Source organism: Helianthus annuus, chromosome 12 (genome assembly GCF_002127325.2).
Source record: "Helianthus annuus cultivar XRQ/B chromosome 12, HanXRQr2.0-SUNRISE, whole genome shotgun sequence".
Taxonomy (NCBI): Eukaryota; Viridiplantae; Streptophyta; class Magnoliopsida; order Asterales; family Asteraceae; genus Helianthus; species Helianthus annuus.
The window spans coordinates 138,505,944-138,578,032 of record NC_035444.2 but is presented as its reverse complement, the minus strand read 5'-3'; the positions used below and the strand labels follow the sequence as shown (position 1 = coordinate 138,578,032).

The window sequence follows — 72,089 nt, the reverse complement described above, 5'->3', positions numbered from 1 at the left end:
AGACACAAAGAAAAGTAACTCAAATACACTAACTAATACTAAGTCAAGGCACGACCCGCTCGTCTAATAGACATTAGTACGTTGTAGGTAGTCGTGTACGCCAGGCGAAGCTTTGAGTTAAGGTGATTACGAAGAACGCAAGACTGTGAGTTCATGTCCCCCTTTTCTTTTAACTGTTTTCAGTTTTGTAACTTCGGGGGTGAAGTACATGTTACAAAATGTTTACAAACAATTACAATTGGTATGGTTAGCTAAGGACTGCATAGTAGATCATGTGAATGGGTAGGCGCACTCCTAAGACCATTAGTCCTCGTGTTAGGACCGAGGGGCATGAGTGATAGATCTATTTGGGTGTAGCAAGCCACACCCATATGGACCGGGGTTCGGCCCATGAGGTGACTATATCTTACAGCCGGAGGCCTGGTACAAAATCTGCTAGGTTTGAGCCTTCCTACATCTGTCACACCCCCAAAATCCACCATGCGGAGTACCACCGCTTGGAGGCGTGACATGACCAGGATCGAGCCACCAATCATATTGAACAACATAATCAAGTAAATAAAACCAAACACAATACGATTGGTGACCAATAGGAAGTAATCCGATTTTAGTTTAACAGCGGAAGCATAATAAGTTCAAAACATAAGTCCATAGTTCATAAGTTTAAAGTCCAAAACGTAGGTTTAATAAGTTCATAAAGTTTATTTATTAAATACGGGACATATCAGTTCGCATCCCACAACGACCACCTCCATATGCAAGCTCCATAGCATCTAATGACCTGCAAAGCATGTAATAACGAGTCAACAACAAAGTTGAGTGAGTTCACGGTTGGTTGTCCATTTTAGAGTTGTTTCCAAAAACATAGTTTAATCTCATTCGGCTATCCAGCTGTGGGGGTTACCCCATAGTTTGAAAACGTTTATTAGTTAACCATCCCATGTCCACCTTCCCTGGCTATCTAGCCCGGCACTTTGGCCGTGGGGGAGCTACCCCAGTATTTTAAACTACCAGACTCGTTTATCATATCGACTACTAACAAAAATCAATTGTGCCCTAGCGTCGGTGTTCTATCACCACCGACGTGCCATAGTCCATTAGTACACGCCCCTCCGACTGGCACGGTGTGAGGTTTGTTAAACCTAATAGCGCTATTAACTAATGACCCGCTCGCCATAGCCTCGGCGATTAAGTCGATACAAAAAGGGAGGGACTTCGTTGATAGAGTTCTAGTCCAGTAAGTCTAATACGTCCCAACAGGACGAGGAATTTACATTCCTGAACACGTCTCAAGGACGAGGAATTCACATTCCTGAACGCGTCCCAAAGGACGAGGAATCCCTATTCCTGTACCCATTCCCATTCCCACCGGGAAGTTACCATGCTTTGTAGAAAACTGTGAACTCACCTCGGTTTGCTCGGTTAGATTCTCAAATATCGCTAACAGTCAAGGTCGGTCAATCACGTCCTAGTATGATTTACAGTTAGTCATTTAGTGTCTTACAAATAGAGCACAAAGTTCCTACACGTATCTATCACATAGCATGCATTACTTTAACTGTTTATGCCCGTATATATATATTTCCCATCCATTCCCCACTCATAAGCATACATACGATAGTGCACGTAACACATATAACATGTTAGATCATTCACAGATAGCATACTCGACATTTAGACACGCAAGTCGCAACTTATGTCAATTCAGCATTATCATTCAAACCTGGCTGTTTTCGGACATTTTAATAAAATAGTTAACTTATTCCAAAAATTCTCAGATTTTTACAGAACGTCATAAACATTTCATATTTTATTGTGTAAAAATATCGGGGTCCGGTTCACTACCAATATTTTATAACAATTCATATTCCGGACTGAACTCAGATTTATGTATTTCTGACCATAGTCCACGGAACAATTTATTAAAAATTCATCGAGTGTCCGATTTACGAAATTCCAGTGGGGTAATTACAGATACATCAGTTGTCATCTACTGTATGAATTCCATGAGCTGATTCATCATATTTTTCCAGTTATGACCAAAAACATAACACCTATTTTCAGCAGCAAAAATGCAGCTTGAGCTGCTGTTATAAAATGACCTTTTAAAAATAGTAAACGGAGTCCAAAAATTATGATTCCGGTGCCATTAGAACCGTATTTTCTAATATCACATTTTAGAGTCAAAATATCAGTTTTTTGTAGTGTTTATGACCTGTTTACAGCCAACTGAAGTTGGCTGTAAAGTATGGACAGATTGCTGTTTTTGGTCTCTAGCTTACTAGTTTGTGTTCGGTTGATCCCGTTAATTATGTTTAGTGACCACAACAACATCATACATCAATAATAATCAGCAAAACATCAAATAATCCACCAATAATCATAATCACACAAGATCTACATGAGTTACACACCTATCTTCCCTTTATTCATCTTATTCATCTTTTATCCAAGACTAATGTAAGTTCTTTTAGAGCTTCATAAGTTTTTAACCATTAATCATCTATTAACCATCATAAATATGTAGATCAAGAGTGTTAGAGTGTCTTACTACTAGCACAAGGCTAGGGAAGAAACAAGTCGGAAATGTGGAGGATAATAGCACACAAGAGAGGTCCTTCGAGTTCCAAGCACACCGGGCTTCCTACTTCACCTCCTAGCACCTTGCTATCACCTTGGATTGGATTGAAGTTGCAAGAAAATGGGTGGTGTATGGTGGCCGGTTGTGGGTGGCCGAGAGGAGAGAGGGAGAGTTGAAGGAGATAGTGTGATCTAGTTGAAAGATATGAGATGATGGAATGAGATACACACCATACTTAAAGATCTTCATATCTAATATCTTGCCCACTAGATCAAGCAACAATCAAATAAAATCTAAGCAAAATATATGAGGAGATCTAGTAGAATCATGGTGATCTTGTAAAGGTACTTATAATCTTACACCATATATTTTGTTCATATTCTTAAGCAAGACATCAAATAATATCTAATAAAATATACTAAGAGATCTAGGAAGTACGGTCATGGTGTGGATCTTGTGGGTCCTCTTGTGACCGATTCGGTTAGGGGGGGGGGGTTGGTTGCAAATTTTGTAACTAATTGGTAAAGGTTAGTTAGGTTGTCAAGTATATACTTACATACATTAGTATGTTGATATTTAGGGGGTGTTATGGTATACGGGGATCATGACTAGTCAAAAATAATAAAAATGTATTTGACAAATATTTGGTGTCCCGGGTAATGTCCGGTTGTTCGGTTAAATACGGTTTCGTTAAAGTGTTTAATTATTCCGTAAAGTGTCTATTATATATATTTTTGTAACACTTTTAATTTTTAACACTCAGGAAGGCATACCGGACTATTTAGTAACTTTTCTGTATCCTACTAGTATGTTAACAAATACATGTAAGTATAACACAGATATCAGAAAGCAGTTAAGTAATTCCACACCGTCGTCAAGCACTTTAATCATCATTAATGAATTGTACGGAATACATGGGATTTTGAGGGTTGTCACATTCTCCCCCTGTTAAGAGAATTTCGTCCCTAAATTTAGCGCGTGGTTACTGAGGAAGCTAGCTAAGTTGCGTTGTTTTCCTGATTTTCCTGGGGTGCCACATCATCCCCCTGTTGATTTGGAATTTCGTCCCGAAATTCTGCAGTAGCTTCAGTCTCAGTAGTGTTTGCACTTTTCTTAAACAGCTGGGGATACTTGAGTTTCATTTGGTCTTCTCGTTCCCAGGTATACTCTGGGCCACGACGGGAATTCCAACGAACTCGGACGAGAGGTATTCTGGTGTGCTTGAGAATCTTAACGTCTTGATCCGTAATCTCTACTGGTTCCTCAACGAATCGCAGCTTGTCATCGATTGTGAGCTCTTTGAGAGGAACTATGAGGGTCTCATCTGACAAACACTTCTTCAGATTTGACACGTGGAATACGTTGTGAACTCCGCTGAGTTCTTCGGGTAGGTTCAGCCTGTAAGCGACTTTGCCAATTCTCTCGGTGATTTCGAAGGGTCCAACGTATCGCGGGTTGAGTTTGCCTCGTTTTCCGAAACGAACTACACCTTTCCAAGGTGAAACTTTGAGTAGCACCTGATCCCCAACCTGGAACTCGAGTGGCTTTCTTCGCTTATCGGCATAGCTTTTCTGACTGTGACGAGCTGCCGCCATTCGTTGTCGTATCTGAGCAATCTTCTCGGTTGTATCTACCACAAGTTCTGGACCAGTGATTTGACTTTCACCGACTTCTGCCCAACAGAGAGGTGATCGGCACTTGCGTCCATATAATGCCTCGAACGGAGCGGCCTGGATGCTGGTGTGGTAGCTGTTGTTATACGAAAACTCCACTAATGGGAGATGCTTTTCCCAGCCGTTACCAAAATCGATTACACATGCCCTAAGCATGTCTTCAAGAGTCTGGATGGTGCGTTCAGATTGCCCATCTGTCTGTGGATGATAAGCGGTGCTCATATCTAAACGTGAGCCAAAAGACTTATGCATAGCTTGCCACAGTTCAGAGGTAAAACGAGCGTCACGATTAGAAATGATGGAGGTTGGCACTCCGTGCCTTGATACCACTTCTTTTAAGTAGATGTCTGCTAGAGTAGAAAACTTATCCATTTCTTTGATAGGCAGAAAATGTGCAGACTTGGTCAGTCGATCCACGATCACCCAAATGGTATCGTTTCCGCGTTGAGATCTGGGCAGACCAGTAACGAAATCCATGGAAATTTGCTCCCATTTCCATTTAGGTATCTCTGGTTGTTGGAGTGGGCCTGATGGTTTCTGGTATTCGACCTTGACTCTCGCAAAAGTTAAACATTTACCGACGTAGGTTGCTATGCTGGCTTTCATACCAGGCCACCAGTATGTAGTCTTGAGATCATGGTACATCTTGTCCGAACCAGGATGTACTGAGTAACGAGACTTATGCGCTTCATCCATCACAAGCTCGCGCAAGTCTCCATACAGTGGAACCCAGATGCGTCCGTTAACATAGTAGGCGTCGTTTCCTTTTTGTTCTAGCCGTTGCCTCGATCCTCTTAGGGACTCAGCTCTGATGTTCTCTGCCTTCAATGCTTCAACCTGAGCATCGCGAATCTGAGCGGGAAGGTTAGATTGGATGGTAAGTTGTAACGCACGTACACGCCTAGGTATAGTATCCTTTCGACCAAGGGCGTCAGCCACAACATTGGCTTTGCCCGGATGATATTTGATAGCGCATTCATAATCGTTCAAGAGTTCTACCCATCGGCGTTGTCGCATGTTCAATTCCTTTTGCTTGAAAATATGCTCGAGACTCCTGTGATCGGTATAAATGGTGCACTTGGTACCGTACAGGTAATGTCTCCATATCTTAAGCGCGAAAACAACTGCTCCCAACTCCAGATCATGAGTAGTGTAATTTCTTTCGTGAACCTTGAGTTGGCGTGATGCGTAGGCAATGACCTTGTCACGTTGCATCAACACACAACCAAGTCCTTGGATGGAAGCATCGCAGTAAACCACAAAATCGTCTGTGCCTTCAGGCAATGAGAGGATAGGCGCGCTACAAAGTCTATCCTTCAAGTGCTGAAATGCGGACTCCTGTGCATCACCCCAACGATAGGTGACACCCTTCTGAGTCAGTGAAGTGATGCGCAATCTTGGAGAAATCTTTGATAAACCTTCTGTAATATCCTGCCAAACCCAAGAATTGGCGGATTTCTGTTGGTGTGCGGGGTGCAGGCCAATTCTTTTTTTTGGGTAAAGGGTTACCCCGGTGAAATTTTATATATCTACCATCAAATAAAACAGGGTGTGTCATGAAATCAACACACACTACTAGACTTGGCATACCAAGCCTAGGCAAAAGCAAACAAAAACAACCCAACAAAAGTCACAACCAAAAACAACAACTATAAAAAAACACAACCCAAACCCTAAACTAGGCAACAGCAACTAGCTCTAGATTAACCATGGTCCGACTCCTTGTTCTTTGAAATCTACCAATCTGTCACACCCCCAAAATCCACCATGCGGAGTACCACCGCTTGGAGGCGTGACATGACCAGGATCGAGCCACCAATCATATTGAACAACATAATCAAGTAAATAAAACCAAACACAATACGATTGGTAACCAATAGGAAGTAATCCGATTTTAGTTTAACAGCGGAAGCATAATAAGTTCAAAACATAAGTCCATAGTTCATAAGTTTAAAGTCCAAAACGTAGGTTTAATAAGTTCATAAAGTTTATTTATTAAATACGGGACATATCAGTTCGCATCCCACAACGACCACCTCCATATGCAAGCTCCATAGCATCTAATGACCTGCAAAGCATGTAATAACGAGTCAACAACAAAGTTGAGTGAGTTCACGGTTGGTTGTCCATTTTAGAGTTGTTTCCAAAAACATAGTTTAATCTCATTCGGCTATCCAGCCGTGGGGGTTACCCCATAGTTCGAAAACGTTTATTAGTTAACCATCCCATGTCCACCTTCCCTGGCTATCCAGCCCGGCACTTTGGCCGTGGGGGAGCTACCCCACTATTTTAAACTACCAGACTCGTTTATCATATCGACTACTAACAAAAATCAATTGTGCCCTAGCGTCGGTGTTCTATCACCACCGATGTGCCATAGTCCATTAGTACACGCCCGTCCGACTGGCACGGTGTGAGGTTTGTTAAACCTAATAGCGCTATTAACTAATGACCCGCTCGCCATAGCCACGGCGATTAAGTCGATACAAAAAGGGAGGGATTTCGTTGATAGAGTTCTAGTCCAGTAAGTCTAATACGTCCCAACAGGACGAGGAATTTACATTCCTGAACACGTCTCAAGGACGAGGAATTCACATTCCTGAATGCGTCCCAAAGGACGAGGAATCCCTATTCCTGTACCCATTCCCATTCCCACCGGGAAGTTACCATGCTTTGTAGAAAAGTGTGAACTCACCTCGGTTTGCTCGGTTAGATTCTCAAATATCGCTAACATTCAAGGTCGGTCAATCACGTCCTAGTATGATTTACAGTTAGTCATTTAGTGTCTTACAAATAGAGCACAAAGTTCCTACACGTATCTATCACATAGCATGCATTACTTTAACTGTTTATGCCCGTATATATATATATATTTCCCATCCATTCCCCACTCATAAGCATACATACGATAGTGCACGTAACACATATAACATGTTAGATCATTCACAGATAGTATACTCGACATTTAGACACGCAAGTCGCAACTTATGTCAATTAAGCATTATCATTCAAACCTGGCTGTTTTCGGACATTTTAATAAAATAGTTAACTTATTCCAAAAATTCCCAGATTTTTACAGAACGTCATAAACATTCCATATTTTATTGTGTAAAAATATCGGGGTCCGATTCACTACCAATATTTTATAACAATTCATATTCCGGACTAAACTCAGATTTATGTATTTCTGACCACAGTCCACGGAACAATTTATTAAAAATTCATCGAGTGTCCGATTTACGAAATTCCAGTGGGGTAATTACAGATACATCAGTTGTCATCTACTGTATGAATTCCATGAGCTAATTCATCATATTTTTCCAGTTATGACCAAAAACATAACACCTATTTTCAGCAGCAAAAATGCAGCTTGAGCTGCTGTTACAAAATGACCTTTTAAAAATAGTAAACGGAGTCCAAAAATTATGATTCCGGTGCCATTAGAACCATATTTCCTAATATCACATTTTAGAGTCAAAATATCAGTTTTTCGTAGTGTTTATGACCTGTTTACAGCCAACTGAAGTTGGCTGTAAAGTATGGACAGATTGCTGTTTTTGGTCTCTAGCTTACTAGTTTGTGTTCGGTTGATCCCGTTAATTATGTTTAGTGACCACAAAAACATCATACATCAATAATAATCAGCAAAACATCAAATAATCCACCAATAATCATAATCACACAAGATCTACATGAGTTACACACCTATCTTCCCTTTATTCATCTTATTCATCTTTTATCCAAGACTAATGTAAGTTCTTTTAGAGTTTCATAAGTTTTTAACCATTAATCATCTATTAACCATCATAAATATGTAGATCAAGAGTGTTAGAGTGTCTTACTACTAGCACAAGGCTAGGGAAGAAACAAGTCGGAAATGTGGAGGATAATAGCACACAAGAGAGGTCCTTCGAGTTCCAAGCACACCGGGCTTCCTACTTCACCTCCTAGCACCTTGCTATCACCTTGGATTGGATTGAAGTTGCAAGAAAATGGGTGGTGTGTGGGTGGTGTATGGTGGCCGGTTGTGGGTGGCCGAGAGGAGAGAGGGAGAGTTGAAGGAGATGGTGTGATCTAGTTGAAAGATATGAGATGATGGAATGAGATACACACCATACTTAAAGATCTTCATATCTAATATCTTGCCCACTAGATCAAGCAACAATCAAATAAAATCTAAGCAAAATATATGAGGAGATCTAGTAGAATCATGGTGATCTTGTAAAGGTACTTATAATCTTACACCATATATTTTGTTCATATTCTTAAGCAAGACATCAAATAATATCTAATAAAATATACTAAGAGATCTAGGAAGTATGGTCATGGTGTGGATCTTGTGGGTCCTCTTGTGACCGATTCGGTTAGGGGGGGGTTGGTTGCAAATTTTGTAACTAATTGGTAAAGGTTAGTTAGGTTGTCAAGTATATACTTACATACATTAGTATGTTGATATTTAGGGGGTGTTATGGTATACGGGGATCATGACTAGTCAAAAATAATAAAAAAATGTATTTGACAAATATTTGGTGTCCCGGGTAATGTCCGGTTGTTCGGTTAAATACGGTTTCGTTAAAGTGTTTAATTATTCCGTAAAGTGTCTATTATATATATTTTTGTAACACTTTTAATTTTTAACACTCAGGAAGGCATACCAGACTATTTAGTAACTTTTCTGTATCCTACTAGTATGTTAACAAATACATGTAAGTATAACACAGATATCAGAAAGCAGTTAAGTAATTCCACACCGTCGTCAAGCACTTTAATCATCATTAATGAATTGTACGGAATACATGGGATTTTGAGGGTTGCCACAACATCGTTGCACACTTGTTAATAGCCTTGCAAACCATTAATTGATCTGTATCCTTGTTTTGCTTTCATACCAGGGTTTACAAACATACATACATATTTACAATGATTTCAAAGGTTTATTCGCGCACACAAACAAACATGTGAACTCGCTCAACTTTTGTTGATGTTTTTCAAACTACATGTATTTCAGGGAATTAAATGTGGATCTGGCGGGCGTTTGGAAGTTTCAAGAAATGTTGAGAATAAAAGATGTCATCCGTAGTCTTAGGGTTTGGATAATGTGTCTTATCCTAGATAGGACATATCTTTCAAAACCTGGTTTTATTTAAAGTCTTTTGTCGAGTCCTTATGGAACTCTAAACAATTCGTATGGTTTGTAATTCAGATTTGAAGTCTATGTTTCAAAACAATGATGTTTGTGATATTTTAAACTTATTTAATGGATGATCATCTTTAGTTTTATCATATAAATGGTTGTTATGGTTGAATGCAATGATATTAAGCAAGTCACACATAATCACGCTTCCGCAAAAGTCAGGGTGTGACAATATCCATAACACATGGCATGTTCTACAATGAATTCTGGAGTCTTGCAGACACTCATGTCAATGGGAGATGTGAAAGAAATGTTTGTTAGCCATGATCATCTCAATGATTTCTATGGGAATTTAAACGGCATATGGTTTTGTTATGGTGGTGGTTTTGGGTATCATGGTTATGGTTGGGACTCGGTGGTGGAGGACAGAGGTGATCAGTGGAAGGTTGTTGAGTCTAAAAATGAAGTTTAATAAATGTGAAAGGGTTGAAGGTGCAATTTATGAACATTGAAGGATCTACCAGAGGTTCCAGGAGCTGACAAGTCTCAAGAATTGAAGATCCACGCGACTTTATGTGTAAATGGCTTTGTGTGATTATATGGATGAGCATGTGAAGTCTGTAGACCAATACCTAGTTGATTAGTCAACAGTCACTAGTGACACTCTCTGTGTCGCCAAGTATATTTCATGTGTTACCAACACACTGTCACAATGACAGTGCCGCAAGTGCATACCACTGTGATATCCGAGTGTCGCTGGTGCACATCCTGGTGACATCTTAGTGTCGTCAGTGCATCTACGATTGAAGACCATATCTGACAAAGAACGGTGATCGGAGACACTCAATGAAGACAAGAATGTCGGGGGAACACTCTTGTCTTCAATGAGTGTCACCCGGAGACATTGACATAGTGTCATCGGCGCCCTTGTTTGTTTAAGTGCCGACACTCTCTTAGGAATGAAGTCAAAGTGGATCGAGCCAAATTCAATGCCTAAGTCAAGTCGAGAAGATTGGGAGAATGATTGACAAGTGAAGATCAAAGATAGAGAAAGAACTTTGTTTCGATTAAATAAATATATCTTGTTTATACAAAATATATATATATCATTTTTTACAAGTAGTTTTCTTGTTATGTGACAGTTTTTGTGAGTTATTAATTAGGGAATTAAAGTGTAATTAACTTAAACTTGTTTAGGCTACAAATAGAAAGAGTGAATTAGGGTTTGAGGTTAGCAAACACATTAAGGTCATTTTGGGGTTTATTGTAAGCATCTTTATACAAATCATTTTGGGGTTTTAAAAATCAAACAAGTGTGTTCATATTATTATTCATTGTGTTCTTCATATTTCCATAGATTTTGGTTCAAACATCAAACGAATTGATGTTTTGGATCCAACTCTGAATAGGAATCCATCATTAGCATCGTAGATTCGAGTTTGGGACTTACAAGGGTGCAATCTGGTGCTTGGTGGTGGGAGATGGTGTTCTCGGTGGTGCTTGGTGGTGGAGGATGGAGGTGATCGGTGGTGTAGGTTGTGTATGTTGGAAATGACAATTATACCCCATGGTGTTAAAAAGTAACAGTCAAACAAATCGTTGACTAACAAAAGGACGCATATGGCAAGAAATTGCAAACGAGGAGTAAACATGTATCAATTTAGGGTCAATTTTAGTACCAAGCATAAAGAGAGCGGAGAAGCAATGTGTATTGATTAGGGGTGGAAATTAAAACCCATCCTTGACATTTTGGGTTATTTTACCCTTTAAAAAAGGAAATAAGTCAGCATGGGCTGGGGAAATAGCAAAGATAGGTTAGGATGGGTTTTAAAATATCCATCTAAGTTTTCACATTGGTCAGGATGGATTTTTAACTTTCTAACATTTTTGCAATCAGAGAGGGAAACCCAATCTCATGAATTTAATAAATATCGAGAGACTTGTCTTTCCACTGCATGCTTTCCAGATTACCTGCCACTCAAGATGTCGTCTCTCTATTAGTGCAACTACTGTCTTTTTAAATATTTATCTATTATAGCCCAAATCCATCTTGACAAAAACTCATTTTGACCTAAACCAATGTTAACCTATTTCTTAATAAACTCATCCTAACCCATTATTCAAACATTTCCAATCCACCCATTTTGCCACCCTTAATTAATTGTATTTATGGAATAGTAAAGGGACCAAGCATTTAATAAGAAAAGGTTTGTTATCTCCTTGTATGTATGGTATGTATGAATGTCCTTGCAGAGTGGCGTGGAGAATGCATCTCTCATGGCAACTGCCCACCAGCTTCAACCCTCTGCCTCTTTCATCAATGACAATGAAACCCTACCACTCATCATCTACCTTGTGTTGCCTCTCAAGTAATGATGGGGTTCACGTGCCAAGGCACAAGTACATCGCCATTTCGAAATCGGAGCTCTTAGACGCCATCGTCTCAACCTTTGATTCACCAAAAGAGAAACAAGAGTTTCTTCTCATGTCCTCGTAAGCTTGATTTGACTTTTTTCTACTAGTGAATTTCCTGATTTTTTTTTTTAAATATATATATATATATATGTGTGTGTGTGTGTTTCAGGTGTCTGGACTCTATTTTACATGCTGAACATAAAAGCATTTTAGAGGAAATGCGAGCAGATTATGATCTTACTCATGCTGCTGCTAATCAGTATCATCATCGTCATCACTTTGACGAGGAGGATGACTTTTTGGGAACAGAAGATATGTCCGTTGACACCCGTTTTCAGCGTGCTTTCATTCAACTACTTTACAATGCTCAATTTGAAGAGCTGTCAGCTGCTGATTTAATGTTGACGTCAGCATTAAATACTGATTATCTCCTCACTCTGCCCGTCTACGTTGATTGGAAGAAAGCGTCCGAGTCTAAAGCAATCATTTTCAGGTGAGAATTCATTCATTCATTCATTCTACATGTTCTGACTTGATTTCAGTGTTGACCCATGTATCCTCCAGGAGGGGATACGCCACCGAGAGACAGAAGGGTCTACTAATTGTCGAAAAACTGGATTACTTGCAGTCCAAGCTTCTGCAAGCACTTTTCTCCAGTATCTCTGAGCCGTTAGGGAGGTGGTTTGCTGAGGTAATTGCTTAAGATTGATTACAGCATTTGAAGTTTGGTTGTTGAATTAAAATGCTTTGCTTTGTTGTGAGTGACAGGTGTTAGAACGTGCCATTGAGGGACAAGAAGATGCTGCTGAGGTATGGATGAAACGGATCAAGGAATTCCCTGTTTTCAGGAAATCTGACATGCTTGAACAACCTCTGAGTAGTGATGATATGTTCAGTGTTGATCAACTGTCAGATGAAGATCTTCCCATATGGCTTGCTGCGCAGAGGGCTGTGGCCCGTTATGAAGGGATTTTGTCATCAGCCGGACCCCGTGGCAGGCTTCTAAGGAAGTTGCTGACGTGGACAGGTCTTGTACCCTCCATGCCACAAAAGATATACAACCTTGAAGAAGATATCACTGCATCTGAACCCTATTTAAGGTTACTCTCACTTCCTTTGTTGTTTTGGTTTTAATGCTGCCTAGTAACATGATTTTTGATATGCAGGCCTATTTTCTTGTCAAGGATATCACTTGCTGACATATGGAAGCCCGCTTCAAGAAGATTTTGTGAAAATAATCCCTGGAAAATGTTGAAGAATGCTTTTTCAATATGTTTGTCACGATCAGTCCTTCAGGTCAGGTGTCACACAAACTACAGTTTTTTCTTGTTTCATTTTGGTGCTTGATGATCGACAAACACTATTTATTGCCCTTAATAATAATGACTATTGTAATCTATACATGATATTTAATTTATCATACCATCATATAGATAGATTAAATCCAACTTGACTAAAGAAGCTTTTGTGATGATAGGAGCCTGCATTCCAAGAATTGATTTTACTTTATACTAAAGAAATAGATCAAAAAGAGAGCATGGGCCAACCTCCTGTATTGCAGTTGAAAATCTATGAGAATATCCCTATTCCTGATTTGCCAGTAAACACATGTCACCGCACTTGTTATGTTGTCAGTTTCGCCAAGTAATGTAAATATAACACCATCTTTTCTGTTTTGTAGGTTATTTTTCCTCACAAGAAGCTGTCTTTTCGCATCTTGGACACGGTGAATATAAGTTAAAGATTATTTATGTTTTTTTTCCCCTAATAAAAATTACCACTTAAGGTTTTCAGCAGGGTTTTGTGTTTTTGTTTCATATGATTTAAAATCTTATAAAGCATGTTGAAACTCCTAAGTTGTTGTGAAGGTACGCTTGGATGTGGCCTCAATCCTGGGGCTGTTGGCTTACTTCATAAACTACAAGTTTGAGAACATTTTAACCTCACCGTGAGTACCATATCATTATCTTGTTATATGTATTTTGATTTTTTACCTTCCATGGTATAGGCAGTTAAAGTTTTCTTTTCTGGTCCCATTTATATTCAACAAATTAAAGACCTGAACCATGTTAGCCATTTGGGATAAGGGTCATATATCACGAAAAAGTCACTCAGATATACTTTTGGCATATTAAATTTAATACCTAAACATGTACTCAACCCAATTTTGCTATATTGAAGTCCCTTCACATGTCTAGAATGCATGCATGTACTTGTGAAAGAAAACTTAAAATAGTGATTCGTTAGTCGTTACCCCATAAATTTTTCAAAATAAGATTATATAATATTTTTGTACAAAAACATTGAATGTCATTCTATCAAATTTAAGAGCAAACTGGTCATTATTTTATTTTGTAAGTATGTATGCATTCTAGAGAAGTGTAGCGAAAATGGGTCGACGTGTTTCTTTACATGTTTAGGGACTTTAATATACCAAAATTATGTTGAGAGACTTGTTGTGAAAAATGAGAAAGTATGTTAGTTTTTTTATATATAATCATTATATGCGAATAGAAATCAAATGTTTATAGTTATTTTATTATTTGAAATTTACTGTAACTTTTAACACTGCATCTGCTGCTTCCATTGTGTGGTCGTAACGATTTGTTTCCTATTCACATAATTCAATGACCGCAGATCAGCAATAGTTTTAGATGTGATTGCAGCAAGTGCTCTTGTTATATATGTGTCTCGTATAGTCTTGGGATACAAACAGACGTGGGATCGGTATCAAGTAAGATGAGAAACTGCTTTTGGAATAATGTTAAATATTTCCAGTTGAGTTTTTAACGATTTTCTTTTCTAGCTTCTGGTCAACAGGACGCTTTATGAAAAGACTCTAGCTAGTGGTTTTGGATCTGTTCACTTTCTTCTGGATGCTTCTGAACAGCAGCAAGTGAGGAATTTCGCAGATTAATAATACGTTGTAACGAAAATTAAGGCCCAAAAGTTGTTTTACTCAGTAATACAAGGTCAAACAATCTTTTTTTTTTTTTACTTCTAATCTAATCCTTTTTCTTTTGAACCTTGTATGCAGTACAAGGAAGCCCTTTTAGCGTATGCCATTTTACTCAAAACCGGGAGTTCCCAGGTTTGTGTTTCCATTACAGAATATTGTATTCTATCACAATGCAGTCATTGTGTAGAGGGTTTAACTTTTCCCACTTGCATTATAACATCTTTATTTACTTTTATTGGCATTTAAGAAATACTGAATACCTTTATTATGGTATTTTAAATTAAATGGTGATATGTTTTTAGCAGGCCACTTATGTACGAGACCAGTGCGAAAGATTTATGTATGACGTGTTCAGAAAGAAGGTAGTTTTTATAATCCCTCCACCCAACTTTACTTTGAGCTAATAAAGATGTCAATTGATTAAAAAATGAAACCAAAGTTAATTTATTATTAATTGCTTTGTGACAACATGTTGATAAATATTTCTTTTATTTTTTTTTTGTGAATAGAAGTAGGAGGACATCATGCCATCGATAAAGTTTCTGAAGTTGTTAAATGTTTGCTATGTGTGTATTTTACAGGTTGAAATGCCGATCGATAAGGCTGTAAATACATTGATGAGGTTGGAACTTGTTATTGAGAAAGAAGTTGGCGGATTACTGCCAGTTCCTTGTTCGGAGGCATATACCATCCTAAAACGACGTTGGAACAGTTTTGTAAGTTAAGTTTTGGATTCCATCGTCTAAGAATGTTGTTTGCTACCAACACCCCATCCCACTGCCACATGGAATGGAATAAACATGATTCAGAGTGGGAATCAAGTATTCAACATGAGTCGGCATTTGGTAGGAACCTTAAACTTGTCTACTGTAAATATAGAAAACTTAAAAATGTAAAATTATGCAAATAATAACAATAATAATAGCAATAGTGTCATCTGTTAGAACTGCACTTGCAATCATGAGATGGATCTTGGTAAGATGATTCTTTCAGACTTAATTTTTTTATTTTTTTTTTATTTTTTGCAACTGAGAAGTTGTATGATTGTTAGTGGGTCTCTGAGAATTCATGTACCCTTTTCGAGCTTGAAAAATGTACCCTTCTGTAATGTTTTATTATTATAATTTTTTTTTTAAATCAAATGGGTATTGGGCTCACTAAACCTAATGTCAATGAGCTAACTTCTAAACCATTATAATTGTTTTGTAAATGAGCCTATCTTGAAGTTGGTATGGATATACTATTTAAAAAAATTAACACATATATATATATAGGAGAATGATCCGGTAGGAACCACCCTTTATTGCGAGAACCGCGATAACCAATGTGAACACAACTAAAAATAGCTAAAAAACACACAATTTTTTTTAATATTTTTTAAATTAAAATCGCTATATTTCGTTATTAAAAAAAATTGGCTACTAAAAGTAGCGATTTTTACATAAAAAAACTGTGTGTTTTTTAGATTTTTTTAGGTTTTTTTGGGGGTTTAGTTTTTAGCATTTTAGCTTGGGTGGGGGTGGGGTTTAGTTTTTTTTTTTTTTTTTTTTTTTTTTTTTTTTTTTTTTTTTTTTTTCTGTGTGTGTGTGTGGGGGGGGGGGGGGGTAAATAAAATATAACAAAAAAATTGTGTGTTTTTTTAGATTCTTTTAAGTTTTTTGGGGGTTTAGTTTTTAGCATTTTAGATTTTTTTTTACATTTTAAAAATTGTAATTAAATATTTAAATATAATAGGAGAGATATATTATTTAATATGAGAGAGACGGGAAAACCAATTTCTTAACGCCCTAGAATGATGACATGTCCCATAGGTAATTACTTTATTAGGTAGTACAGATAGATAATATATTAAAATTGTTTTAAAAAACAAATTTAAAAATAAATGCCGACGTAACTTTGTAAAAATTCAACCGTAACTCAAATATTATTTCTCTTTTGAGTAATGTGTAATTTGCGTCCTATGGTTTGGTGGCGGGATCACTAATTCACCCCTCATACTTGACTTTCGTCATCCGAGTTCTTGTGGTTTACAAACTTGTTTCTTTGCATCCCTCATGTTATCTCCATGTAAACTCACCGTTAAAAATAAGTTGAAATTACATTTTTACCCCTAGTAACGCAAATTGCAATTTACTTAACATATACATACACTTTTTCTCTTTCTCCTTTATATATCTCTCTAACCACCACCCACCACCATCATCACATGCCTCCACCACCATTGTCACAGCCACCCACCACCACTAGTTACCACCTCCACCATTGTCACCCACCTCCGCCACCCACCTCCACCACTGTCGCCCACACCACCACGAGACACCACTCCCCACCTCCGACGGAGATGTTGTAATTGCAATCATTGTAGTTGTTACTGGATAATTCATCCAAACAAACGGCCACCGAAATAGACCTCAACCATCACGACATTGTCGGATACCTACCAAAGGAACTCGGTCTTACCGATCTGGTGTTGTTTCACATAAACTCGATATGGTTTTCACGTGGACCCAAAACCCATCCTCCATATGTGAGGGGATGGTGAATGATGGTGGTTGCAAGATGGTGGGAGTAAGGTGAGGGGAATGGCAGACGTGATGATTAGTGATGTTGCAGGTGGTGGTTGAGGGAGGGTGTTGTGAGCAGTGGTCATCGGAGATATGGGATATGGCAATGACTAGTGATTTCCGGTAAGGGGGAAAAGAGTAAACTACAATTTGCATCCATATGGTATAAAGGGAGTAATTTAGTCTTTTCACTCGTTTAATGATCAACTAACAGGGAGATGATGGGAAGAGCACAAAGAAACAACTTTCTAAAGGACTCAAATGGCGAAAGTTAGGCATGACTAACGTATTCCTTTTGTGTTTTTATTTTAAAAAAGTCGATCAGACGTGAAACGCATATGATATTGATCTTTAAGCAAGTGAACATGTCACGTTAACTTAAAATAATTAATAACTTAAATGTTGTAATGCAAAGCTCGTTTGGAAACAAACTTGAAGGAATTAAGTTTCAATTCATTGTACTAAAACATTTGATCCCTTGAAGCAAAACAATCCAAAACCACGATAAAATGTGGTTTCAGTACTTTATTTTCCATAGTACCGAGGAGTTGGATTTATCAGCAGCAGACTTTAAGTCCGGTGATTCAATGGTAACCGATTTCAACTTCAACTCCAATAAATATAATAGTTCATTGTATCGTGATTGCTTTCGCTTTAGGACTTCAACGTAAGCGGTTAATCCAAGCCAGTCAACTTCCCTCCTTCTCACTCTAATAAATGGCCGTAAACCAGGATCGACTTGCATGGAAAACACTCTTCTCTTCATAAGCCTATACATATACCTGAAAAATAAGACTGTTATATATCGATCAATCAATCAATCATACCCAGTATAATCCCACTCATAGCCAGACTGCTCGTAGGGTTGGGGGGGGGGGGGGGTGAGATGTAGGCAAGCCTTACCTCTATCCCAAGGGATAAAGAGGCTGCTTCCGGTGAGACCCCCAACTCCAAAACTACATTCAACCATAAGCCTCAAATGAATCATAAATAATATGCACATAACTACTTTAGAAGCAACTAGAAAACATAGGTCGAGGAAATATTCATTTTAAAGCTACGACGCAATAAAGAAAGCAATTACATACATGCAAGCAGTAGAGACAAAGGCAAGCACTAACATGCAAAAGGCCACAAAAAACAAATAAAAAGCAAGGCTCCTAAGACAGGTCTCTAATACCCCACCGGACCAACCTCGTAATAAGACTGTTATATACAGATTTTATTTAATTTTTTCTTCAAAATAAGTTTACTACGTACCTCAGAGACTTGCAGATGATGTCCAAATAAGATCTGGAGTCAAAAGTACAGATGTCAGATAAATCACATGCGTAGCAATGGAACTTCATCGCGCATAGAAGAAACGCTTGATGGATATTCAACCTGACAACTGCTGCTGAATTAATATTTGAATCATAAAAGATGGGGTGACATTTGGGTCGCAAATAATCACACATTTTTTTCCTGAAATGTTGACCAGGATTCCCTTGCCAACACACTGTAAGAGTGGATCTTAAATGGGCATTCAGGTACCTTGTGTAGTCTGCCTGAACTTCTAGAGTCTTGCAATTGATGAGCAAACCACTCCATCTAACAAACTTATTACCATTTCCATCGAAATCGGACCAGTTTAATTTTGACTTTATTTGGCCAAAGTCAAAACTTAAACCGAATTTTTCTTTGTTCATGCTGCAGTTGTACTCGCAGAATCCTCTTTCTAGCCTGGAAAAGAACCCAAGGGCTAGTTTCTTTGAGGTTGATATAAAAAGAAAATCATCGATAAACCTAAGCAGCATGAAATCAGATTTGGTTATCTTGTCTAAAAATGGAACCAGTTTGGTAGTTTCCATGTGTCCAAAGTAGAATGAGCAGAGTAATGAAGACAAAATGCTTCCTTGTGGTATGCCAACATTTTGCTGGTAAAATCTTTGATCTATATACAGCAGGTTGTTCTTCACATGTTGTTGAAGATTAAAATGGAGATCATCTTTCGCTGCTATTCTGCTTCTTCCCTATCAAAATGATTATTTTTATTGTATCATAGAAAGGAAATGATTAAAGCAAAAGGGATAATACCTGATCGAGAATAATGCTATGAGATGAGTGACTCTGAGCATGAGATCGGAACTGTTTACACAAATTGATGTATGGAAGCACTTGAAAATGTTGGTTTGAGGCGATAATTTGGTGTGTTTGATGCAGGAGATGATCATCCACTATAACATCTTTCATCAGATGAAGCAGTTTATCCTGATCGATGGAATCATAAGCTTTTTGAACATCAGCGACAACCATATACATGCGAGGCAACGTGCTGGATCCGCTTTTTACTCGAGATATAAAATTCCTCAAGTTTCTGTGCACGTCATTGTAACTGAACACTGACGAACCTAATTTTTCAGGAGCTTTAATTTGCACATCTTTTAAGGCGGCATGTAGATCCTGAAGAACGACATTTACGGCCTTGAATTCCTTAATAGAATGTGAAATTTGCAGTCGCGATGACGATTTAAGATTAGCCAGTGGTCGTATTCCGTTAGCTTTTGGCCGGAATCTAACCCTAGAGAAACCAAATCTTCTACAACTCACTATTTGTTTAACAGAAGTCACATTTACCAACCTGTAACATTCATCCTTTAAGCATCCAATTGAGGTTTTCATCAGTTTTTCCCAGACTGATTTCTCGTAGAAGAACACTTGTAACTTCCCATGCTCACTTTCAGTTACATAAAAGTTAGCTTGCAGCAACGGCACTACAATGAACGCAAACACCCAATATGTCCATCTTTCTAGAAGCTTCCGAATGATACCCGAATTGCAGATAGCTGATAGGAACTGAAAGTCTGATATTTTCAGTTTATACATGCACTGATGTAGAGAAAACTTCTCGTATATCCGTAGCCTGATGAACTTAGATATATTCTTCCTTAGAATCCTCCAATTTCCAAGCAGTTCCCGGGGGATAATGTTCATACAAGCAGCCCATACAAACGACACCACCTGGCGTTTTGAGCAAGATAACTCTGAAGATTGCTGTGCCACACTCACAGTTGAAGGAGATATGTTAAGAAGATTAACAACTAATTAGCATTAATCATTATTTAATGAGTTACTGACCTCAGATGTGGAGCTTTGATCCAAGATATGCTTATTCAGTAACTTTACTCGTGGGCAATGACTTGCTTTGCGTATAAGAATCTTGAGCCGCTTGTGAAGAGAGTGATATCTATAAGAGTGTGTGTGCATCAGATGATTATAAAATTTATAACCAACCAACTAACAAACTGTGAATGTATATCGATATATATACGTGTGTGCGTGTGTGTGCTGTTGACTCACAGGCATGTCGCTCCAACGACGCATGTGTCATTGCTGTGAGTGCATTGGGTTGGCTGAAGAGCTGAGCAGACATCAAAAATGTCCTTGAACAGAGCATTTGCACCACAAGCATTAGGCCTCAGAGAATTAATTATATCTTAAAATAATGAAGGTCACCAAAAATAAGGTTTAACATTGGTTATAAACTTGTTTTTAAATTAAATGAATGAGATAATGTGTCCAAGAGAAGTGGATACGTTTTTCTGGAAGAATTGACGATGTGCGTTCCAATTTATATAACATGGGTCGCTTATTAATCTGATTTTTTGTCGAAACTTTCTGTAGTGTTTGCCAGACTGAACAACATGAGCACAGGGATTTCATCTGTGGATTATATAACATACACTGCAACTTTATTATATAAGAAACTGAATATATATATATATACACACACAGAGAGAGAAATAAGAGTAGTTGAATAATTAGTAAACAAGTAAACCACTGTTTAGCCTTTATACCCTCCTTTTTCTTTTGTCCACTAACTGTGGCTCGTTAAGTTATTAATAATTTTATTGTTCTCATTTTAACACACCTATATACGTATAGAGAAAGAGAGCCGGTGTTCGATTTAGAACCTATAATGTGTTGAGAAGTGTAAGAACCACATAATGTATTAGTACATAATGCTTTGAATGTGATACACAAGTGGCCCCTGTTTTTCTCTGCCACCACCTATTATTATCTTGTATGCACTATGTACAATTGCATTACGCAGTTCTCAGTATATATTATTGGTTTCAGAAAACTTATTACCTTCTCAGGTAATGAACTTTTTGTGTACTGAGACGAAAGCTTCCTACGTTTACGCTTGCGTCTGCAAGCACGTGATCTTAATCGCTTCCTAGACAGGACTCCATTTTCTTGACTTAAGTCGACACGAACTGTGGAATCTCCATGACAACTCAGAGAACTTTCTGGAATATCGATATTCATAAAGACAGAATCAGCTTTATGGTGCCTCTCAGGAACACCTAATAGAAAACAATTTGCAAACCATGAAGATACCAGATTATCGTACAATGCCAGAATGGTAAACTTACTAGAAGAAAAAGAATTTCACGTTGATCAAAATACAAGAGGTGAGTTAGAAGGTTGGAGATGAAAACTATATAGCATATAACCTGATGAATGCTGGTGATTCTTCAAGTGTTGCCAGCATAAGTCATTAATGGCAATTCCTGCTACCTGATGATGTTTCTTTCTATTGAGAGGCATAAATATTAAAGAATGTTTCAATAAATGAACCATGAGCCCATCTCCTACCTGCAATAATGATCACTTAATCTTGTGAAAGATGGGCAAGAATTGAAGGGAAAGAAGAACATGACAATTACCCTCTTTAGAAGCAGATTCCATGAGGATGACGTTAGAGCTTCTAAAGCAGTGCTTGAACGCTTGTGCTGTCAAATGTAATCATCTATTAGCAGCATTAATGTATGTATATTCTTTCTTTCACAGATCAATCAGCCTAAAACAAATGGGGAAAGTTACCTTGTTATAGCCTGTGCATATTACATTCTTTGTGGATATGTTCTCAGATAATATCATTTCAATGGTCTTTCTAACAAGCTGTAAAACTCAGAAGAAGAATGAAATTCAAGTCTTTCTAAATAAACGATTAAAAAGTGTTAGAAAATCATGACTTAAGCTATGCCTGCTTAGGCTACAGGTTTTATTCGAAAGATAAAATGAAAGGTGGATTTAAACCTCTATCTGGGAGAAGCGAGAATGGTAATCGAAAGGAGGAGGAGATGGCGCAGTGTGGAAGAGGACGACAAAGCAGTGATTGAGGAGGGTACGGTAGTGGGATGGATCGTCTTCTCGGAGCAAAAACGACATACGCTCAGTGTCGGAGGAGCGGCATCGAAGACAAGCCCGACTGCCCTTGCAGCGGCATTGAAGCGTCGCCGGAGGGATCAAGGAAAGTAAGGCTTCCGCGAGGCTTTGAGCGCGCTTTCCAAACAATTTCCATAGCACCTCAGGTACTCTCTTCCTCACCTTCCTCATAGCAGCTCCCTCCACATACACAGCAATCACTCACCTTGGCTTTCATTTCATTTCATTCGATTTGCTTAGTTAAGTCACAAAAATAACAAAATTACCCTTCTTAATTAACATTTATAATTAAAAACTAAAAAAACAATATAATATCTAATGGGTCCTGTTGATGCAACAAATAATAGACCAAGGATAGTAGTTGGGCTGGTTAAGCAAAAGGGTTGAAGGGTTCAACTTTGCCTAACGCAGGTCGTGGGGTCCCCCCACGTTTGCAAGACGTGAAGAGAGGTTCACTAGATTGTTTTTGTTGTTTGCTGAAGATCCTCCTCTGAAGTGTGTTCAGATTCGGATATGTGAGCAAAAGGAATGTGTGTATTGAATGTGAAAGCAAGTGACTTGCATGAAGCAAGTACTCGAGAGCAATGATCAGAGATTCTCCAAGAATCAGAGCTGATCTGAATGTTTTCCACAGTAAATGAAGTGTCTAATTTATAGGAGAAGACATCACTCAAAGAGTAATGTGTTAACTAGTGAACATGCTTGCAGTGGGGGACTTACCCTTTCGGGGGTTGAAACCTTTTGACCCGCGGATAAAAGAGTGTGCTCTGTGATCCTGCGTTACTGTTGCGGCTGGTGAGTTGGTGAAGCAATCCAGAGATGTGACCTTTTACTGTTCCCGTATTGCTTTATCTCAACTCCCCGGGTTTTTAACCTTTGAACCATTTTACCTTTTGAGCATTCATGTATTTAAGTCATTTATATTTAGTCTTGGGCTACCCCCGTCATCAGCCCCCCAAGTCATAGGTTTTTGGGAAATGAGCTCAAAGACTTCTGACTTTTATACATGTTTTTTACTGCTTAAAGGCTTCAAGGGTTCAAAGCTTGAAGGGTTGGAAACGGTTGAGGTTTTCAAATTTGAAAAAACTGACAACTGATTTGATTGATGTGTGTCAGTTTATAGGTCGGCGGTTTTTGCAGGGAGTGGTTTAATAATCATCATAACTTTTATTTTTGGCATTATCCTTTTTATTTGAAGACACAATAATTTTTCGCTTTCTCTTCAAGTTTTCTCTGCATTTTCTTTCTGTCTTCATGTTAGTTTTGGTTTTTTCCCTATTTCCTTGTTTTCTTCTTATTTTCTGCAAAATGGGTGCTCGTAAGGATTTGTCAAAATCCTTTTCTCGATTAACCCAGGAAGAGGTAGAATTGTTTTGTATGGAATATGGTATTGGGACCAAGTTTAAACCAACTGCTCCTGCTTGTGATGTTCCGATTGACAAATGTCCGGCGGGTTCTATTGCTCTTTATTGTCGTCATTTTGAGTTTTCGAACCTCCGTTATCCGTTTTCCCTCTTTGTTTTAAATTTATTGGAGTATTACCGAGTCTCCTTTGGTCAGATTCATCCGAAGGGCATGGCTAGGGTTTTACATTTCGAAGTTTTGTGTCGTGCCCCTGGTTATGATCCTTCACTGTTACTTTTTCGTCGATTTTTCCGTTTGGCCAAAAACGGTGATTGGTTCACCTTTGAAACATCCAAGGTTGATGCTTGTCTTATTTCTTCCATGGTTACCACCCTTGGTACCTGGAAGGATCGTTTTTTCTGGGTCTCTGATTCTATTGTCCCTTTCAAGATGGTGTGGAGGCACCTGGATGCTGTTCTCAATGAACCGGAACCCTCTGAATCCGATTTGAATGACGCTTTTCTCAAAGCCATCCGGGAGTGCCCTTTGTCACACCCCCAAAATCCACACTCGGAGTACTACCGCTTGGAGGCGTGACTGACCAGGATCAAGCCACCAATCATATTGAACATGTAAATAATAAGTAAGTGTAAATGTAATTCCTCACCATACAATTGGTGTTCATTTCAAAACATAGTATAAGTAGCGGAAGCATAGTATGAAAAATCCAACACAAGTGTTAAGTTTAAAGAGTCATAATGTTTTCATCGAAACACCCACAATCCATGCCCACAACAATCGCGCCTCCCGTGCAAGCTCCATGAGTACCTATGGTCCTGCAAGGCATGTAACAGAAAGTCAACAACTAGTTGAGCGAGTTCACAGGACATAAGTTTGTAATAGTAAGTTCGTTGCATCACCATGCGTTATTCACTAAGTCAATTGTATGTTCATTTAGTGGGGGCTTCCCATGTGTGTATGTACTAGACTAGAGGTAACCATAAGTGTTCTTCTTAACCCGAGAACAGTAGTACGTACGAGGTTTACGTAGGTTTTACGTAAGTGTCCTTCTTATCCCGAGGACAGTGGTACGCGGGGGTTTACGTAGGTTTCACGTAAGTGTCCTTCATAACCCTAGGACAGTAGTATGTATGAGTTTATGTAGGTTTTACGTAAGTGTCCCTCGAATCCTGAGGACAGTAGTAAGCACAAGTATTACGTAGGTTTTACGTAAGGGTCCTTCGCAACCGAGGACGATGGTAGATAGTCTAGTAACAGTGTAAATCCAAATAATTCATCAATCCTTTTCCTTCAATCCCATTCCCTACCCACCGGGAATCCCATGCCTTGGTAAGAGTGTGAACTCACTTTGGTTTGCTCGGTTCGTTATTGTGCTTCTAGTGTTAATTAATGGCTAGGTTCGTTACACACGACCTAAGGTATATTGCACATAACTCAATGTAAGTGTTTACGTTCAAATAAGGTTTACAATTCCTTGGTGTCCAAACAACGGTGTTCCGTATGATAATTGTTTACAGATTAGCATGACCTAGATTGCACATGCATACAGTAACACGCAGTAACATACAGTAACATACATACAGTATCATACAGTAACACACAGTGGCAGAATAAGTGTTTTTCATTCAACATTTAACCTGATTCAAGCTCTGACTGTTAACAAACTCGGACCTTACAACATCATTAAAGTTCGGACCATGCATCATCACTAGAAATTCGGACCATGTGTTCAATATAAAACTCGGACCATACATAAGCATAAAACTCGGACCATACATAAGCATAAAACTAGGACCATACATAAGCATAAAACTAGGACCATACATAAGCATAAAACTCGGACCAACAATCACTCCCAAAACTCGGATCACACATATTACTAAAATTCGGACCAAGCATCCCCTTATAAAATTCGGACCCAAGGATTCTTCAAAAATTCGGACCATGAGTCCTTTACAAAATTCGGACTATATAACATTTAATCAAAGCTCGGATCATACTTTATTCATGAAACTCGGACTATACATTACACAATAAAACTCGGACTACACATCATCACAAAAGTCGGACTACACATCATGCAAAATGTTCACAACCAATCACAGTTTCCAATGGAACAGTTACGTTTACGATCAAAAACCCTAATCCCAGACATTACCAGTGTTGTAATCAAACAGACAATCTAACTATTCTAGCATATCAGACATCATAGTGACAGGCAAAGGGTTACGCAACTACTCATAAACCATTGTACAAACAATCAGAATGATTAATACTACAAAACCATTACTTGGAGAACTAGGGTTTGCATGAATCAAATAATCAATGATTAACAACAAATAACCATAAACGTTTACCTTAGATTGATTCTAGATGGATTGGAAGATCAAGATTGATGCAAGAGAACTTGTGTAGCCAAGAATGATGAGAGGAATGGTTGTAGAGAGAATGATTTGAAGTGCCGTATGATTGAAATTGGTGAGAATGATTAGGGTTAAGGGGTTTTGTTTTATTTTCAATATTACCACTACACACCCCTAAGTATCATCCTTTACATAAAACACACACACCACATATAATTTACGGTTAAGGCACAAAGTTCTCATGTAAGTCAAATAATGCATAAAGTAGTGCATAGTTCCATGCAACGCTAAAGATTGTGAGACCAACTTAATTGTGTTAAGTTAAAGCATTAACCTGAAGTTACGAGTTGTCACATTATCCCCAACTTGAAAGAAATTTTGTCCCGAAATTTAGCATGCGGTTACTGAGGAAGCTAGTTAAGTTGTATCGTTTACTGGTTTCCCTAGGGTGTCACACCCTTCAAGGGTTCGTCCCTTTCCTGAACATTTGCTAGTCTTGTTAGGGGTTAGTAAAGTGTGGAAAAAGGCCAATCGGGATCCGGTTCTGATGAGGAATGGCTCGGGTATGCATTTTTCTTTTTTACTCCTTTTCGTTTTCTTAATTTATGTCTTATGTGCTTTTGTTTTATGGTTATTTGCAGTCATGTCTGCGCTTGATTTCATCAAAAGTGACGATACTTCTGATGTTGCGTTTGAGGATGTTCCAGTTATTCCTGATGAGAATGTTGTGGTTAAAGGTGCTGAGCAAAGGTTTGAGGGTACTGGGTATGTTAGTGTTTCCAACGTGAAGGGTTTTTCTAAGCCTATTGCCCCCAAGGCTTCAACCCGTCGATCTACTCGCCGTTTACTCAAGGGTGCTCCTCAATCCACTTCTACTGAACCAGTGGAGTTGAGTGATGATATTGAGGCTTCTGAGAATCGAGGTGTTGAAGTGGGTGCTGAGAAGGAAAAGAAGTTGGTTGTTCATGGGAAGAAAAAGACCCCGGCCCAGAAGGTTATCTCTACTCCTGTTCAAGGTTCTTCGAGCAGGGACGTTGAAGGGTTTGATCCGGATGAAGTTTATGTGCCTAGTTGGTCGGTGAAGGTTGATGATAGTTTCAAGGATGCTGCTGTTTGTGAAGATGTGTTAAGTCATATTGCTCCTCCTTCGGTTCATGACACCATTGCTGAGATGGATGATGACATGATGTTGTCTCGCATGATTTTGAGTACTTGCAACCTTGCTACCATGCTTCCTCAAGGAGTGGCTCGTTTTCGTAAGAGGATGCATGAGTATGAAGAATTTTCTAAGAAGAAAGAAAAAATGAAATCTTCGATGGCTGCGATGAAGAAAGAGATAAGTTGTTTTGCTGAGAAGGAAGAGGCCTGGGTCAAAAAGGTTGGTGAGTTGACCAGAAGGCATGAGCTTGAGTTGGGTGATCTTAAGAAAAGCTTTGAGGCCGGTCGGTTGAAGCTAAAGGCAGATAGGGAGGCTTTGTCTGTTCAGCAGAAAGCCTTTGATGAGGAGAAGGAAGGTTTGAAGGCTTTGGTTGCCCAGGCTACCAGTGATAACCAATGGTTGATTGAGCAAGGTTTCCAACAAGTTGTTACTTATCTTCTTCACTCCAATGAGTTCAACTCCGCTCTTGGTGAAGTTTACACTAAATTGCTCAACTTGGGGAAACATCAAGGTCTTATCGCTGGCTACAAGTTACATGAATCTGGGCACCCTTTGGAAAAGTCTCCCTTATTTCGTCCTGAAGCTTCTGAGATCTTTAAGAGCTCTGTTGAACATATGGAGAGGCTAACTTACCCGTATGTTAACCAAGTTTCTACTTGTTTTGGTAAGCCTCTTACTGTTTTGCAGGAGTTAAAACCGGAAGGCCTTAATGAAAAAGTTTGTGCTGAAGTCATGGGTTCCCTTTCGAGGAAGCGATCTTACTCTGGGGAAAGTGATGACACCCTTTCAGGAGGGCTTGATGCTTCGAAGGATGCAAGCTTGGAGGCTTCAGCGGTAGGTGGTGATGGTGGTATGAAGGCTAAGAAGGCAAAGAAGGCTAAAGGTGAAAGTTCTGGGGTTTCAAAGCCTCCTGCCGATGCTTGATGGACATTCATAGCTTTCTTAGCACCTTGAAAAACAATTTGTAGTTTGTAATGTTAACTTTAAACAATCTTAGGTTTTGCAAGAACCCTTAAGGTTCCTGTTATGTGGTTGTGGTTAGGCCTGTATGGCCGTTCGAACAATTTCTGAACTTACAAGTTACTAGGACTTGACTTAACTTATGTTTGGATGTTTAGAAGTCTGTCAAGACTTTATTTTGCTATGTTATTATGTTTAACTATTTGCTTTATGTTGTGTTTTTTATACTTGTGCCTATTTTGTTAAGGCAGCTTGGTTGGCTTCAAGCCTTTAAGCGTTTTGGCAATCCCGTATGTAGGTTGAAGCCTTTAAGGCTTTGAGTTGTCACGTATGTAGCTTGAAGCCTTTAAGGCTTCTTAGTTTTGTGACTTGGCTTGGTTTGTATCTTTAAGTTTTTTATAACTTTTCGTTCAAGTTGTTGCATTGTTCCTTAGGTTATTTCTGTTTTTTGTAGCTTTGTCTTTGTCAAGTTTGTGTTGTCTTTATGTTTTTTATACCTTAAAGGGTTCAGTGCTGCAGTCACTTAGCCTTGGTATTTTTAACAAGAAGACATAGCACCTATCCTATTCATTATTTTCTTTTATTTGATTTCGTAAGCCTGTTTGTTGGTTATTTTTCTAAGGCTTAAGGAACGTTTAGTGTAGGCTGTTTAAACCTGTCTATGAGACCATTTTGTTTTTGATAATAAGTCTCATGGAGTTGTATTGGTTTAGGAACTCACCCCTTATATAGGTCCATTCAACCCTTGAACCTATTGAGCGATGTGGTCTGGGAGCTCATTGTGACACCCCAGGAAAAACCAGGAAACCACGCAACCTAATTAGCTTCCTCAGTGACTGCGTGCTAAATTTCGGGACGAAATTTCTTTCAACTTGGGGATGATGTGACAACCCGTAACTTCAAGGTTATAAATCGAATCCGATATTTATTTCAACTTGGGGATGATGTGACGACCTTATCATCTTCGACAGTCGTCGTCACCAAAAACGAAGCAGTCACAGGTACACACGTTCGTCGTTTTGCAGCTCGAAACCCTACCAACCAAATTTTGTTTTGGATAAATGATGTACCTCCGTGACCATGATGCAACGAACTTCTCTTTCGTGTCGTGCCGCCATACACCACTATTGGAAATGCCCTAGAGAACAGATTAGATGATCGACTTTCCGGTTATTGTTTAACTCTTGTTTTCACTAAACTCTTCATATAAACCTCACTAATCCCCTGTTTCTTTGATCGGCAACCGATTTAACGAAACACTAACTACCATACCACGATTTCCACCGAACACAAGATTCTTTCCCCATCAGCCTGTTGGGTGGATAATTCTTATTCCACTTCGATCTACACCTTCGTATACCTAACTTGGCAAATGGATGCCTTTGATGACAGGATAGCCTTCGGGACACTCGTGAACGGAGATACGGATCACTCAACCTACAGACTAACACGATGATCTTTACGTTTACCTTACCCCTTTACTCTACAGGAGCCGTATTTTAGGTCCATGATAGTTTTCTTAAATATGCGGAATCTTTGCACTAACACATGATTGATGAATAATGCTATGTCTAATTTCTACCACTGGCTTAGGCCAAACCATCACACCCTTACCACAGTGACATTACGTTCTTGCTTCTCCATGTTGAGACACTGAAACGAACACCCTCTAGCTTAGAGAAATTGGAAGGCTCGACTCTCGATCATTGGTGATAACTCCCCGAAACTTTGAGGGTGGTGATGTATTGTTGATACGATCATACTCTCTGGAACACGTTTTTGCGTCTTTTCTTTGGAACCTCACGACTACGCAGACGTATCTTGGATTCATTCGCACGACCGAAGGGAAATTTCCCCGAATCTGGTTACTTATCGACTCGATGAATCACAGACCCATCTAAGTTCATTGATCTAGGTGAATTGCTCCTCCTTCGCATGTGGGCGAGTCTAACAACTTTTGACGAAGGACTCAGTGAACCTTCACACTACAAACTTACACTATAACCACACTACTACGGCGAATTCTTGTTATCATTGATCTATCCGTGTGACATCTCTATGTGATCAACGACAAACTTTATCTTAACTATACCCAACTTGCGTACGACCAGCTGTACCTTCGACATCAGGTAAAACCCCTGCTGTGGATTCTTAAACGCTTATTCGTCGATTGCGACTACTCTTTCTCATGTTTCCACATTCATACGAGATACATTTTTGGATCCTGTGATCCTAACAACATTCCCCACGAACACACGCTTGGACAAATTACACTCGACGAACATTACTCAATGAGCATTGGGCCATGAATATGATGAAACACAAGTATCCCTAGTTGTTCGAGAAAAGTGCAACCATTACTGAGGCTGAAGCTACTGCGGAATTTCGGGACGAAATTCCAAACCAACGGGGGAATGATGTGACACCCCAGGAAAAACCAGGAAACCACGCAACCTAATTAGCTTCCTCAGTGACTGCGTGCTAAATTTCGGGACGAAATTTCTTTCAACTTGGGGATGATGTGACAACCCGTAACTTCAAGGTTATAAATCGAATCCGATATTTATTTTATTTTATTTGATGAATTAACTATGTTCCTACTGAGTTATATCTTATCCTTGTCGTGTTGAATGGACTTGAGCCGTTTGAACCATAGCCATGTCCCGCTAGTCAACCCAACCTACTCGCGCAACCCGAAACCCTTGAGGGTCAAAACATAGCATGGATATCATAAACGACATTGCTGATTCGTCGTAAATATATTTATATATTTGTTGGTTTAGTAAAAATAATATATATATATATATATATAATACTAATAATAGTAGTAATGCATGATTGATAATAAAAAAAATACCTATTGTTAGTTTTGAATCAAATTGTTGATGGATACTCTTATGAAATCCAATTTCCCCAGCCTACTTGATCTCTTATCTCGGCCCACGCACATAAAACCCCCACCGCCTTCCATGTTCCTTCTTTTTTTTTATGTTGCATGAATGCGTGTATATATATTCGGGTAAAGGGTCATCCTCACGCATAGAACCGAAAACCCTACGGCAGCAAGAAGATACCCCCACCGTCGCAACCCTTCCCCTCTCACTCGAACTCCTACGACGAACCGGCCACCATCACCTTCTTCTCCGGCGAGTTAAATCTCCGACGACACCGGTGCCCTCCGTTCTACCTTTGGTGGCTCGCGACACTACGACTCGGAACTCTGTTTATTTCTCTTCTTACCGCACACTCCGCTACGGCATCCACATCAGGTTAGAACAACGTCCTTATGTGAATGTTTGATGTTGATATAGGATAGTCCTTGAACAATGTTTACGAAAACAATAGTATTTGTTGAATCTACAAGTATGAGAAGGCTCTTGTATGAAATTGGTGAACACCCGATGCGTGACAGTACTCTTTTCATGTGGACGATTTGAATAGTATATATAATAGATTTTTGAATGAAACAGGGAACGTGTTGTTTGATGTTTCTCTGCTCACGTGGACGATGCTTGATTTATATTGATATATTATTCATTCAAAACAATGAGAAAATAAATGAAGTAAACAATAAATCGCTTTTAATTGTTGAAATAATGATACTGGATTTACTATGAAAGTACAACTGCGCAAGCTTAGTGTACAACCTGGTTAAGCATGTGATTGAATTTGTTGTTAACAATCTGATGTTGTTCTAGGATCCATGTTAGACATTGTGGTTAGTGTGATGGCTGAATGGAAATTTCGATAACTAAGGGTGGTTTATATGGGAATTACTGAATGAATAGATCATATAGTTCTAGCTCCTTGATCGATGCATGAAAACTAGATTGGGATGAGGATGAATACTATCGTGATATTGATGATAATTGATTTAAATTGGGCTGATTAATTAGATGTAATTTAGATAGGAATTTAGTGGGTTTCTCATGACAACTTGGGCCGAACAACAGGACAGATTGCATATATGTTGGTCGGGCCAATATTTGTTAATGAATTACTAGATTTCTTTGATTGAATTAATTATAATTGGGCAGCACCTTCTTTAAATTCACGATGGACCCATACTGTTTAATGCATATTGGGGATGGGCTTAGACATAGGTAGCCCAAGCAACATTTAGGGACCGCATGATTTAGTTATGTTTGGGCTTGTTCTGCTGGGCCGCAAAGGGGTTGCGGGCCAGGGTATGTTGGGCTATCATGTCGAGCGGTTCGTGTTAACTATTGGGCCGCACAGCTTATATGGGGTTTATGTATCGAGTTGTTAAGTGTTAGTGTGTGACGTGATGAATTATGTGAAATGTATGTGACTCGAATGTTCATTATGTGACTACGTGATAATTGATGCAAATTGTCATGTGCGTGATTTGATACGTGAATTGATAAGTGAGATTCTAACTGTTAGTGGTAATCGTGCTAGGACGTGTTTGATCAACGGTTAAAAAAAAAGTAACTGGTCATACCGAGCAAACCAAGGTGAGTGCACACAGCCAAGGCATGGGGTTCCCAGGGTGGGAATGGGTTTGGATTATTTACTTGTACTTACCTAGCTTATGGAACTTAGTTATATGGTCCTCAGGGTGAGGAAGGGTAATGATGAGATACGACTAGACTAGTATACGAATTGAACTGATCTTCGCACACACGCCATGGGTTGGCCGCGATATTATGACTGATCTTCGCACACATGCCTTGGAAGGGCCGCGAACTAGATACTAAAACTTCGCACACATGCCAGGGTGGCCGCGATACAAATATACATAGTCTAGAATACTTGGGAACTTTCCCTAATCTTCGCATACATGCCTAGAGGGCCGCGATACGAACCAATATGAACTAATACGATACATGACTTAACGAACGAACAAAAGGCTTACTTTCCTATTACTATTACTGAACTGTTTACTGTGAACTCGCTCAACTAGTTGTTGACTCACTGCTGCATGCCTTGCAGGACCTTAGGTACATATGGAGCTTGCACAGGGAGGAGCAGGTCGTTGTGGGACATGGATCGTGGATGCCATGTTAACATTTAAACATTGAACTTATGATTTACATACTTACGCTTCCGCTACTCAAATTACGTTTTGTTAAACACCAATTATATTGTGTTGGTTTGTCTTGGTTACTTTTGATATTTAAATGTTATGTTCAATATGATTGGTGGCTTGATCCTGGTCATGTCACGCCTCCAAGCGGTGGTACTCCGCGGGTGGATTTTGGGGGTGTGACAGATTGGTATCAGAGCCATTGGTTATAGTGAACTTGGTTTTAATAAGGGAAAAAGTTTTTATTAAAATCAGACTATAACCTGTACAGTGCTCAACGATCCACAGCGACGCTTCACTCCACGTGCAAGGCTCAACACTTTAGATGGTATGGTCTATGTTTATGTTACCTACTTGTTAGTTACATTTGCATTGTGCGTTGTTTATAGTATGCTTAGTTAACGTAGTAGCATGATTGCCCTTATTAGCCCTAGTGTGCTTGCTTTGACACTCAATTGTTTACTTTAAACTTGATAAGTAGTGATCAAATTCTTTTCCTGTTTTCTCCTCACCCCAATACGACAATTGTTTTATGCGTTCTATTTATCCATACGACTGTCTCGACATGACGTCGCCATCTGACCCTCCGTACATTCGGTTTGCACGTCAACATTCATGAAGACCAGACCTGGCTCAAACGAACTCGGGTTTAGTAGGACTATACCCACGCATCCCTGTTGACGACCTTATCATCTTCGACAGTCGTCGTCACCAAAAACGAAGCAGTCACAGGTACACACGTTCGTCGTTTTGCAGCTCGAAACCCTACCAACCAAATTTTGTTTTGGATAAATGATGTACCTCCGTGACCATGATGCAACGAACTTCTCTTTCGTGTCGTGCCGCCATACACCACTATTGGAAATGCCCTAGAGAACAGATTAGATGATCGACTTTCCGGTTATTGTTTAACTCTTGTTTTCACTAAACTCTTCATATAAACCTCACTAATCCCCTGTTTCTTTGATCGGCAACCGATTTAACGAAACACTAACTACCATACCACGATTTCCACCGAACACAAGATTCTTTCCCCATCAGCCTGTTGGGTGGATAATTCTTATTCCACTTCGATCTACACCTTCGTATACCTAACTTGGCAAATGGATGCCTTTGATGACAGGATAGCCTTCGGGACACTCGTGAACGGAGATACGGATCACTCAACCTACAGACTAACACGATGATCTTTACGTTTACCTTACCCCTTTACTCTACAGGAGCCGTATTTTAGGTCCATGATAGTTTTCTTAAATATGCGGAATCTTTGCACTAACACATGATTGATGAATAATGCTATGTCTAATTTCTACCACTGGCTTAGGCCAAACCATCACACCCTTACCACAGTGACATTACGTTCTTGCTTCTCCATGTTGAGACACTGAAACGAACACCCTCTAGCTTAGAGAAATTGGAAGGCTCGACTCTCGATCATTGGTGATAACTCCCCGAAACTTTGAGGGTGGTGATGTATTGTTGATACGATCATACTCTCTGGAACACGTTTTTGCGTCTTTTCTTTGGAACCTCACGACTACGCAGACGTATCTTGGATTCATTCGCACGACCGAAGGGAAATTTCCCCGAATCTGGTTACTTATCGACTCGATGAATCACAGACCCATCTAAGTTCATTGATCTAGGTGAATTGCTCCTCCTTCGCATGTGGGCGAGTCTAACAACTTTTGACGAAGGACTCAGTGAACCTTCACACTACAAACTTACACTATAACCACACTACTACGGCGAATTCTTGTTATCATTGATCTATCCGTGTGACATCTCTATGTGATCAACGACAAACTTTATCTTAACTATACCCAACTTGCGTACGACCAGCTGTACCTTCGACATCAGGTAAAACCCCTGCTGTGGATTCTTAAACGCTTATTCGTCGATTGCGACTACTCTTTCTCATGTTTCCACATTCATACGAGATACATTTTTGGATCCTGTGATCCTAACAACATTCCCCACGAACACACGCTTGGACAAATTACACTCGACGAACATTACTCAATGAGCATTGGGCCATGAATATGATGAAACACAAGTATCCCTAGTTGTTCGAGAAAAGTGCAACCATTACTGAGGCTGAAGCTACTGCGGAATTTCGGGACGAAATTCCAAACCAACGGGGGAATGATGTGACACCCCAGGAAAAACCAGGAAACCACGCAACCTAATTAGCTTCCTCAGTGACTGCGTGCTAAATTTCGGGACGAAATTTCTTTCAACTTGGGGATGATGTGACAACCCGTAACTTCAAGGTTATAAATCGAATCCGATATTTATTTTATTTTATTTGATGAATTAACTATGTTCCTACTGAGTTATATCTTATCCTTGTCGTGTTGAATGGACTTGAGCCGTTTGAACCATAGCCATGTCCCGCTAGTCAACCCAACCTACTCGCGCAACCCGAAACCCTTGAGGGTCAAAACATAGCATGGATATCATAAACGACATTGCTGATTCGTCGTAAATATATTTATATATTTGTTGGTTTAGTAAAAATAATATATATATATATATATAATACTAATAATAGTAGTAATGCATGATTGATAATAAAAAAAAAATACCTATTGTTAGTTTTGAATCAAATTGTTGATGGATACTCTTATGAAATCCAATTTCCCCAGCCTACTTGATCTCTTATCTCGGCCCACGCACATAAAACCCCCACCGCCTTCCATGTTCCTTCTTTTTTTTATGTTGCATGAATGCGTGTATATATATTCGGGTAAAGGGTCATCCTCACGCATAGAACCGAAAACCCTACGGCAGCAAGAAGATACCCCCACCGTCGCAACCCTTCCCCTCTCACTCGAACTCCTACGACGAACCGGCCACCATCACCTTCTTCTACGGCGAGTTAAATCTCCGACGACACCGGTGCCCTCCGTTCTACCTTTGGTGGCTCGCGACACTACGACTCGGAACTCTGTTTATTTCTCTTCTTACCGCACACTCCGCTACGGCATCCACATCAGGTTAGAACAACGTCCTTATGTGAATGTTTGATGTTGATATAGGATAGTCCTTGAACAATGTTTACGAAAACAATAGTATTTGTTGAATCTACAAGTATGAGAAGGCTCTTGTATGAAATTGGTGAACACCCGATGCGTGACAGTACTCTTTTCATGTGGACGATTTGAATAGTATATATAATAGATTTTTGAATGAAACAGGGAACGTGTTGTTTGATGTTTCTCTGCTCACGTGGACGATGCTTGATTTATATTGATATATTATTCATTCAAAACAATGAGAAAATAAATGAAGTAAACAATAAATCGCTTTTAATTGTTGAAATAATGATACTGGATTTACTATGAAAGTACAACTGCGCAAGCTTAGTGTACAACCTGGTTAAGCATGTGATTGAATTTGTTGTTAACAATCTGATGTTGTTCTAGGATCCATGTTAGACATTGTGGTTAGTGTGATGGCTGAATGGAAATTTCGATAACTAAGGGTGGTTTATATGGGAATTACTGAATGAATAGATCATATAGTTCTAGCTCCTTGATCGATGCATGAAAACTAGATTGGGATGAGGATGAATACTATCGTGATATTGATGATAATTGATTTAAATTGGGCCGATTAATTAGATGTAATTTAGATAGGAATTTAGTGGGTTTCTCATGACAACTTGGGCCGAACAACAGGACAGATTGCATATATGTTGGTCGGGCCAATATTTGTTAATGAATTACTAGATTTCTTTGATTGAATTAATTATAATTGGGCAGCACCTTCTTTAAATTCACGATGGACCCATACTGTTTAATGCATATTGGGGATGGGCTTAGACATAGGTAGCCCAAGCAACATTTAGGGACCGCATGATTTAGTTATGTTTGGGCTTGTTCTGCTGGGCCGCAAAGGGGTTGCGGGCCAGGGTATGTTGGGCTATCATGTCGAGCGGTTCGTGTTAACTATTGGGCCGCACAGCTTATATGGGGTTTATGTATCGAGTTGTTAAGTGTTAGTGTGTGACGTGATGAATTATGTGAAATGTATGTGACTCGAATGTTCATTATGTGACTACGTGATAATTGATGCAAATTGTCATGTGCGTGATTTGATACGTGAATTGATAAGTGAGATTCTAACTGTTAGTGGTAATCGTGCTAGGACGTGTTTGATCAACGGTTAAAAAAAAAGTAACTGGTCATACCGAGCAAACCAAGGTGAGTGCACACAGCCAAGGCATGGGGTTCCCAGGGTGGGAATGGGTTTGGATTATTTACTTGTACTTACCTAGCTTATGGAACTTAGTTATATGGTCCTCAGGGTGAGGAAGGGTAATGATGAGATACGACTAGACTAGTATACGAATTGAACTGATCTTCGCACACACGCCATGGGTTGGCCGCGATATTATGACTGATCTTCGCACACATGCCTTGGAAGGGCCGCGAACTAGATACTAAAACTTCGCACACATGCCAGGGTGGCCGCGATACAAATATACATAGTCTAGAATACTTGGGAACTTTCCCTAATCTTCGCATACATGCCTAGAGGGCCGCGATACGAACCAATATGAACTAATACGATACATGACTTAACGAACGAACAAAAGGCTTACTTTCCTATTACTATTACTGAACTGTTTACTGTGAACTCGCTCAACTAGTTGTTGACTCACTGCTGCATGCCTTGCAGGACCTTAGGTACATATGGAGCTTGCACAGGGAGGAGCAGGTCGTTGTGGGACATGGATCGTGGATGCCATGTTAACATTTAAACATTGAACTTATGATTTACATACTTACGCTTCCGCTACTCAAATTACGTTTTGTTAAACACCAATTATATTGTGTTGGTTTGTCTTGGTTACTTTTGATATTTAAATGTTATGTTCAATATGATTGGTGGCTTGATCCTGGTCATGTCACGCCTCCAAGCGGTGGTACTCCGCGGGTGGATTTTGGGGGTGTGACACTCATCCCCTTACATGGCCCTTGCCATGGAGTTTTTTGCTAGGTTCTCAACCTGATCTTATGATAGAAAGACAAATTTGATAAAACAACTTCATTCATTCATGAGATATTGTTTTTACAAAAGGTGTTCATAGTGCAACTCTTGAAATGCAACTTGTGAAATACAAACCAATCTTTCCCATTTAAACATGGAACTTTTTTAAGGTTTTTCCATTCCAGTGCCTTGGAAGCCTTTTACCCTCTGAGTCCGCTAGCTTGTAAGATCCACCCTTATATGCTTCAAGGATGGTATACGGGCCATCCCATTTTGGACCAAGCTTTCCTTGGTTCTCTTTTTTGCTAGCTTCATTGTTTCTAAGCACCAGGTATCCTGGCTTGAAGCGTTCGTTGTTGACTCTCTTGTTGTAGTAGGCTTCCATTCGTTGCTTGTACTTGGCTTCTTGAATTGCAGCTTGGTCTCGTGCTTCCTCTAGGAGTTGTAAGTTCAACATAGTCTCTTTTTGGTTTGTTTCGGGACCAATGTTGACAATTCGTTGTGTTACAACTCCTACTTCAGCTGGAATCACAGCCTCGGACCCAAATACCAAACTATAGGGTGTTCTTTTATGGCTTGTTTTTTCGGTTGTTCTTATGGCCCATAGGATACTTGGCAATTCTTCAAGCCAGTTGCTTTCATACCTTCCCAATCTTGTTTTGATACCTTCTATTATGCTTCTATTCGTCCTCTCAACTTGACCGTTTGATTGCGGATATGCTACTGAGCTGAAAACTTGATTGATTCTAAATTCTTTGCACCAAACGCTGAAAGGCTTTTTAGCAAATTGCTTCCCATTGTCGGTGACAAGTACTCCCGGCAATCCATAGCGGCAAATAATGTTTTCCCAAACGAAGTCAATGACTTGCTTGCCCGTGATTTTTGCAAGTGGTTTAACCTCAGGCCACTTGGTGAAATAATCTATGGCTACCAACAAGAATTTTACCCCACCTTTGCTTGGGGGAAATGGGCCGACAATGTCCATCCCCCATTTATAGAATGGCCATGCTGAGGTTATTGGGACAAGATCGTGCTTGGAACTTTTCGGGACTGGTGCATGAATCTGGCAGGCATCGCACTTTCTCAGTTGCTCAGCTGTCACAGCCCCCGATCCCTAGTTCCCGGGAACGGGCGGCCGTGAGCCAGTTTCGGTGGTATCACATTTATTTATCCAATTTAGCAGCGGAAATTTTCATCAGGACCGTAGTTAGGAAATATTTAATCAGAGTAAACCACCATGTTTTATAACATTAAACATATGGGTAAAACTCAAGTTTTTCAATACACACATTTCATAGGAATAAATCCTATTTATTTAATAAAAACATCTATTTTATTCTTAAGTAACTTTATTGCCACTTTTCCAAGCCTTCAGTGCTGTCCAGCTGGCTTCTAATTGGCTTTCACATTTTGTTACCTGAAACGCGTTTTAAAAACATTTTGTCAGTGGGAAATACTGGTGAGTGAATCCCAGTTTAATCAAGTTTAAAATTATTTCACAGTGAACAGTATTGAGGGCGCATCCCGCAATTACATTTGTTTCCAAGTTATATCAATTATCACCCGTCGGTACTGTCAGACCTGACTTGTGGAAATGTTACTCCTTAACCAGGTGGTAACAAATTTTGTATACAAAACCCCAACATACCCACGATAATTGTATTCTTACAAATGCTCAATAACTGCTTTGTATATATTATGTGAGGTTTTGTAAAAACAGTAACAAAAAAAGTTTACAAAAAGTGGATCAACTCACAAAAATGAGTATATAAAAAAAGAGGATTAACTCACATTGCTGTTTTAGGTTATCCTTTAGGGTTTCCTGGTGAATATCTATAATTTACACAAATGCACGTGTGTTAGTATAATAACCCATTTTAACATTAGTAATACCCTCCCCGAGACGGCATTCCAACGACTACGTCGGGCAGAACCACGACAGCCGTTACGGAACCCTAGATCAATCGGGCAGCGTATCTAATACGTCTCCAGGGGTTATAATACTTACATCGTAGCAGAACCTCGCTATTTTTGGGGGTATAATGCCCGGGTATAATAATGCCACTACAGAAATTGAGATTTGAAAGAAAGAAATGAACGATCGGACTGAAGGCCCGTTGCCTTCTATTTATAGGGCCTGATTCTGTCTTTCTCGCGGCCCGCGTAACATGAGCACAGGGCCTACGCGGCCCGCGTTAACCTCCGGTCAATGCGTAGCTTAGCTGGGTCACTATGTAGGCTTGCCGGGTGTTGGGCCAGGTGGCGGCCCAGGGCTGCGCCACATTCTAGGTCGCTCGCGGCCCGCATGAACTTAGACGGGATCATACGCGGCCCGCCTGAACTTAAGTTTCACCGAAACCAACTATGGGCTTTGATACGGCCCGCGTAAAATTGAGGTGAGGTCCTACGCGGCCCGCCTCAACTTATTATTTATTGTTTTTAATTTATTTTATATATTATAATCTATTTTGGGCTCGGTTTTCATATATGGGGTGCATATAAAGATATGTTGAGACATTTTAAGATATATTAGAGTGTCAAAATTATTATGAGGGTGTCGGTTTTTACCGAGGGTTGTTATATTCTCCCCACCTTGTTTTAGAGCTCGTCCTCGAGATCTACTAGAACAAGTGTGGATATTTCTTTTGCATTTCTGATTCAAGCTCCCATGTGTACTCAGGTCCTCTTTTGGAGTCCCATTTCACTTTAACCAGAACTAATCTCTTATGCTTGAGATTCTTCATTTTCCTATCTTCAATCTGTAGAGGTCTCTCTACAAATTTGAGTTGTTCATTTACTTCTATATCTTTAAGAGGTACTAAGAGTGATTCATCGGCTAGACACTTTTTGAGATTAGATACATGAAATACATCATGTATTCCTGCCATTTCCTCTGGCAGTTGTAGCTGATAGGCTACAGGTCCTACTCTTTTAAGAATCTTGAAAGGTCCAATATACCTGGGACTTAACTTTCCTCTTTTGATGAATCTTACCACTCCTTTCCAGGGAGAGACTTTTAACAATACTTTATCTCCTACTTGAAATTCTAATGGTTTACGTCTGTTATCAGCGTTACTCTTTTGTCGATCACGCGCTGCTTTCAGTCGTTCCTTGACTTGAATGATTTTATCAGTTGTTTCTTGTACTATCTCGGGTCCAGATAGTTGTTTTTCCCCAATTTCTGCCCAACAGACTGGGTTCTGAACTTTCGTCCATAAAGTGCTTCGAATGGTGCAGCATTGATACTTGTGTGATAACTGTTATTATAAGAAAATTCTATTAAAGGTAAGTGTTCGTCCCAATTACCTCCGAAATCAATTACACAAGCTCTAAGCATGTCTTCCATCGTCTGGATTATCCTTTCGCTTTGCCCGTCTGTTTGAGGATGATAAGCTGTGCTTAAGTTCAACTTGGTTCCCATTGCTTTTTGGAAACTTGACCAAAAATGAGAAGTAAAACGGCTATCCCTATCAGAAACAATTGATAAAGGAATTCCATGTAATGAAACAATTTCATTTACATATAATTTGGCTAATTGTTCCATACTAAAGGTTTCCTTCATTGGTAGGAAATGAGCTGACTTGGTTAGCCTATCTACAATCACCCAGATTGTATCATTACCTTTTCTTGTTTTGGGTAATTTGGTAACAAAATCCATTGTTATCAATTTCCATTTCCAAACTGGCATTTCTAATTGTTGTAACAAACCTGAGGGTTTCTGATGTTCAGCTTTAACTTGTGAGCAAGTTAGACATTTAGAAACATAGGCTGCTACATCCTTTTTCATTCCTATCCACCAGAAATTTTTCCTTAAATCCTGGTACATTTTATCATTTCCTGGATGCATTGTATATTTAGATTTATGGGCTTCTTCTAATATACGGTGACGTAAATTTCCTAATTTAGGTATCCACATTCTCTTTTTATGGAACCTCCAAATTCCATCTGTTCCTTGTTCTAATTCCTTAATCATTCCTTTTAATTTTTCAGTATCCTCATTGATTACTGATTCTTGTGCTTTTCTAATCTGATCATTTAAATCTACTTGTAGATTTAATTTAAGAGAACGTACCCTTTTTTGCTTTTCGTGATACTTCCGACTTAAAGCATCAGCTACCACATTTGCTTTTCCTGCGTGATACTGGATATCACAATCATAATCACTAAGTAACTCCATCCAGCATCTTTGTCTCATATTCAGTTCTTTTTGCCAAAAAACATACCTTAAGCTCTTATGATCTGTGAATATGGTAAACTTACTACCATAAAGATAATGTCTCCAAATTTTAAGGGCAAAAATTATGGCTCCTAATTCCAAATCATGGGTTGAATAATTTTCTTCATGACTCTTAAGCTGTCTAGAGGCATAAGCTATAACCTTTTGACGTTGCATTAATACACATCCATAACCTAACTTAGAAGCGTCACAAAAGACTACAAAGTCTTCAGTTCCTTCTGGTAATGCTAGTATGGGTGTATGGGTTAATCTTTGCTTAAGGATTCTAAAAGCTTCTTCTTGTTTTGGTCCCCATTCAAACTTAACAGATTTACAGGTTAACTTAGTTAAAGGAATGGCTATTCTAGAAAAATCTCGGATAAATCTTCTATAATAACCGGCCAATCCTAAGAAACTTCTAACCTCAGTTGGTGACTCAGGGGTTTTCCATCTGGTAATTGCCTCGATCTTTGTTGGATCTACATGAATTCCTTCATGATTAACTAAATGTCCGAGAAATTGTACCTGTTCTAACCAAAATTCGCACTTTGAAAATTTAGCATAAAGCTTTTCCTTTCTCAATAAACTTAAAAGTAAGTGCAAATGCTTTGCATGCTCCTCTTTACTTTTAGAGTAAATTAGAATATCATCTATGAAGACAATTATGAATTTATCCAAATATGGTTTACATATTCGGTTCATCATGTCCATGAATGCGGCTGGGGCATTGGTTAAACCAAATGGCATGACAGTAAATTCATAATGACCATACCTTGTTTGGAATGCGGTTTTAGGAATATCCTCTTCCTGTACCTTTAATTGATGATATCCTGATCTTAAATCGATTTTAGAGAAAAATCGAGCTCCTTGAAGTTGATCAAACAAATCATCGATCCTCGGTAATGGATATCGATTCTTAATCGTGACTTTGTTCAATTCACGGTAGTCAATGCACATACGCATTGATCCGTCCTTCTTTTTAACAAATAAAATCGGCGCTCCCCATGGCGATGAGCTTGGCTGTATGAATCCTTTCTCCAACAATTCGTCTAGTTGTTTCTTCAGTTCTTGCATTTCTGCGGGTGCCAAACGGTAAGGTGCTTTGGCAATTGGTGCTGTACTTGGTAGCAGGTGAATTCTGAATTCAACTTCCCTGTCTGGCGGTAATCCTGCCAATTCTTCTGGAAAGATATCTGAAAACTGAGACACTACTGGAATGTCTTTTAATTCTTTTCCTTTAGTGTTAGTGATTATAGAAATCAAATACACTAAAGATCATTTCCTTATATAACTCGCAGTTTTCATCACAGAGATGAATTTAGTGGATCTAGATGGTTTATCTCCTTTAATTGTGATCTTTTCACCTCTTGGTGATTTTACCTGAATTGACTTTTGATCACATAAGATATTGGCTTTATTGGCTATTAACCAATCCATTCCTAACACGACATCAAATCCTACCAGATTCATTGGGTAAAGGTTTGCAATAAATTTTTGATTAAAAATTTCTATTCTTGCTCCTTGCAAGATTTCAAAAATCCTAACGGTTTCTCCATTTGCGGTTTCTACTAGACATTCTTGTGGTAGTTTAGTTAATGATTGATTTAGGAGTTTGCAAAATGAAGTATTAATAAAACTTTGGTTTGCACCAGAGTCAAATAATACTTTAGCAAAAATATCATTAACTAAAAACGTACAAGCAATGACGTCCAGAATCATCTTGGCTTCATCTGCCGTTAGAACAAATGCTCTAGCATTTTTAGTATTCTTGTTGTTTGCAGCTGGAGCCAATTTTGGACAGTTTGTCTTAATATGACATTTTCTCCACAGTTGTAGCACATTCCATTACTGGTTTTTCTCCTGCAATTTTCTTCCTTGTGTTCTGGCACCTTACAGTAATTACAGTAAGTGGAGCATTTTCCAGAATGCTTCTTCTTACAGTTTCTGCAGTATGGTGCAGAGGTAGGACCTATATTCCTACGGTTGGAATTCCCAGAACGGAATTCTTGAGTAAGCCTTTGGGTTAGGTTTCTCCTCTGGTCTTCTTCTCTAGTACGGATTAACTCATCTGTCAAGGTATTGGCTAGTTCTACAGCTTCTTCTATAGTTTGGGGTCTAGCTGCCTTGACTACATGTCTAATCTCTCCAATTAATCCCCAGATATAACGGGAGATTAACACTGGTTCAGGTGATGCAAGGGTTGGTACTATCCTAGCATATTCAAAGAATGTGGTAGTGTAACCCTTACTGTCTACCCCGGTCATTCTAAGATTCAGGAACTTATTGGCTATCTGTTCCTTTTCATTGGGAGGGCAGAATTTCCTTTCTACCATATTTTTGAACTCCTCCCATTCAATGCTATAAATTCTATCACGTCCTCTTGACTGGAGGATAGTGTTCCACCATTCTAAGGCTGCGGTTTTAAATAGATTTGAAGCAAACATTATCTTATCTTCTTCAGCACACTTGCTTATTTTCAGAACAGCCTCAGTTTTCTCTATCCAGCGTAGGGCTGCAATGGGTCCTTCATTGCCCGAGAATTCTATTGGTTTACAGGACCAGAATTCTTTGTAAGAACAACCATATGGTATGGTTCTTCTTCTTTTGGGAATGGGCGCTTGAAATACGAGTCCATTATTCACGCTGTGTTCCGGTTCACTTGGATGCTTACTTTTATTATTTGCTTCTTGAACCGTTTGAATAGTAAATGGCATTGCATCTATAATTCCTTGTGCCACTATGTGTTGAACGACACTATTATCCATTTGGTTTCCATTGTTATTGTTGTCCGGATTCTCATTAATCATGTTAATGTTACTCTGGTTATGGTTATTCAGATTATCTTGATTTCCCTCGTCGGCCATCTGAATTTTAAACATTTAGCAAATATTAATATCACAAATAATATTTGAATATAGCCAATCACATGACAAGCACTTTTTGGTCAAATACGTCGAGCATTGCGACTTTTACTCTATTTATATAGTATGTATCATTACACACCAGTACTGAAATTTAAATTACAATACCGACTGAAATGTAAAGCTACATTACTAATAGTAGGCATCCGTAGTGTTTTTTTTTCTAACACATACACACATATATTATTATATTATATTATTATTACTACTACCGTTCCTGCCATCACATTCACTGATATGGATTCATCCAAAAATCCATATTACGCTCGTCGAATTTCCATACGAGGCGTTCTCCCACCTGTCGCATTCTCTCACTGCTTTCTAAAATTTCCTCACCGAAGGTCCTAAGTTCTTGGACATTTTCTGCACTCATTGAGGGTGCAGGTTCTAGGACTGGGTTTGGAATACGAGGTGTGGGTTCCTGATATGGAGGCATAGGGGCCTGGTATGGGTATGGATTCTCTAAAATTTCCCTAAAATATGCATCACTAATGTTATAGGGATCTTGAGGATCTAACCCTGGGTAGGCTCCTAAGTTGGGTATTGGCACATTTTCCTGTATTGGGTTTTGTTGCACGTAGTCCCTAACATCGTCCCACCAGGGGTCGTAGTTGTTTGGGTCTAGGGGATTTGGTGCAGGTACCCTAGGTATCTCCTCCGGGTTGTAATCAGGCATTTCTATTTGATTTCCAGGGTTTTCTACTTCCATGGGTTGGTCAGGATTTGGTGGTTGGGGTGCTAGCATTTGTTCCAGGTTTGGGTCAGCAGCAGTGGTTGCTAAAATATGGATATTAGCGATACCCCTATTGAGCATATCCTGATTATAAGCATCAGTCTCTCTTTTTGCTGCGGCTAACACTCGCTGTTCCTGCAACTTTTTCATACGTTTCCTACGCTCGTGCGCTCCCCTACTGAACCATCCCCTCTTTTTCTGAGGAAATGGCTCTTTAGATTGAGCCTTAAACATAAAGATTCCTTCTTCCGTATCAGCAGAGTACCCTGAGAGGGCAGGCTGAGAAGAGGAGGTGCCTTCGCTCCTAGGCGAACTAGACAATTGACGATACGCATCAGAGGGTCCTTGGTCGCTCATACGGTAAACTAACAAATAGTCAGATAACACATAGCAAAAAAATACAATTATGCACGTATTTCTGTAATTTATTTCCTAACACTTTGAATTTTGATGTCAGCAGAACACTTCTGTGGCTGAATCAGTGGCATAGCTCTGATACCACCTTCTGTCACAGCCCCCGATCCCTAGTTCCCGGGAACGGGCGGCCGTGAGCCAGTTTCGGTGGTATCACATTTATTTATCCAATTTAGCAGCGGAAATTTTCATCAGGACCGTAGTTAGGAAATATTTAATCAGAGTAAACCACCATGTTTTATAACATTAAACATATGGATAAAACTCAAGTTTTTCAATACATACATTTCATAGGAATAAATCCTATTTATTTAATAAAAACATCTATTTTATTCTTAAGTAACTTTATTGCCACTTTTTCAAGCCTTCAGTGCTGTCCAGCTGGCTTCTAATTGGCTTTCACATTTTGTTACCTGAAACGCGTTTTAAAAACATTTTGTCAGTGGGAAATACTGGTGAGTGAATCCCAGTTTAATCAAGTTTAAAATTATTTCACAGTGAACAGTATTGAGGGCGCATCCCGTAATTACATTTGTTTCCAAGTTATATCAATTATCACCCGTCGGTACTGTCAGACCTGACTTGTGGAAATGTTACTCCTTAACCAGGTGGTAACAAATTTTGTATACAAAACCCCAACATACCCACGATAATTGTATTCTTACAAATGCTCAATAACTGCTTTGTATATATTATGTGAGGTTTTGTAAAAACAGTAACAAAAAAAGTTTACAAAAAGTGGATCAACTCACAAAAATGGGTATATAAAAAAAGAGGATTAACTCACATTGCTGTTTTAGGTTATCCTTTAGGGTTTCCTGGTGAATATCTATAATTTACACAAATGCACGTGTGTTAGTATAATAACCCATTTTAACATTAGTAATACCCTCCCCGAGACGGCATTCCAACGACTACGTCGGGCAGAACCACGACAGCCGTTACGGAACCCTAGATCAATCGGGCAGCGTATCTAATACGTCTCCAGGGGTTATAATACTTACATCGTAGCAGAACCTCGCTATTTTAGGGGGTATGATGCCCAGGTATAATAACGCCACTACAGAAATTGAGATTTGAAAGAAAGAAATGAACGATCGGAGTGAAGGCCCGTTGCCTTCTATTTATAGGGCCTGATTCTGTCTTTCTCGCGGCCCGCGTAACATGAGCACAGGGCCTACGCGGCCCGCGTTAACCTCCGGTCAATGCGTAGCTTAGCTGGGTCACTATGTAGGCTTGCCGGGTGTTGGGCCAGGTGGCGGCCCAGGGCTGCGCCACATTCTAGGTCGCTCGCGGCCCGCATGAACTTAGACGGGATCATACGCGGCCCGCCTGAACTTAAGTTTCACCGAAACCAACTATGGGCTTTGATACGGCCCGCGTAAAATTGAGGTGAGGTCCTACGCGGCCCGCCTCAACTTATTATTTATTGTTTTTAATTTATTTTATATATTATAATCTATTTTGGGCTCGGTTTTCATATATGGGGTGCATATAAAGATATGTTGAGACATTTTAAGATATATTAGGGTGTCAAAATTATTATGAGGGTGTCGGTTTTTACCGAGGGTTGTTATATCAGCGGTGTCTCGGTGCATTGAGGGCCAAAAATACCCAAGGTTCATGAGTTTAGCAACCACCGATCTAGCTCCAAAATGAGCTCCGCATATACCTTCATGAATCTCTTTGACCAAATACTGACTTTGCTCGGGACCAACACATCTTAGCAAGGGTGCAAGGTACCCCTTTTTGTAGAGGATTTCACCTTGTAGTACATACTGCCTTGCCTTGATCTTGACCCTTTCAGCCTCTGTTTGATCACCAGGCAATTCACCATTTTTAAGGAATTTCTTGATTGGAGTCATCCAATTTGGATCTTCTTCGGTGATTACGTCTTGAACTTCCAACTCATCGATTGACGGAGCTTTTAACACTTCTACCAATACCTTCTTGGTAAGGTGAGCAAAAGTGAGAGATGCGAGTTTACTCAAGGCATCTGCCTTCTTGTTTTGAGACCTGGGAATTTGCTTGATGCTACATGTTTGGAAGGTGTTCATCAATTCTTTTGATTTTTCTTTGTACCTTTTCATGTTGGGCTCCTTTGCAATGTAGCTATCATTCACTTGGCTTGATACCAGCAACGAGTCTGTGAACACTTCAAGCTTTTGGACCTTCATCTCTTTAGCCAGTCTTAGGCCAACTATCAGTGCTTCATATTCAGCCTCATTATTGGTGGTCTGAAAATCAAAGCGAAGAGCATATGTGAATTCTAACCCTTCTGGGTTGATCAGAATGAGCCCAGCCCCTGACCCTTCAACGCTTGAAGCCCTATCGGTAAAAGGCTTCCAGGCTTCAAGGTCTGAGGGTTCAGTGGCAGCTGTGTTCACCTCAGTGACCGTTTGCTTTGGGACTTCTACAGTGAAATCAGCCAAGACTTGGGCTTTGATGGCTTTTCTTGGGACATAGGTGATGTTATGTTCACCTAGTTCCACTGCCCAGTTGGCTAATCGTCCCGAGTTTTCTGGTTTTTCAAGCACACTCTTAATAGGTTGGTCGGTGACCACTTGTATAGGGTGTGCTTGGAAATACCTTCAAAGCCTTCTAGCTGTTTGAACTAGGGCTAGGGCAAGTTTTTCCAGGGGAGGATATTTGATTTCAGCCAATTTTAGAGTTTTGCTAAAGAAATAAACGGGTACCTGAACCTTGTCTCGTTCGATGGTGAGCACCGTACTTATTGCTTCTTCAGCGACTGAAAGGTATACTGAGATTAATTCTCCTGTTTCTGGGGCTGCAATGTTAGGTAGGGAAGCTAGGTGTTGCTTCATCTGGTTGAAGGCTTCTTCTGCCTCCTCAGTCCATTTGAAGTCCTTCTTATCGGAGCAACCCTTGAGCGTTTTGAAAAAGGGTAAAGACCTTTCAGCCAATTTTGAGGTAAAACGCTTCAAGGCTGCAAGATTCCCGTTTAAGCTTTCAACCTCCTTCTTGCTTCTTGGTGGTTTGGTTTCCAGAACAGCCTTTACCTTGTTTGGATTGGCTTTGATGCTTTGTTTTCCCACAATATGCCCCAGGAACTTTCCTTCCTCAAACCCAAATGAGCATTTCTCTGGGTTGAGTTTCATGTTGACCTTTCTTAGGTTCTTGAAGGTTTCTTGGATGTCATCGAGCATTTGATATTCCGTTTTACTTTTGATCACCAAGTCGTCGACATATGCCTCCATGTTTCTACCAATTTGAGTTACAAAGGCCTTGTCAACTAGGTGTTGGTAGGTTGCTCTAGCGTTTTTGAGGCCAAAAGGCATATTTTGATAACAAAAGATCCCTTTGTCTGTGTGGAACACGATCTTTTCTTCATCTTCTTCCTTCATGAGGATTTGGTGGTAACCCTTGTAAGCATCAAGAAAACACTTGAAAGGGTAACCGGAGAGGGTGTCAACCTTGAGATCAATTTCTGGTAACGGGTAGCAATCTTTGGGGCAAGCCTTGTTAAGATCCTTGAAGTCTATGCACATTCTCCAAGAATTGTCCGGCTTTCGAACCATGACCGGGTTTGCAACCCAGGATTGGTACTTGACTTCCCGGAGGATGCCGGCTGACACAAGCTTTTCAACCTCTTGGCATGCAGCCAAGCTTCTTTCAGGGGCTAGACTTCGTTTCTTTTGGACAACAGGCTTGACATCGGGAGGTATTCTCAACTCATGTTCAGCAATGCTTCGAGGGATTCCTGTCATATCTTCCGGACACCAAGCAAAGACATCACTGTAATGTGTTAGCAACTTTTCAAGATACGAGAGGGTTTCTTGTGAAAGGCTTGGATTGACCCTTATCCTCTGTTCAGGGTACTTAGGATTTATGATTAGCCTTTGCTTGTCTTCTTCACTTTTGGAACTTTCACCTTCAACCAGGCAGGCCTCCTGAGAAGGTTGAAGGGTTGCTATTCCCCTCTCGGTGGGAAATTTGACAGTGCCATGGCCAACAGACACGGCCATTTAGAATGCACACTGCCCCGGCCTTCTAATGATCACATCATAGTTTGAAGGTATGTTGATAACCACAAAGGTGAGTGGTTGGATTCTTTTCTTCTGACCTTCGCTGAAATGAACATCAAACGGAAGTTGCCCTAAAGGCTTAAGGGGTATATCTGCAATACCTTTTATGGAGGTCCCAGAGGGCTGAAGCCTTGAACGTTCTGCATTGCTCAAACGGTTGAAGAACTTTTCAAACATGATTTCGGTGGCAGCACCAGTGTCTATGTATGCTCTGCTCGTTTGTAATGTTCCCACAGTTGCTTCTACCACAGGAGGGTTTGAAAGTGGGTCTTTCTCGGTTGGAGGAAAGCAAACACACTGAAGCTCCCAAGCTTCCAACTGTTGCCTCTTGTGTGGAACCCTTCCATCAAAATCCACCATATTGACTTCCTTGTCCTTTCCTTTAGCCATTTTGTCCCTTACTCCCTTCACCAAGTGAGCAAGTTCCCCGGACTTAACAATTTCTTTGATCCTTTTCTTAAGCTGGAAGCAATCATTGGTGTGGTGACCATTTTCTTCATGAATTTCACAGTATTGTGTGGAGTTCTCGTTCTTTCTGCTTTTGGGGAGAGGCCTAGGAGGCCGAAAGTTTTGCTTGACTTCTTCTGTTGCGAGGATTTCTTGAGGAGTCTTGGTGAGGGGTGTGATACTTATGCCTTTCTCCCTGCTGGAATGGTTCCGGCCTTCAGACCTTCGATGGTCTGAACCCTTTTGGCGTCTGTCATAGGAGTTAAAGTTTCCCCTTTTTTTCTAGCTGGGTTGTTACCTTGCCAGCTGGATCCTCTTTTCCTTTGTTCTTTAATGTCTACTGCCTCCTCTCCCTGGATGTGGGCTTCAGCCCTTTCGAGAGCTTCTTCCAAGGTCTTGGGCAGGGATTTATTGAAATCTCTTGTCAGATATTTGGATGTAATGGCGTTCATAAAACCGGCCACCCTCATTTTTTCGTCTGCCCCCATATAAGTTAGACCTTCCTTCTTGTATCTTTCTATGAACTCTCGAAGGCTTTCATCATCTCTCTGTTTGATTTGAAAGATTACTGTAGCATCTTTAACATATCGCCTCTGTTGGGAGAAATTGGCCAGGAACCCCTTGCTGAGGTCATCGAATCTTCGAACGCTTCGAGCAGGTAAATCATTGAACCAAATTCTGGCTGACCCGAAAAGGGTTTGCATGAACATTAAACAACATTCAGCATTCGACCATTTCTCAATTCTTGCAGCGCCAGTAAAGATCTGAAGATGGTCTTCGGGATCTTCAGTCCCATCATATGTCTTGATGTGGGATGGCATCTTAATCTTTGTTTGAAAATCATAATCGGCTATTTGCTGTGAAAAGCATGAGAGGTTGCTTGACTTATAAGGCTTGGCCAAATATTCTTCAACCCTTGCACCCGCGTTGTTGCTGTTCCCTTGAGTGGCCAGCACCTGATTAATGAAATGCTGCCACGGGAAGCTGGCCATCATCTGGGGCATAAGGTTGAAGCCTTGAAGGCTTCCGGGTGCAACTGAGCAGTTAACTCACAAGCGAGTGCTCATAACGGCACTTCGTGCCAGGGGGAGCACGGACAAGGCCTGTTCCCATGAAGTTGTTGTTGGTGGAATACTCATCACTGGGGACTGTAGGAGCTGGTCAAGAGTCAGCTCATGGCCTAAAGGAGCACCATTGGTGGCTGGTTGGGATGAAAAGAGAGGATATGCTGTAGGATTTGGCCTTGCGGATAAATATGGGTTAGGGTTTGGAGGAGGATTACTGGGACCCGCCTCATCCCTTGATGCAAAAGGAGGGAGAGGAGGCCCAGGAGATAGTGTTGGTTCTGGCTCATCATAGTCTAAACGAATCCTCACTCCCTTGTCCCTTTCCCTACTCACATATTGGTTGAGGAGAGACCTCAACTCAAGGAAATTGTTAGCGACCCCTTCAGGGGTAAGTTCAACATGTGAGGGGGTGCCAGAGACACCAACATTAGGGGAAGGGACCTCGGATCTGGATGGAGTTGGAGTGTTGAAAGTGAGAAACTCGGGAGTGCTTCCCGGAGTCGAAAAAGAAGTTGGTATAGCCACATGAGTCTGGCTAGTACCCGCGATAGAGTTGTTTGGAACCTGATTCACTTCTCCCGGGGATCCACTTTCCGACATGGTAATTTCAAGGTAATGGAGCTACACTACTAGGTCTTTTGAAGAAAAATAGTGGCGTAGCCCCACGGTGGGCACCAACTTGTTGATGCAACAAATAATAGACCAAGGATAGTAGCTGGGCTGGTTAGGCAAAAGGGTTGAAGGGTTCAACTTTGCCTAACGCAGGTCGTGGGGTCCCCCCACGTTTGCAAGACGTGGAGAGAGGTTCACTAGATTGTTTTTGTTGTTTCCTGAAGATCCTCCTCTGAAGTGTGTTCAGATTCGGATATGTGAGCAAAAGGAATGTGTGTGTTGAATGTGAAAGCAAGTGACTTGCATGAAGCAAGTACTCGAGAGCAATGATCAGAGATTCTCCAAGAATCAGAGCTGATCCCAATGTCTTCCTCAGTAAATGAAGTGTTTAATTTATAGGAGAAGACATCACTCAAAGAGGAATGTGTTGACTAGTGAACATGCTTGCAGTGGGGGACTTACCCTTTCGGGGGTTGAAGCCTTTTGACCCGCGGATAAAAGAGTGTGCTTTGTGGACCTGCGTTACTTTTGCGGCTGGTGAGTTGGTGAAGCAATCCAGAGATGTGACCTTTTACTGTTCCCGTATTGCTTTATCTCAACTCCCTGGGTTTTTAACCTTTGAACCATTTTACCTTTTGAGCATTCATGTATTTAAGTCATTTATATTTGGTCTTGGGCTACCCCCGTCATCAGGTCCCATTAATATCAAGTTGTATACAACTTATTAACCACCACCCCCCACCCTGGTTCGTCTTCCTCTTCGCAAGCAACACCAACCTTAGGAGGAGATGCGGCAACATACGACATTTACAACAATCACACGACTCCCTCCTAAAACCACTACCACCACCGCTGCAACTCTCACTTATCCCTTATTCTCCGTCAAACACCGCCCCAAAAAAATCTAATCACCTCAGACTATTAAACACTACCCACCACAAATCAAATGGCCCATTAGGGCATCAATCAAAGGCCCATTTCCAACATATCGTAGTATTTTGAACAAATCCGGACGATTGGGTGACGATGGTGTTTCATCAATGGTGGTGGGAGTTATGGTGTTTCGCCGACGGATTAGATGACAATGGTCTTTTCTCCCCATCATCTATTTCTACACAGGTAATATATTGTTTTAACTATTTGTAGAACTTTTTATGTAAGATTAAATATGTTATGGTGTTTATATTTAATCTAGTAGACATTATAATCATTTACATTATATAGATCAAAATGCATAACAACCTATTAAATAATTAGTAGGTAATTGTTGATGGACCATATTACCCTTATTAACTAATTAGGTTTCCTCTTGGGTGCATATATAAGGAGACTAATGTAGAGGTCACAAGGTTACACAACTTGTTTATTCTCATAACATCAATTTCGACCTCCTCTCCATAACTGAACACCCTATTCGGTTTTCTTCATCACCATCATTAGATTGCACCCTAAGGAGGAACCAGATCACCTTGACAAGCATGTCGACTTCGATGGTTGCATCACTTACTGGATTCTCTGCTAGCATGTCTGCAATCACTGGTATGTTTTCATGCATTCCATTATGCATAAAACAGAACTGACCAACATGTGGTATCAAAGCATATGTTGATAAATCAGTTCTGTTTTCATATCCATTAATTCTGCGATTGAAATCTGGAAAACAGAGTTTTTGAAAACTTAATAAAATCATTAGAGCTGGTTTCGAGTCCTTTAAATGTCTCGAGGTCACTGTTTCGGGAAAAAGAAAAGGCAAAAATCTTAATTGTTGACTCGAAATCATAATGGTTAAGATTAACTGTTCCGAAATCTGTTCATAAAACATTAAAAATTCAGGTTTTAGGTTCCAGAAATTATGGTTTTTTATGTTAGGGTTCATCATGTGTTCTTAGGAAAATTCAAAATTCCCTTATGTTTTGGAATATAATTTGGATTGTTGAATGTTTTTCCTATTTTGATCTGTTTTTGTCTTCTAAGAATTTTTGAAATCTGTTAAAAGGATAAACAAATTATGATTTTTGAAATATTTTAAAAAAATTAGATCAATGTTAAAACAGGAAACTCTATCACAATCCCTAAGAATTCGAATTTTTAAAATTATCTCCATTAACAGCTGTTGATGAGTATGTTTCGAGACTTGGAGAATAAGTTTCGAGAATTAGATGGTTTCGACTAAGGTTCCGACTGAGATTCCTACTCGAAATATCACTAAAATTCGAGGAGAACTGAGATTGCGACTGAGATTTCGACTCGCAATCTGGTGGTTGCGACTCGAAACCTCATAATGAACTCGGAATCTCATTAAGGCATTGGCCTTCATCACTCGAAACCTTGAGATTTCGACTGAGGTTTCTACTGGCATTAGTGACTCGCAATCAGGTTGTTGCGACTCGAAACCTTAGTGACTCGAAACCTCATAATGAGTCGAAATCTTACTCGAAACCTTACTCGAGATCTCACTCGAAATCTTAAGTTGAGTTGAGATCTCATAACTGAGTCGAGATCTCACTCGAAATCTAAGGTGAACTCGAAATCTCACTTGAAATCTCATTACTTTATTGAGTTCGATCCGCGCTAATAGGTGGTATGCTATTAAATAATTGGTTTTGTAAATACTTAGTTAATTAATCAGAATCAGATAATGTTTTACAAAACCAAAATGGCTTAACTTGGGTGGGCTTCTGATGTATCACTTCTGGCCAAAGCTGATGTGATACATCTATTTATTGCTCAAGTATTATAAAAGCCATGTTGAGTATGCATTATAAACGTGAATGTCTTAATATCTGGCCAAAGCTGATTTTATTCATTCATGTATAGCATAATTAACAAGTGCATAACTAAAATGATCGTCTCATTTCTGGCCAAAGCTAATTTGTCATGATCACTTTGCACACATGCTTAAATGATTACACTTCTGGCCAAAGCTGATTTGTCTTCGTTTAAGTAGAATTTTAACTAAGTCTATTATTTTGATGTTAGTAATAGACATTATCGCAACTTCATAATTAAAATGGTCGTTATTTATGCCTGCCTTAGTATAACATACCCTTAGATCACATTAGGACTTCTTGATTAGTATCATAATTCGCACATCTTATTTCCACTATCAGCACCCAATCGCGGGATTCCACCTTTCACTGGTGATAACTTTGCTGCATGGAAGGACTCTCTCATGCTTACGCTTGGATTGCTGGACTTCGATTATGCTCTAAGAGAGAATAAGCCAGCGGACCTTACTCCTCAAAGTACTGCTGTTGAGCAGGTGATTCATGAAAAGTGGACTAGGTGTAACCGCATGCCTCTCATGTTTATGAAGCAGTCCATAAACAATGCAATCAGAGGAGCCATTCCTGATTCTTGTGACGCTAAAACCTACTTGGCTTCTGTGGACGCGCAATTCAAGGGGACGTCTAAAGCACACACTAGTATTCTAATCCTCAAGATGGTGACAACTAAGTATGATGGGAGGAGCGGCATTCGTGAACACATCATGATGATGAATGACATGGCCAACAAGCTGAAGGGGCTAGACATGGAAATTAGTGATGGTTTCCTTGTCCACTTCATCATTACTTCGATTCCTTCGTCCTATGAAGTATTCAAGATCAATTACAACACTCAGAAGGACAAATGGACGATGAGTGAGTTGATCATTATGTGCGTGCAGGAGGAAGAGCGTATGAAGATGGATCGCACCACTGATGTTGCAAACTTTACCACCTCTAACTCTAAGAAGAGGAAGAACAATTATCAAAGAAAGGATACTTCCAAAGTCCAAAGGCCCAACTCTAATACAAGTGCACCTTCCAGCTCTAAGAACTCCTTAGGCAAATCTACTGCAAGTTCTGTAAAAAGACAGGACATATGCAGAAGGAATGCCCTGACTTTAAGGGGGGGCAGGCTAAGAAAGGTAACGATTTTATCATGATACTTGAGTCCTATAATTTAAATGTTCCTTCTAATTCTTGGTGGTTTCATTCTGGTTCTATGGTTCATGTTACCAACTCTACTCAGGGATTCCTTTCAATCCGGAAGCTGGGAAGAAACCAAAGAACACTTAAGGTTGGGGATGATCGAGAATTAGTAGTTTATGATACCTTATATGTTCCTGAGGTAACTCAGAACCTTGTATCAAGACCAAAGTTAGACATGGACGGTTTGGTTGTTTCCCATGGTCATCGCAAACTCTCTATCCTCTATGATTTTGTTCTTTTTTGTACTGGCATTCTAGATGGTGGTCTCTATAGATTAGAACTAGATGATGACTTTTCCAAATCTTTGTTGTCATATAACATTAATGAATCACTCACAAAGATGAAAGAGAAATGAGACTTAGAGACTTCATCCATGTTGTGGCATCAACGTTTAGGCCACATCTCAAGAGAGCGATTAAATTGTCTCGTAAAGGATAAAGTCTTACCTCCTCTTGATTTCTCTGATTTTGGAACATGTGTCAGATGTCTTAAAGGTAAAATGACATTAGAGAATAAGAAAGGTGCCACTAGGAGCTCTAATTTATTAAAGCTCATTCATACTAAGATTAGTGGTCCTTACCAAATCGCTGGTATAACAGGACATACATCATTTATCACTTTCATTGATGATTGTTCTCGTTACATGTACTTGTATCTTATTAAGGAAAAGTCCGAATCTCTTACAACTTTTAAAGATTATAAAGTTGAAGTTGAAAAACAACTAGATCGTCAGATTAAAGTTGTGAGATCAGATAGAGGCGGTGAATATTATGGAAGACATACTGATGTGGGTCAAGCTCCTGGTCCATTTTATGAGTTTTGTAAGGACCAGGGGATTATGAACCAATACACCATGCTTGGTACTCCTCAGCAGAACGGTGTCGCTGAACGAAGAAACCGTACCCTTATGAACATGGTGCGCAGTATGTTAGCCAACACTAATTTACCATTATTCCTCTGGACTGAAGCGTTAAAAGTAGCTGTTCATATACTCAATAGAGTTCCCTCTAAGTCTGTCCCTAAAAATCCTTATGAACTTTGGTCAGGAAGGAAACCGAGTCTCAAATATATGAAAGTATGGGGCTGCATTGCTGAAGCAAAACTTTATAATCCTTTCCTAAGGAAACTTAACCCTAAAACAGTTACCTGCTTCTTTATCGGGTATCCTGATCTTTCAAAGGGTTATTATTTCTATTGTCCTTCCCACGTCACCCGTATTATTGAAACCAAGCGTGATGCGTTCCTGGAGGATTTCATGGTAAGTGGGAGCAGTACCAACCTTACGAAGAAGTACAAGACACGTGGGGGGGGGTGAGACTCGTCTCTTACCATTACTCCGTTTACTCCTCTTGTACCCAATGTAACTACTGCACCAACTCCAAACTTACCTCCACAATCAGAACCTATTATACCTCATAACGAAGGCACATCAAACGCTCAAAACCAAGACAACGTTGAACCCGATAATCAACTCAGGAGGTCCTCCAGGCAAATGAGACCTACTAATTGGGATGATTATGTTACCTACCTGACTGAAATGAATCCCAGAAAGCTCAATGATCCTATCTCTTATAATGAAGTCATTAGTAGTGACCAGTCTTCTAAATGGAATAAAGCAATAATTGATGTGACAACCGTCACTTTTCCGTACATTCCGTACACAAAATGAACAGTAATTTGTGCTTAAATGAGTGTGCATGTGTCACACCCTGCTAGTTGCGGAAGCGTGTTGCGTGTGACGTAAGAAAGGTAATCATTGCATCCAATCATGTATCACCGGCTCAAGACTTCTTTCCTGAAATACATGTAGTTTTAAAAAGTCAACAAAAGTTGAGCGAGTTCATGCGTTTTGTATGAGTTCCAATAAACCTGTAAACATTTGAGAGATTCTTTTGAAAACAAGTATGTAAAGCGTCTATGAATAGATCAATTAATGTTTTGCAAGGACATTAATATATGTGAAAACATAGGGAGTACCCAACCCGAGTGGGCTATTATTAGTGTCGAATCCCCTCGACTGTGTCGAATCACCTTGACCGTTGTCGAATCACCTCGACTGGGACACAAAAGCACTCTAAGTAGTCACAAATGGACCATGAGTGGGGCTCGGCCGTACCCGTTAGATCTAACCTTTGTCCATGATTCTTATAAGAGAGTTAACGGCATTTCACTTTCAGCCTATGCTCACATGATCTAATAGTTCATTTCATAGCCAAATCATACCCATGCTGACATGTATTTCACCCCCGAGAGTTATAAATCCGAAAACAATTAATAGAAAAGGGGGACATGAACTCACAAGTTTGCGTTCCGTGTACTATGATATCGAAGTGAGCGTCCGTACGTGTCAATAACCTACATGTGTACTAATCTCGTTAGACACTAGGTCTTTCGGACCTCGTACAAGTTGTTCATCTTGAATTCTTTATTATGTTCTCGTTTGTCATCTTTGGAACAACTTTGTATTTTAGAGCGTTGATAGTTTACTCGCTCGATTGTTATGTACATACATGTATTCTATATGTATTGAATTATAGGTGAACGGGCTTCACCCTTCATATGTCTTCATGCCGCGCACACGTGTAATTGAGCCCTTGCTCATGCCATTGGGCCGAGCCCATGTCATCTATGTTACCGTATCTAAACCATGTTTTAATGTTATTGGGCCGAGCCCATGTCATTCGGCCGAGCCCATGTTATCTATGTTATTTGGCCTAACCCATGTTTTATTGTTATTGGGCCGAGCCCATGTTATATTGTCATTGGGCCATAGCCCATGTATTAAGGAATTTGGGCCTAGCTCATTACTAGCTTTGATAAGCCCAATTCTAACTTTATGAGTCCATTAACATGATCTTGCATTTTTTACCAAAATGTTACCAAGTAGTAAACTTTAAATAAGTTCATTTTTCCTATGAAAAATACTTGGAAATTTGTATAGTTTTCGACTTTCCAGATTCTTGTTATCGATCGTTTAGATATGTGCTCGTTTTAATGTCTAAAATATGTTATTTTAGACTCAACTTTGTAGTAACTTGTTCCCAATATTGATACGCCCAATCTGTTGTCTTCAAGTGTTATGTATTTCCATTTCGGCCATTTTATTTAATTGTCCGATTTACTAGCATTTCTTGGACCATGTAGGAACATGTATGTGTATTTATTTTGATCACCCTATAGGTATCTAGTACATACACATATAGCACATATTACATGCACTTGACAAGTTTCCAAAAAAATATATATATAATTTTTTTACCAAAAATATATATACATATATGGTTACATTTTTAACCATTTATTTTTGTAAAAGAATAAGTTTAAGTCCATAAAACTTATTGAATATTTAAGACTTAAATATTCTCATTAGGGTTTCCAAAATGACGTTTATGACCACTAATCGCGTTTAACATTGTTAATCACCTTTTAATCCCCTCTTTAATCGCGATTAGATTTTTAGAAAATTCGCCATAGTTTCCCCTAAAACTATGATGTTTCCCACGTTATAAAAACGCGTTTAAACCATGTTTAAACCCATAATCATAATCAATTTCCAAATCAAGTTTCATTACACCAACTTGGTATGCATGATTTATTCACTTATCCTACTTATTTCCATGGACTTTTATAAGTATATTTTTAACAACTTGGTTAAAAATAATGAAGTCTTCACATATTTATTAGGACTTTAAAGACTCCATTTTTATTATGTTTTCAAATCAAAATATTCTCTTTAAACCACTTTGTTTACTAAACTTTTAGGATTCTTTATAAAAATCACTTATGTGTAACAAATCATTTTTAAGTTGTAGTAAAGTTAATGGATCATGAGGTTGATGATCTTGTTTAGATTTAAACATTACAATGCTTAAATCATCATTTACATTCTTAATCATACAAGATCACCCACTTACTTTAACATAATCATCATAATTATGCTAACTAGCTAACACTAATCTAATAAATCAACACATAATATAGTTATATTTAGTGTTTATTAGCTTTGAGATTAAGGTTTTTGGTGTGATTTTTATTGATCTTTAAGATGATCAACTTGTACTTCCATAATCTATACATATTAATGAACTTAAATAGGGTGTTTAGAAGTCTTACAATTTTGCACAAGCCAAATAAGAATATTAAGAAGAGATCTAAGCTCCAACCAAGCTCCTAATGATCCTCCATGCTTAATCCATATATGGATGGTCTTGAAATGGCTATATTTAGTGAAAAATGAGAAGTTTAAAGGAATTTTATGGTGGATTTAGGATGGTGGGTGTGTGCCGTGAGAAGAGAGAGACTAGAGGGGTTTTGAGTCTGATTTTTGAAGTGTGATAATGGTGAATGGTGATAGGATTTTTGATGTAGAATTGTTATAAAATCATGAGATCTTCCAAGTCAAAACCATATCTACATAAGCCATGCCCATAACATCACCCATTTCACCTAAATTCAACAAGTTGGTGTGGCCATGGAGCCCATCACAACCGTGAATGAAGAGAGGGGGAAAGGTTATGCATAACTTTTTTTTATAAACTTAATACACATGTGATAATATTTGTTAATTTGCTAGATATTTTAGCCATTAGTTTAATTAGGGTAATTAGGGTTTAATAGTAGTTTAAGATTTTAAATAAAGCACAACTAGTCTATTAGTTCAATGGGTATTGATTTTGGATGGTATGAATGCCACTAGTTCGCTCGTCGGTTCGATACCGGGTGATATATGGAAGGTATAATGTAATACCGGGAGTTATGGTTTTAATTTACCATCGATGATATGGCGTTTATTTGAGATGCTTACGACGCCAAAATATGGTTAACTAGTTCGCTAGACTAGTGTAAGTTGTATTTTGATACCTTAAATGCTTTCTGTTTAGGCGTCGGCTAGTTAACGACACTTTCATTTCGTACCGACGAAACTTTGCCGCAAGTTGTTATCTCACCGTCAAGCGAGGCATGAAGTGATTCCGAGTCCCAAAATAGGCTTAACTAGTTCACTAGCTTCTTCCTTTGGTTGTTTTGTGGCGAAAATACTGCTTACTAGTTTTTCGGGTCGATAACGGACTAGTTAAGTGTATAGCGATATAATACTGGAAGCTTGTTATTTTGGACACTACAATGATATCCTTAAAATGTTTTAGTGTGTTTTTCATCAAGTGACATAATTCTGAAGTCCCGGAAATGCTTTGTTATAGGTTTGGACAAGTTAAAATTGCTATATTTTTAGCCGAAATAGACATTTTTGAGATTAGGGCGTTATACCGGAAAGTCTTGTTTCTTTGCAAGATGTGTTTTCATAATAATGTTTTCTTATATAAATGGACTCAGTTATGTTATCCGAGTGTCGTTTTTCAGTGTTTCGGTCTGATTTCACGGTTTGTTGGCATGAATAGTGTAACCTTGAATAGTGCACGTGGCACTTTCTACCAACAATTTTTAGGACATTGTTTGATTGGTTTCGCAATGTGATGAAAACCAACATATGTTTTAGCATTGTTTTCCAGTCCTAACACTGTTATCTGTTTTAGACACAGTTACGTAATTAAATTACGCTAAATGCATGAGATTATGTAAATAAAATACTGATTAGTTTGTACGGAATTACTGGTTATTTGCCAGTTGTCACATTCTCCCCCTGTTAAAAAGAATTTCGTCCCGAAATTCAAGTTGAGCCATCCTTTGCAGGAGTCTTCTCGAACAAGTGGGGATAATTTGCCTTGATCTGATCTTCACGTTCCCAGGTATACTCGGGTCCGTGACGTGAGTTACAGCGGACCTTGGCTAGTTTGATACGACTTCTCCTTGTCTTGTGGACTTTCCAGTCCTAACCTCAACGAGTTCTTCGGTAAACTGGAGTGTGTCGTCTACATGAATTTCATCGGTGGGATGACGACTGTCTCTTCGGTCGGGCTTTTCCTGAGATTCGACACATGAAATGTGTCGTGTACATTACTGAGTTCTTCTGGCAGTTTTAACTTGTACGCGACGGTACCGATCTTTTCCAGAATTTCAAATGGCCCAATGTATCTCGGGTTTAGTTTTTAGCATTTCCTGAATCTAGCTACGCCTTTCTAAGGCGAGACTTTCAGGATAATGGTTTGCGTCTTCTGTCCGCGTAGCTCTTTTGTTTATCACAAGCCGCCTTAATACGATCTCGTATCTTTGATATCTTATCAGTAGTCTCTTGGACTAGTTCAGGGCCAATGAGTTGTTTGTCTCCGACTTCCGCACAACATAACGGTTATCGGCACTTTCTTCCGTATAGTGCTTCGAATGGGGCAGCTTTAATGCTTGTGTGATAACCGTTATTATAGGAAAACTCTACCAGAGGTAAATGAGTATCCCAATTACTGCCTAAATCCATCACACAGGCGCGAAGCATGTCTTCCAGAGTTTGGATGGTTCGTTCGCTTTGGCCATCGGTTTACGGATGAAATGTTGTACTTAGGTCCAAACGAGATCCAAGCGATTCTTGAAATGATTGCCATATTCTTGACACAAAGTGACCATCCCGATCCGATATTATCGAAATAGGCACTCCATGATGTGCCACAATCTCGTTGAGGTAGATTTCAGCTAACTTCGCGGTACTGTCTTTTTCAAGAATAGGTAAAAGTGAGCTGACTTGGTTAATCGATCAATGATAACCCATATCATGTCATGACCTCAAGAGGTCCGTGGGAGTCTTGTAATGAAGTCCATTGCTATATGTTCCCATTGCCAAACGGGAATCTCAGGTTGTTGTAATAAGCCAGACGGCTTCTGATATTCGGCCTTGACCTTTGCACAAGTTAGGCATTTCCCAACATAGGTCGCAATATCTCCCTTGAGTTTAGGCCACCAATAGTATTCCTTTACATCCTGATACATCTTATCAGATCCGGGATGTATTGAATATTTTGACTTATGTGCTTCATCCAACACTAAGTCTCGCAATCCGCCAAAGTAAGGAATCCAGATTCTTCCCATGAGGTACCCTGTGCCATCTTTGACCTCTTCCAGTTGTTTCTCTAATCCTCGCAATGATTCTGCTTGAATGTTCTCCAGCTTTAGAGCTTCTAGTTGTGCATCGTGCACACGAGTAGTGAAGTTCATCTGAATGGTTAACTCTAAAGCTCGTACTCGTAAAGTTTTGACTCGCTCTTTTCGGCTCAAAGCATCCGCCACAACATTTGCTTTGCCCGGATGGTACTTGATTTCACAGTCATAGTCATTCAACAATTCTACCCATCGCCGCTGGCGCATGTTTAATTCTTTTTTATTGAATATATGTTGAAGAATTTTATGATCAGTGAATATGGTACACTTAGTACCATAAAGATGGTGATGCCAAGTCTTTAAAGCGAATACCACTGCGTCCAACTCTAGGTCGTGAGTGGCGTAGTTTTTCTCATGAACTTTCAATTGTCATGACATGTACACGATGACTTTTTCACATTGCATTAACACACAACCCAAGCCTTGGTGCGATGCATCACAATACACCACAAAATCATCGGTACCGTCCGGGAGTGATAAGATTGGCGCTTGGCATAGTTTATCTTTGAGCGTTTAGAATGCCATTTCTTGTTTTTCACCCCAATCAAACTTTTTATCCTATTGAGTGAGTGAGATTAGCGGTTGAGAAATTTTAGAAAAATTCTCAATGAATCTTCGATAGTTGTGACAACTCGAGTTTCCAAGATTCTATTTTCACATTTATTACACGTTCATTGTTTGTTTAGTTGTTTACTTGCACAATTAGTATGCCGTGAAACTATAACGTTTTGATTCAGTTAAGTATATTGTATTTGAGCATGGTTATATGTTAATTATGAAAGATTGGTCCAATGTATGAACTTGGTGGTGAAACTGTGAAATTGTTTGAGATGGTGTACTTATGTAAAATATGATACTTAGGGATGTATAGAGTAATTAGTGAAATTCTCTTCATTCTTAACCCTAATCATTCACTAATCACCACACAAAAACCAAAGCACGTACTTTCACTTCTCTGATCTTCTCTGGCAATCATTTGCTTCATCTTTGGCACAAGACTTTTACATCAATCTTGGTCTTTCAATTCATCTAGAATCAATCCAAGGTAATCGTTTAATCATTGCTTGTTGATAATCGTTGATTGATTGATTCATGATAAAACCCTAGTTCTTCATATGATATTCTGTGATTATTGATTGGATTTTGATTATTGTGATAATGATGTTGATTAGTCGTATAATCGATTGCCTGATGATTTAGATACATGATATGTAGGATGGTTGATTTGATATTTGGATTACTGCTATACAGATATGAGATTAGGGTTTCTTATTCGTATGCGTAACTGTTACATTGTGTTGAACGTTTGCACGATTGATGCTAACCCTTGATTACACCTTGTCCGAACTTTATTAAGATAATGAATAGCCCGAACATCTCAAATGTCATTTGGTCCGAACTTTCACATCACAAAAAGGTCCGAGTCTTGGCTTATCATATGATCCAAATTTTTAAATGCTTATAACTTGTTCGAGTTTTGTATGTTTGTCACAAGTGGTCCGAGTTTCAGTTAATGAACATCAAGGATCCGACTTTTGTATAAGGCATGGGTGTCCGAGTTTTTAAAAGGGACAAGAAGTCCGAATTTCATATGGTGAATAGGGAATCTGACCTTTGCATGAATTAAATTGTGAGGTCCGACTTTTAATAGAAAGGATGAGTCCGAGTTTTAAGCTAGGTGTCTAGTCCGACTTTTGTGTGTGACATATGAGGTCCGGCCTTTTGAGATGGGCTTGGTCCGAATTTTGGGCCTAGGAGCCTTGTCCGACTTTTATATGTGAAAGACTGGTCCGACTTCTTGATTCTAGCATGGTCCGAGTTTAATGCCCCAAGTCCTTGTCCGACTTTTGTTGATTAAGTGCTATTCGAGTTCTATGGAGTGCATGATGTCCGAGTTTTACTATGAGGAGCCTAGTCTGACTTTTATTGACTATGCATAGCCCGATCGTTGAATGTTATTGTATGTCGAGTGTAGGGCCTTAATGGAATTAAACTAAGTAGGGTTTGTTGTATGTCTTGTGAAATATGATATTGTTATGTGAGTGCATACATGAACCAGTTACCTGCTATGTGTGTGTGTTTATGGACTGGTGCGTCGCATGAATTACTAAAGTGACTTGCATAACAATACGTGACGTCTGTGTGCATTGCAAGTGTAGTATGTGTAAAGAATACGTGATCTGTGTGCATACGAAACTGATTGATATTGATAATCACGCTAGGGTTTGGTAGATTCATTTGAAACGAATAGTGAAAACGGGACATACCGAGCAAACCAAGGTGAGTTCACACAGCCAAGGCATGGGATTCCCGGGTTGGGAATTGGGTTGGAAGATTTGAAATGGATAATTACTCGTACTTACACTATTGCTAGACTATATACCATCGTCCTCAGGTTAGTCAGGACACTTACGTAAAACCTATGTAAACTAGTATCTACCACTGTCTCCCGGGTCTGGAGGACACTTACGTAAAACCTACGTAAACTCATACCTACTACTGTCTTCTGGGTCGGAAGGACACTTGCGTAAAACCTACGTAAACCCCACGCGTACCACTGTCCTCGGGGAAGGGCACTCACGTAAAACCTACGTGACCTTGTACGTATTCCTGTTCTCGGATTAAGAAGAACACATGGTTACAATAGTCTAGTAAGGATAAACATGGGAAGCCCCCATTAGTAATAAATATAATCATGGGAAACCCCCACTATTAGTACATACATACGTGGGAAGCCCCCACTAAATGAACATACGAATTACTGCTACGAACTTACTTTCTGTGAACTCGCTCAACTAGTTGTTGACTCTCTGCTGCATGCCTTGCAGGACCTTAGGTACATATGGAGCTTGCACAGGGAGGAGCAAGTCGTTGTGGACAAGGATCGTGAATACTATGATTGAACATTATGACATTACATACTTATTTATGATTGGGCTTTTACTTATTTGCTTCCGCTAAACGTTGAACTATTACTTATGTTTTGAACACCTTTCATATGGATGGGTTTGGTTTAATGACATTTACTTTTACTATATACATTGTTCTATATGATTGGTGGCTTGATCCTGGTCAGTCACGCTCCCAAGCGGTAGTACTCCGCGTGTGGATTTTGGGGGTGTGACAGATTGGTATCAGAGCCATTGGTTATAGAGAACTTGGTTTTAATATGGGAAAACGTTTTTATTAAAACCAGACTATAACCAGTACAGTGCTCAACGATCCACAACGACGCTTCGCTCCACGTGCAAGACTCAATATCCTAGGTAATAAGGTTTATGTTTATTGCCTACATGCTAGAATTACATAGAACTTTGCTCGCGGTATGCTTAGAATACATTGCTTACTATGCATCATTACATGAGAACACTTGTGTGCTTACACTCTTCTGTCATCGCACTATTCGCGAACTATTCTCACTTACACTACTTTTACTATGAAGAACAATGGTTGGACGCATTAACATGACTTAAGCCCAGTTGACGGCTCTTATCAATGAACAAGTTGCTGCGGCACTTGCAGCTGCAAACGCAGGAGGTATACCCTGCAGTCATAACTCATCCTAGGATCTTTAGATCCTACGTTCCTAAACTAACTCTTATGTTTAACCTCATTCTGTTCTTACACATTAGGTCAACACGTTCAGCAGCCTGTATGTACTTTCAAGAACTTCATGGACTGTCGTCCAAGCACATTCAGTGGCACCGAGGGGGCAGTGGGACTCCTCCATTGGTTTGAGAAGCTAGAGTCAGTATTTGAAATGTGTGGATGCCCTGAGGCTCGCAGGGTCAAGTACGCCACTGGTACTTTGGAAGGAATCGCGCTAACGTGGTGGAACACGCAAGTACAGATCCTAGGGTTGGCAGCTGCTAACGCCACACCTTGGGAAGATTTCAAGGAACTGATCAAACGAGAATACTGCACGCGTGATGACATTCACAAGTTGGAGGTGGAGCTGTATCACCTGAAAATGACGGGGTCGGAAATTGAAACTTACACTAAACGGTCAAACGAGCTGGCCATCCTGTGTCCAACTATGGTGGACCCTCCAGTTAAGCGCATTGAGTTGTACCTCAAGGGACTTGCGCCAGAGACCCAGAGCCATGTGACATCGGCTAACCTCAACAACATCCAAGACATTCAGCGTCTTGCTCATCGCCTCACCGATCAAGCAGTGGAACAGAACAAGTTGCCCAAACGTATCAGCGCTACTACTGCTACCACATCAGCCGCTACTCCTACTACCCCCAGTGACAACAAAAGAAAGTGGGAGGGGGATTCTAGCAAGGGTTTAGCAACAGTTCAGTCTCAGGCTCAACAGCAGAAGACTGATCACTACCAGAGTCCTAGTCAGCAATCTTCTGGTGGTCACAGGCAGAAAAGGTATCAAGGATCTCACCCCAAGTGTCACAACTGTAACAGGCATCACAGCGGCCAGTGCAACAAGGGTCGTTGCCAAAGGTGTCTCAAGATGGGTCACGAGGCCAAAGAATGTAGGAGTCCACGGCCTGCGAATCAGAACCAGCAACTGCAATTACCAGCTCCACAAAACCCGCAGCAGCAGCAACAACGGGGCAACAGGGGATGTTTTCAGTGTGGGGCTGAAGGTCATTTCAAGCGTGATTGCCCCCAGTTAAACCAGAACCAGAATCGCAACAACAACAACAACCAAGGCAATGGTAACAACAACGGTGGGAACAATAACGGCAATGAAGCTAGGGGTCGTGCTTTTGTGCTGGGTCGGGGAGACGCAAGGAATGATCCCAACGTAGTCATGGGTAAGTTTCTTCTCGACGACATTTACGTTACTGTTTTGTTTGATTCGGGTGCGGATACAAGTTATGTGTCTCTTAACGTCAGTCAAATGTTAAAACGTGTACCCACTCCCTTAAACACCAAACATGTCGTAGAGTTAGCTAACGGAAAAAGTCTAGAGGCCACACACATAGTTCAGGGTTGTAATCTTATCCTCGCTGGTCAGACTTTTTCCATCGACCTCATTCCCATAGTGTTGGGTAGTTTCGACATCGTCATCGGCATGGATTGGTTATCCAAGCAGCAAGCAGATATCTTATGTAAGGAGAAGATCATTCGTATTCCTCGTTCGGGTAAAGAACCTCTCGAAGTTCAAGGAGACAAGAGTGGTGCTGTGGTTGGCATCATCTCTTTCCTGAAGGCTCAGAAATGTTTACGAAAGGGTCACACTGCTATTCTGGCACTAGTTACTGATGCATCGACGAAAGAGAAAAGAATTGAGGACATCCCAGTGGTACGCGATTTTCCTCAAGTGTTTCCTGAAGATTTACCTGGTCTACCGCCTCATCGCCAGGTCGAGTTTCAAGTCGAGCTAGCTCCAGGAGCAGCACCTATAGCTCGCGCACCGTATCGTTTAGCTCCAACTGAACTGGAAGAACTGTCTAAGCAACTACAAGAGCTCTTGGATAAGGGCTTCATTCGTCCAAGCTCTTCGCCTTGGGGAGCTCCAGTACAATTCGTGAAAAAAAAGGATGACACTTTCAGGATGTGTATAGACTACCGCGAACTGAACAAGGTTACAGTGAAGAACCGTTATCCTCTTCCTCGTATTGACGACCTATTCGACCAGTTGCAAGGGTCGAGTTACTACTCCAAGATAGACTTGAGGTCAGGTTACCATCAGCTGAGAGTCCGGGATGAGGACGTCTCCAAGACAGCATTCAGAACTCGCTACGGCCATTACGAGTTTCTAGTCATGCCATTCGGGCTAACGAACGCGCCTGCAGTTTTCATGGACCTTATGAATAGGGTGTGCAAACCGTACTTAGACAAGTTCGTCATCGTTTTCATCGACGACATTCTGATCTACTCCAAGAGTCAGGAGGAACACGAACAGCACTTACGTCTTATCTTGGAACTTCTTCGAAAGGAACAACTGTATGCCAAGTTTTCAAAATGCGACTTCTGGCTTCGTGAAGTCCACTTTCTAGGCCACGTGGTAAACAGGGATGGGATTCATGTCGATCCATCCAAGGTAGATTCGATCAGGAACAGGCCTGCACCGCGTACACCAACGGAAATACGCCAATTCTTGGGTTTGGCGGGGTATTACAGACGATTTATTAAAGACTTCTCAAAGATCGCACAGCCGCTTACTATGTTGACACAGAAAGGTGTTACCTATCGTTGGGGTAATACACAAGAAACAGCTTTTCAGTACCTAAAGGATAGACTATGCAGCGCACCTATTCTCTCATTGCCAGAGGGCACAGATGATTTTGTGGTCTATTGTGACGCATCGATACAGGGGCTTGGTTGTGTATTGATGCAACGGGATAAAGTTATTGCCTACGCTTCTCGTCAACTCAAGGTTCATGAACGGAACTACACGACACACGATTTAGAGCTAGGAGCTGTTGTTTTCGCGCTTAAGATATGGCGACACTACTTGTACGGTACCAAGTGCACTATTTACACCGATCACAGGAGTCTCGAGCATATCCTTAAGCAAAAGGATTTGAACATGCGTCAACGAAGATGGGTTGAACTTTTAAACGATTACGAATGCGCTATTAAGTACCATCCAGGCAAAGCCAATGTTGTGGCTGACGCCCTCAGTCGGAAAGATACTATACCTAAGCGCATACGAGCATTGCAGCTCACCATTCAGTCTAGTCTTCCAGTACAGATACGAGATGCTCAGGTAGAAGCATTGAAACCGGAAAACGTCAGGGCTGAAGCCCTACGCGGCTCAAGGCAACGACTAGAACAGAAGGAAGACGGCGCCTACTATGTAACAGGGCGTATTTGGGTCCCACTTTTTGGCGACTTACGTGAGCAGGTGATGGATGAAGCTCACAAATCACGATACTCGGTACATCCAGGGTCGGATAAAATGTACCACGACATCAGAACTACGTATTGATGGCCTAGCATGAAGGCCCACATCGCTACCTATGTCAGCAAGTGCTTGACCTGTGCAAGAGTCAAGGCAGAGTATAAAAAACCAGCAGGCTTACTTCAGCAACCAAAGATACCACAGTGGAAATGGGAGGAAGTTTCCATGTATTTTGTTACAAGCCTACCTAGATCTCAGCGTGGGAACAATACTATTTGGGTGATCGTGGATCGACTCACCAAGTCTGCTCATTTCCTGGCAATCAAAGAAACAGACAAGTTTTCCACACTAGCAGATATATACTTGAAAGAAGTAGTCTCAAGGCACGGGGTGCCCACCTCTATCATTTCGGATCGCGATGCACGATTCACGTCAGAACTATGGCAAGCAATGCATAAGGCTTTTGGCTCTCGGTTAGATATGAGCACGGCTTACCACCCTCAGACGGATGGGCAGTCTGAGCGCACGATTCAAACTCTAGAAGACATGCTTCGGGCATGTGTCATCGATTTCGGCAACAGCTGGGAAAAACATCTCCCTTTGGTGGAGTTCTCATACAACAACAGTCATCACACCAGCATACAAGCCGCTCCATTCAAGGCATTGTACGGGCGTAAATGCCGGTCACCTCTCTGTTGGGCAGAGGTGGGGGATAGTCAAATCACGGGTCCAGAACTTATAGTGGACACCACGGAAAAGATTGCACAAATACGACAACGTATGGCGGCAGCTCGCGACCGTCAGAAAAGCTACGCGGATAAGCGTAGGAAGCCATTGGAATTTCAGGTCGGGGACCGGGTTTTATTCAAAGTCTCACCCTGGAAGGGTGTGGTTCGCTTTGGCAAACGGGGCAAACTCAATCCGCGGTATGTCGGACCGTTCGAAATTGCAGCAAGAATAGGCAAAGTGGCCTACAGACTAAACTTACCAGCTGAACTCGGTGCAGTTCACAATGTTTTTCACGTGTCGAATCTGAAGAAGTGCCTGTCAGATGAGACCCTCAAAGTTCCTTTAAAGGAGCTCACTATCGACGAGCGGTTGCAGTTCGTCGAGGAACCTATTGAAATCACGGACCAGGACGTTAAGGTCCTCAAGAACACGAGAATTCCTCTTGTTCGAGTTCGTTGGAATTCCCGTCGCGGCCCAGAGTTCACCTGGGAGCGTGAAGATCAAATGAAACTCAAGTATCCCCAGTTATTCAAAAACCGTGCAACCACTACTGAGGCTGAAGCTACTACTACAGAATTTCGGGACGAAATTCCAAAATCAACGGGGGGATGATGTGACGCCCCAGGAAAACCAGTAAACG

General features: G+C 40.0%; 3 protein-coding genes across 26 annotated transcripts; 1 reads left to right on the top strand and 2 right to left on the bottom strand.

Moving 5' to 3' along the window:
• The first annotated feature begins 11,575 nt into the window (after window positions 1-11,575).
• LOC110895734 lies at window positions 11,576-15,870 on the top strand. Of its 3 annotated transcripts, none has more exons than XM_022143083.2 (13): window positions 11,576-11,881; window positions 11,973-12,296; window positions 12,368-12,494; window positions 12,572-12,903; window positions 12,970-13,099; window positions 13,281-13,403; window positions 13,485-13,529; window positions 13,672-13,751; window positions 14,441-14,537; window positions 14,610-14,699; window positions 14,841-14,894; window positions 15,065-15,124; window positions 15,344-15,870. In XM_022143083.2, exons 1-13 carry the CDS (start codon window positions 11,613-11,615, stop codon window positions 15,485-15,487), a joined length of 1,875 nt encoding a protein of 624 aa, XP_021998775.1. In that variant the 5' UTR covers window positions 11,576-11,612; the 3' UTR covers window positions 15,488-15,870. The 3 variants fall into 3 exon arrangements, with proteins under 3 accessions (XP_021998775.1, XP_021998776.1, XP_021998777.1); XM_022143084.2 differs by having other exon boundaries at window positions 11,587-11,881; window positions 15,068-15,124; XM_022143085.2 differs by lacking the exon at window positions 13,281-13,403 and having other exon boundaries at window positions 11,588-11,881.
• A 1,803-nt stretch (window positions 15,871-17,673) lies between these two features.
• On the bottom strand, window positions 17,674-22,771 carry LOC110895733 (telomerase reverse transcriptase). Of its 22 annotated transcripts, none has more exons than XM_035981134.1 (13): window positions 22,412-22,755; window positions 22,196-22,273; window positions 22,039-22,104; window positions 21,826-21,967; window positions 21,458-21,675; window positions 20,902-21,049; window positions 20,666-20,801; window positions 20,444-20,552; window positions 19,403-20,359; window positions 18,860-19,338; window positions 18,587-18,709; window positions 18,230-18,282; window positions 17,674-18,121 (listed from the first exon to the last, which is right to left on the bottom strand). In XM_035981134.1, the coding sequence occupies exons 1-13, from the start codon at window positions 22,709-22,711 to the stop codon at window positions 17,844-17,846; spliced, it is 3,087 nt and encodes a 1,028-aa protein (XP_035837027.1). In that variant the 5' UTR covers window positions 22,712-22,755; the 3' UTR covers window positions 17,674-17,843. The 22 variants fall into 22 exon arrangements, 18 of the variants coding, with proteins under 18 accessions (XP_035837027.1, XP_035837025.1, XP_035837020.1 ...); XR_004875359.1 differs by having other exon boundaries at window positions 18,020-18,108; window positions 18,587-18,716; XM_035981132.1 differs by having other exon boundaries at window positions 18,587-19,338; window positions 21,458-21,618; window positions 21,826-21,889; window positions 22,412-22,771.
• Window positions 22,772-51,394: 28,623 nt separating this feature from the next.
• Window positions 51,395-52,204, bottom strand: LOC110893374. Its single transcript, XM_022140485.1, has one exon. The coding sequence runs from the start codon at window positions 52,202-52,204 to the stop codon at window positions 51,395-51,397; it is 810 nt and encodes a 269-aa protein (XP_021996177.1).
• Between the last annotated feature and the right edge of the window lie 19,885 nt (window positions 52,205-72,089).

Coding starts and splice junctions, on each gene's coding strand:
- LOC110895734 (XM_022143083.2), top strand. CDS start 11,613: ATGTATGGTATGTATGAATGTCCTTGCAGAGTGGCGTGGAGAATGCAT. Junction 12,297..12,367: donor TCTAAAGCAATCATTTTCAG/GTGAGAATTCAT, acceptor TGTATCCTCCAG/GAGGGGATACGCCACCGAGA. Junction 12,495..12,571: donor TAGGGAGGTGGTTTGCTGAG/GTAATTGCTTAA, acceptor TGTGAGTGACAG/GTGTTAGAACGTGCCATTGA.
- LOC110895733 (XM_035981127.1), bottom strand. CDS start 22,711: ATGAGGAAGGTGAGGAAGAGAGTACCTGAGGTGCTATGGAAATTGTTT. Junction 22,274..22,411: donor CTCGCTTCTCCCAGATAGAG/GTTTAAATCCAC, acceptor TGAGTTTTACAG/CTTGTTAGAAAGACCATTGA. Junction 19,339..19,402: donor ATAGCATTATTCTCGATCAG/GTATTATCCCTT, acceptor TCATTTTGATAG/GGAAGAAGCAGAATAGCAGC.
- LOC110893374 (XM_022140485.1), bottom strand. CDS start 52,204: ATGGCCAGCTTCCCGTGGCAGCATTTCATTAATCAGGTGCTGGCCACT.